This window comes from Jatropha curcas, chromosome 10 (assembly GCF_041381405.1).
Source record: "Jatropha curcas cultivar XTBG-Jc1 chromosome 10, XTBG_Jcur_1.0, whole genome shotgun sequence".
Lineage (NCBI taxonomy): Eukaryota > Viridiplantae > Streptophyta > Magnoliopsida > Malpighiales > Euphorbiaceae > Jatropha > Jatropha curcas.
Genome location: NC_143160.1, coordinates 25,361,635 through 25,433,723, shown reverse-complemented (window position 1 = coordinate 25,433,723; position 72,089 = coordinate 25,361,635). Strand labels below are relative to the sequence as shown.

The window sequence follows — 72,089 nt, the reverse complement described above, 5'->3', positions numbered from 1 at the left end:
CCTGAGGGACTAAATAATTAATTACCCTAAAATAAATAATATAAGTATTATTACTGTTGGATAGAAGGAAAGAATAAATATGTGTATGAACAATAGAAATTTTCATAAACTACTTAATATATTTTGAGTATTGTATAATAAACAGTTAGAATTAAGTATTTAGAGTTCCTTATGATAACCCAAATCTCCAAAAAAAAAAAAAAAACGATTTGGAATCAGTGAGTAAGTTATTGTTTAAAGAATCTAGACCTTACCCTGTGAATATAAATATAAAATTCTAAGGCAGTTCTTTTTAGCTCGTCAAGTTCTTATAGTTGGATGTGCCCCAAACCTTAGTCTAATGGACATAATACTTTTAAATTATAAATTATTTGACTATTTAACATTTTTATGATCTTGAATGATACTTGGTTTGATCTTTAAGTTAAACTTATATGCATTTACAAATTTTAATGATCAATATTATTGCTATAGAGTTTGGGTTAAATTTTTTTAGGATTGACTCTTGTGGTATATCTAATGCTTTAAAGTATAAACTAGGGAAACTTTTCACTTTGTAAATCGACTTTTAATTTTCGTGATATAGTATTATATACCAATTTCATTTCATTCTTTTAAAACCCTATCTACTTGATTTAAAAATATGCAAGACCAATTTTATAAAATTTTTAGAAAAGGATTTTGATGTTTGAAACAATTGTTATTTCTTGACTTTTGGAATGATTGGTAATTGATAAGGGGATTTTTGAAATGGAAAAAATAGCTTTGAGTGATTTAAGACTGCTGTGTTTACCTATTTAAAAATCTTTATAATTCTTTGGATTAAAAGCTTTACAAAATCTAGTTTCTCTTAATAAAAATATCATGCTTTTGAACTATCACAAAATAATTTGATTTGTATAAGCATTTAAAATCACGATTTTGTTTTTCAATTAAAAATTTGAAGTTTTGATTAACAATTGCTTTCTTGAGTACATATTAAATTGAAATAAATTTGGAATAGAGGAACAATTTTAATATATTTGAAAAATCCATACGTATATTATTATGACGATATCCTTACCTTATTTTAACTATTTTGTTTTAGTAATATTATAGCTTAATAAAATTATTTGTTATTTATCCTGAAGCAACATCAAATGTAGGAACTATTGAAGAGCTGGGGACAAATTGAAAGTCAAGGACTTGGTAAGGAAGATTTTTAAAAGTCAATGAAAATCAGTAGTCATGGAATAGTAAGTTGTTGAGAATTCAAATGACATATGAATAAGTGGTAAAATAAAAAGAAAATATCTATCCTTAAGAAACCTAGAAATACAGATAATATTGGGTAGAGCGATGATACGTTAAGTATACAATTAAGGGATAATTAGTGTAACCCAAGAATTTATAAGTAAAGAATTTGGGAAGTAAAAGTTTACTATGCACTAAGTGTATATACAAGAGAAAGTTAAGACCCCAGTACTTGTAGGTTATTTAACAGGTCAAGCTAAGTTCGTGGATCAAGTATAATAAAATCAATGTTGGAATAAGAATTCGTAGCAAAAGAATGTCAGATTGGTGTTCCCCCTAGAGCAGATTTACTAATCTGAAAAGAACTGGTAGTTTATCATGTCTAGTAAGAAAGATTTGATTAGAAAGGGATAGTAGGAATTATGAAAAATATAAATCCAATCCTCGGATAGGGTGTAGTCCGACCTAAAAGCATATGTAATAATGGCGGAATGGGGTTGCAAGGCTTGATAAGGGCTTTAGCATTTTGGGAAAGATAAGTTTTGGGTATACAACTATTTAGAACAATTCACAATGACAGGAAAATAATTTCTATAACGAGTAGCTTTAATAAATAAATAAATAAATAAGTGAATTTCTATGGAATCTGAGTAAAATAAATGAACATCATCAATTAAATTTAAAATTAAACAATCCTTTTTACTCCGATGTGGAAAGGAATAATGAAAACAAATATTTCCATATGGTATATTGAGCTTGAAAGAAGGGTTCTAATGGTTCAATTAACCACCCCTTAGCTAGGTTAGAGATTTTGAGTCTTGACCGCACTAAGGTAAATGAAATGGCATAGATTATTCTTTACTTTAGTAATTCATTCAAACTGGATATCAGTACTGCTCGCATTGGGAATCGTACCCCTAAACTAGAACACTCTGATGTATAGAATGTTGTATCTAGATCGATAAATGTAATTTGAGAATTGTACTAAGGCGTGAATGGCAAGAGCCAAAAATTCGAGGACCAAATTTAGAATTTGACATTATGACTTGTGCTATATACGGACTGCTACCTTATATGAATATCTGACTAAAGTACACTCTAGCACATAATTTTAAATCTTTTTTCAACCTTTGAAGCTTTTAGTCCATGGCAAATCTCTATTTTCTCATTGAAACTTTAGCCCCCCAGAAGAGATGATTTCCTCCAGGGTATACCTTTAATCATATTCTATAGCTTCAAAAATTATGATAGAGATTATATTTACCCCTTCCTAGTTCAAATCTTGTATCTAAGAGGAATGACATGGGAACCTGCCTTATTTAGAAATTAAACCTCCGTGTTCAAATGCTACTTAAAATCGTTAAATGGTTTGACGAAGTCAGAACTCAAGGTTCACTGAAGCAACATCATTATTTCTAATCTTTCTTTGTAAATCTTCATTTAGAAAGTTGAACTATCGCGACTCTCACATTTGGATTCTCTTATAATGGTTTCAACCACTCATTTAGTGGAAGATTATTAAATTATACAAGATCATCGAAAGGGAAGGCTTATGAATAGATCCTGAATACAGTCAAGTTGCTACCTCAGTATTCATTTTTCATAGAGCATGCTTTCAAAGGGGCAAAGCCATTGCCTGCATATTAAGACTGAGGTTAGTGAATAGGTAACAATGCCAAGGACTTTGTCTATAGACATGGTGAGACTATCCCCTCGGGATGGATTTTGCAGACTTAATGGGCTTGATAACATAGTTTTTATCGCCCCAAGTACCTCAGTTACCCCATCAAGGCCTCCACCTTTCCTTATTCCACCTCCTTATTCCAGTTAGAGATGAAGGAGTAGTTAACCCATCCAAGGTTGTTAAAATTGCTTGTTCAAGTAAAATCGATAGAGGGTCCATAAAATCGAGTCTCAAAATCAAAAGATTTTACATGAAGGAGTAGTTAACCCATCCAAGGTTGTTAAAACGCTTGTTCAAGTAAAATCAGTAGAGGGTCCATAAAATTGAATCGCAAAATCAAAAGATTTTACAAAATACCTACAATAAAAATTATCAATTTATTAATTCAAGTCAAAATCATTAAAAATAGTAATAAAATAAAAATTAATAGTTTATTAAATATTAATTTATATAAATTGTAGCACAAAACTTAATTTTATGCTCATGAGTTGAGATCTGAATTGAACTTATATAGTAGAAGTTTCAGTTACGTAAAAATTAAAAAGAAGTAAAAAGAAAAAGACTAGTCAAAATGAAAGTGGGTCCTATTAGATAGATATTTATTACTTATTAAATAATTCAACATCCTAATATATCAAAATCACTTTAACTCTCCTCTCACCTGCACTGACAGCGTCTCTATATTTTCCCTTCTCTTCTAAAAGAAAAAACCTATGGTTTCTATTAGCAAACCCAAAGCTGAAATTCAACAGCTTCTATATCTTCTCTTGCAAATCTGTATTTGTCTTCTCTCCCCTAATCTCTTCATTTTCATCTCCTAATCCCTTATTATGCTCGTGCCTTACCATGAAATCTAGATGAGAGAAGGAATAGAAGATAATAGAGTGTGGATGAGACAGAGAGAAAGAATAGCAAGAGGGGAAAAGATAGGATTTCACTCCCAATTTCAAACTCAGTCCAGTTTCATTTATTTTACCCGATTTTACCGATTTCACCTACTTAAACTCGATTTCAACACGATTCCAATACTTTTCGATTTTTGTAATGATTCAACACGAATTATAGAGATAGTATCATAAACTAGCATGGGTTTAAGATTCGAATCGCGACTTTGACAATCATGAACCCATCTCCAAACATTTCCTTGTCAAGACCAGGCTAGTGCAGTTGCACCAACACCATCTCAAAAACTTTGATGTTCTGGGTAAAGGCGGTTGCTGATGTTGATGTAATATGATAGAAAGTGAGCTAGTGGCATATGGGCATGGTAGGATATAAGAATTTAAGTATTCTAATCAGGAGTTTGAGCAAAATATTGCCTTCTCAATCTATGTAATGTATATATAGCCCTAATTTCAAAAACCTTAATTACCCACTTTCAAGCGCTTGGCTTAGACAAAATGCAAACAGTCAAAGTTATGAAAGATTAGATTTAGAATATGCTTAAGCATTAAGTTATTTATTATAGGGTAAATAAACAAATACTTCTAAGTATTAATTCATAACATCTCATTCCTCTTGATTTAAACCCTTTTTCCTGGTTCTAAGAGATTAGGAATTTTAGCCTCAGATGGCATCCTTGTTTCACTGTAAGAATTGGTGTTTTGGTGATAGGTGTACATTGGATATTTTGGAAAATAAGTTAAGGATGAAAATGTAAACAGCATCTTAGGAAGTTGTTCGTATGAAAGGTGTGAAATAAAGGAAAAGTCGTGAACTAAAACAGTTTTAGGAAATTGTTCTAGAAGGATTAAATTAAAGTATACTTGTACCCACGAGATAAATTGAAAAAGTTCCTGTGAAGGAAACATATGAATGAAGGTGGCTGAAGTACAATCGCGATGCTCCACCTCTTTTGCCTACAAGTTATTTGCTCTTGAGTTATCCCTTATATTTGAAGTATTTCTCATAATCATGTGATCACCTATATGTCTATTCTTATCCTCTTTACTTAATTTCAATTTGAGGACGAATTGTCTCAAGGAGGGAAGATTGAAACATTCCGTAATTTTATTTTTAAAACTTTTAAATTTTAATTAAATCAAAAATCTGAATTTTGGATCACATGGATTATAAACAATTTCGTTCTGAGCCTAAATCCGTAAAATCAGATTTAAGCTGAAAAATTTGTTATCAGAACTAAAAATCGTTACAATTACTAATACTTGACCATCAAAACTTATTAAAGAAGCTTGGTTTTACTAAGTGGAGATTCTAAAAGTAACTAAACGAATCGAAATAATTTCGATCAAACTTAAATCACATAAAATCCTAGGAAAATTGAGTATAAAACTATTTAAACTAGAGCAGAATCCTCTAAAAGCAGATTTGAACCCAACCCATTTGCTTTGGACTAAATCAGATTTTTATACTAATCAAATAAGGAGAGAGAAAGCCAAAACAAAAAAGAAAGAAGCTTCCTTCTCCTCTCCTTATCGTCAACTGTCCCCTCCTCATTTCCTTCTCGTTTTTCGGCCAAATGGCCATTCTTTCCGGTGAGTGAGGGCTTAAAAATCGAAAGGTCGATGAGACAAACATGCCTGTGGCCACTGTTCGCATAATAAAGGCCTGGATCGAGAGAAACCGTAAGTAAGGGGTTCGATACCGTAGCAGCACATTTTTCGGCAATTGCTACCGTTATCGGCTAAGACAGCCTTCATTGAGGCTTTCGATTGACTCTCCATCACCTCACGATTATTTTCCCTTTATAAATTCCAGCGTTTAGCTCTGTCTTGCGAATTTTCCACGAATCATGGCAAAGGAGACTATTGAGCTGATTTTTGGCTAAAGGGCTTCTCCTCTCTACAAATTCAAGCTGGATATGGACTTTAGGAGAAAATCCAAGGAATTCAGATTCCTTTTTCGTTGAAACTGATTTTTCAGCTGTTGTGCTGGTGGTCTAATGACCGGCGGGATAGACCCCGATAAGGCTTCTAGAGGCGAAATTTTCCCCTTTTTGCGGTAATCACGAATCTTCAATTCGATTTTTAATCGGTAAACGTTAAGTCCCAACACTATTTTCTTGTAAAAAAATTCAATTAGAGTTGGTTAATCCAATTTATAGGGAGAATGCTGTCGAACGCTAAAGAACTTGCTTAGTTCTAACATTAGTGGATAATAACTACTAAGATTGTTTGTATTGCTATTATTATTATTATTATTGTTATTATTATTATTATTATTGATAATTGATATTATTATAATACATTAAATTTACTCGAGAACACTTTAAACTAAAGTTATAAACCAGGACAAATAGATAAATAAGAGATTTGTAACTATATAGTTTGACAAATTAAGAAAAGCGGTTGTGGTGACGTACTTAGCAAATGAATGAAAACTAAATTTCTTGAATTAGAATTTTTACTTAGAATTTCTTTTCTAGATGCTTACAAAGTTTCAGAATGACAAGACAAAAGCAAAAAAAGAGCAATAATAAAAATAGTCGTGTTAGGGATAATTTGGAACTGTGAGTAATAATAAAAATAGTCGTGTTAAGGATAATTTGGAACTGTGAGTAGCGTTGGATAACTTATATTGCCCATTCCAGAATGATCAATTTCCACTTGATGTGGTTATGTGAATGTGATAGTATTTGTGATTGTTGTTGCTATGCCATTTGTGTGATTGACTGTATAGTTATATAACTAATGAGATGACTAGATTGAATTAAATATGCATTTATGTAATTGTGCAGGGTGAGAAAGTTATCTAATTCTACTCACTGAGTTAGGCGCTCACCCTTGCCTTAATATTTTTCAAGTTACAGGTCTTCCAATAACTCGTTTTCCTCTGTCACCAGAAGTCTAGAAAATACCTTAATAAATATTTTGAAATTTTAAGTTCTTAGATTGTTCCACAATTACGATGGTTATGTATAATAAATTTAGAAATTATTGATGTATTACTTATTAAAATTTCTATCATGTAATATATTGATACAGGACTAGAGAACTTTGAAAATTATTTATTATTGAATATGATGATATGGGCCAAGCGAGCCCAAGACTTATGATATTTTGGAAAATAAGTTAAGGATGAAAATGTAAACAGCATCTTAGGAAGTTGTTCGTATGAAAGGTGTGAAATAAAGGAAAAGTCGTGAACTAAAACAGTTTTAGGAAATTGTTCTAGAAGGATTAAATTAAAGTATACTTGTACCCACGAGATAAATTGAAAAAGTTCCTGTGAAGGAAACATATGAATGAAGGTGGCTGAAGTACAATCGCGATGCTCCACCTCTTTTGCCTACAAGTTATTTGCTCTTGAGTTATCCCTTATATTTGAAGTATTTCTCATAATCATGTGATCACCTATATGTCTATTCTTATCCTCTTTACTTAATTTCAATTTGAGGACGAATTGTCTCAAGGAGGGAAGATTGAAACATTCCGTAATTTTATTTTTAAAACTTTTAAATTTTAATTAAATCAAAAATCTGAATTTTGGATCACATGGATTATAAACAATTTCGTTCTGAGCCTAAATCCGTAAAATCAGATTTAAGCTGAAAAATTTGTTATCAGAACTAAAAATCGTTACAATTACTAATACTTGACCATCAAAACTTATTAAAGAAGCTTGGTTTTACTAAGTGGAGATTCTAAAAGTAACTAAACGAATCGAAATAATTTCGATCAAACTTAAATCACATAAAATCCTAGGAAAATTGAGTATAAAACTATTTAAACTAGAGCAGAATCCTCTAAAAGCAGATTTGAACCCAACCCATTTGCTTTGGACTAAATCAGATTTTTATACTAATCAAATAAGGAGAGAGAAAGCCAAAACAAAAAAGAAAGAAGCTTCCTTCTCCTCTCCTTATCGTCAACTGTCCCCTCCTCATTTCCTTCTCGTTTTTCGGCCAAATGGCCATTCTTTCCGGTGAGTGAGGGCTTAAAAATCGAAAGGTCGATGAGACAAACATGCCTGTGGCCACTGTTCGCATAATAAAGGCCTGGATCGAGAGAAACCGTAAGTAAGGGGTTCGATACCGTAGCAGCACATTTTTCGGCAATTGCTACCGTTATCGGCTAAGACAGCCTTCATTGAGGCTTTCGATTGACTCTCCATCACCTCACGATTATTTTCCCTTTATAAATTCCAGCGTTTAGCTCTGTCTTGCGAATTTTCCACGAATCATGGCAAAGGAGACTATTGAGCTGATTTTTGGCTAAAGGGCTTCTCCTCTCTACAAATTCAAGCTGGATATGGACTTTAGGAGAAAATCCAAGGAATTCAGATTCCTTTTTCGTTGAAACTGATTTTTCAGCTGTTGTGCTGGTGGTCTAATGACCGGCGGGATAGACCCCGATAAGGCTTCTAGAGGCGAAATTTTCCCCTTTTTGCGGTAATCACGAATCTTCAATTCGATTTTTAATCGGTAAACGTTAAGTCCCAACACTATTTTCTTGTAAAAAAATTCAATTAGAGTTGGTTAATCCAATTTATAGGGAGAATGCTGTCGAACGCTAAAGAACTTGCTTAGTTCTAACATTAGTGGATAATAACTACTAAGATTGTTTGTATTGCTATTATTATTATTATTATTGTTATTATTATTATTATTATTGATAATTGATATTATTATAATACATTAAATTTACTCGAGAACACTTTAAACTAAAGTTATAAACCAGGACAAATAGATAAATAAGAGATTTGTAACTATATAGTTTGACAAATTAAGAAAAGCGGTTGTGGTGACGTACTTAGCAAATGAATGAAAACTAAATTTCTTGAATTAGAATTTTTACTTAGAATTTCTTTTCTAGATGCTTACAAAGTTTCAGAATGACAAGACAAAAGCAAAAAAAGAGCAATAATAAAAATAGTCGTGTTAGGGATAATTTGGAACTGTGAGTAATAATAAAAATAGTCGTGTTAAGGATAATTTGGAACTGTGAGTAGCGTTGGATAACTTATATTGCCCATTCCAGAATGATCAATTTCCACTTGATGTGGTTATGTGAATGTGATAGTATTTGTGATTGTTGTTGCTATGCCATTTGTGTGATTGACTGTATAGTTATATAACTAATGAGATGACTAGATTGAATTAAATATGCATTTATGTAATTGTGCAGGGTGAGAAAGTTATCTAATTCTACTCACTGAGTTAGGCGCTCACCCTTGCCTTAATATTTTTCAAGTTACAGGTCTTCCAATAACTCGTTTTCCTCTGTCACCAGAAGTCTAGAAAATACCTTAATAAATATTTTGAAATTTTAAGTTCTTAGATTGTTCCACAATTACGATGGTTATGTATAATAAATTTAGAAATTATTGATGTATTACTTATTAAAATTTCTATCATGTAATATATTGATACAGGACTAGAGAACTTTGAAAATTATTTATTATTGAATATGATGATATGGGCCAAGCGAGCCCAAGACTTATGATATTTGAATGTTGATGATATTGGGCCTGAGGCTATTTCTATTGAACATAAAGTTTGATTGGTATATTTTGGTGGCTTTAAACAAGTCCTAGTATCGGTCCGGCCTAAGGTAATGGGTCATTACATCATCCTTCCTCTAGTCATTAGCTAACATCAGTTATCAAAGAAAAAAATTGTTCAAATTTTCAAGCTACCAAACAAAACCCTCTTTCTCTATTCAAAGGAGATCAAACTTCCTATTTCAATTATTTGAAAGAAAAAAAGATCAAACCTTAAAGTTTTATATTTGGAAAATAGAAGAACTCTAATATAACTTTGCAAATAAATGCGATAAAAAATGCTCTTCAAAAATAAAAAATAAAAAACAACTGAACTAGCTTGGTGTCACAATTATTTACGGTCTAAAGTACTTCCAAAAACAATAGTATTAAATACAGCACTGAGCTTAAAATTAATGACCTTCAAATTACATCTTCATCTAGAAGATTTTTTTGATGTCAAATCATGGTGATAAATAACGCAACTATGACAAAAAAAATCAAATGGCAGAGATTATTTGAAACTAAATTTCTTGTAATGTCTTCTCTAACCAACAATTTAGTAATTTTGGAAAACAACTCACTACCTCCGAGGACGATGTATTTTTCAAATGGCTAAAAAGCCAAAAATGGGCTTGATTCATTTTAATTTATTAAATCGATATTATTAGACTCGTTTATTGAACCTCGAAAAGGAGATCCTTTTTTAAATAGGGGTTTTGTAAAACAACTCTTACTTTGATAAGAAATTTCATTTGGACTCGCCATCCTTTTTAGGGAAAACATCTTGAATTAATGATTTCTTTGGAAATGGCTAACTCGGTTTTAATCAGAGACTGGGTAAGGGAGTTAGGTACGATCTCAGAAAGGCATTAAGCACCCGGACTGTCCGGTTAAAAACCGGCCTCCTTCGTTGTTTATTCATTCACAATTATTGTAATATTATTAACTTTAATTAAGATGTAAAAATATTTTTGTGCAAAATTTAAAACTATTACAATCAAGCATATCAATGAACACATAAAGCATAAGAATAACATCATCCAAAGAAAAAGAGAGGAGAATAGAGTATAACCCATTACCTAATTATACAATCTACCATTAATCCTATGTAATTTCTCCAAAACCAATAATCATTTCAGATAAGCAATTTAGTAGAACCCATTAAGGTCCTTTACATCGCTAAATAATAAAGACTATAAGAACTAAAAGAAGCAAACACAATTAAAGTACATGATCATCCATAGAATATTAAACTCAACAACATTCAATCATAACAAATAATATGATGAAAATATGAATGTTAGAGTGATCTAATCTAAGGTTAGGTAGGTTAGCATAATAATAATTAAAGAACATTAATGTAAAGTGCATAAAATATAAAAGACAAAAATTTAAGGTGAATAAAAGTAAAGACACTAAATTAAAGAGCATTAATTAAAGATTAAATCAAGATCTAGGTTCAAGACTTTGATCTTCATCATGGGTTACGAACAAATATATCTATCGCTACCTATTTCTTGTTGTTTATTCCTTATTTGGGCCATGATGAATGGTTTACACGATATAGAGCAAGATTGCTCAGTGCTAAACTTAAAGGACCATCGAATCGGGACTATTTAATTCATTTTCACATTCCGAGTTTTTAAAATAAAGGTCTGTGTGCCATTTCTAGTGGCGTGCGAAACTTATCTTGGTCAAAAATCTTAGAACAGAGCTTCCTGACTTGAGCTAAAGTGGCGTGGTGCCACTACTCAGTGGCGTGGTGCTACTACTCAGTGGCGTGCGCCACTTCTAATGCAGTTAGAAGCTTTCGGTTGATAGCAAATTATTTTCACAACCAATGTAAAGGTAGTGTTTTTAATACACCAAAGTACGAAAAAAAATAAAGAAAAGACTACGACTTTTAGGAGTTAAAGATTCCAAAGATTTTGGGAAAATGAATCAAGAAACCCAAAAGCTTTGATCTTGAAGCAACAAATCTGAGTTTAAGCTTGATGAATGTGTTTGTCGGTCTTTGATCATAAGATCAATGGCGTTTTTCTAAAAAAAGAATGAACAAAACCTAAGATCTAAATTAGAAATACAAGTTTTAACTTAGATTAAAGGTTGAGTAGAAAAAATGTTATAGTTTCCCATTAGCAATCAAAAAAACCCGCCTCTCTCTGAAAAACTTACCCTATTTATAGACAAATGAGGAGATGAGTTGGCCCCATTTTAGGGCTTAGGTGGCAAACAACTCAAATTTTTTAGACATGAACCATCGGTTCAAAAATCAGAGCGATCGGAATTCCTGATCCCATTTTATGCAAAAAAGGTTATCATCACAGGATCTTTTTGGGGCAAAAATTGAGTGTCTATAGTTTCAAATAAGTACCATAGAAAAACAGATCTTAAATTTATTTACCATAACTTCATAACTTTGTCATTTTTCTAACTTTTATGACCTTTAATCTTAATACACTCATTTTGTGTGACCTTGAGCTTGAGATTGAAGGTTCCACCATGGGCTTTGTCATTTAAGCAAGGCAGGAGAAAACAAAGAAGGTAGATTTGAGTTATGTCATTGGGGAAGTAATTTTATTGAATAGGGCATCTTGAGGAGAAAGAAGAATAAGATAGTTGAGAGAGAAGTTGGGAGCTGATTTGACATTAAAAAAAAAGTTAAAATAGAATTGAAGACCTCCATGTCAACTAACTAGTTACTATTAGCCGGTTAGAAGGCAATTTTTATTTTTTTGGTTATCTAAACTGAATTTGATGCATATTTATGTGACAAATTGAATTTGAGGCACGATAATATGATTACTCTTGTAATTCAGTTACGATGGCTGAAATGAACCCATGAAAAATTTGAACACTTATGGGCTATTAGAATTCAATATATTTATTTATTTGACCATGTGTTTGCACAAAATCTTATTTTGCAAGGATTTGTATTGCATAGAAAGCATTAATGTTATATTGATAATGTCATAGTAATAATTGACCAATAAAACCGCAAAAATTTATGATTATTTGATAGCCAAAGGGTACAAAAGAAAGAAATAAATAAATAAAGAGAGACAAATGATTCAATAAAACCATCATCAAGTGAACATCAAAAACTACAAAAAGCTATATATATTTAAAAGAAGTACGAAGATGCTTAGCCTTAAAAATAATCCAAATAACCACCCTCCCATTTCTAAAATCAGTGAGATTTTACTATTTATGATGTAACTATAGAAAGGACTCCTTTTAGCAATGAACACTCGATATACAGCTAAATGGAGAAAATAATTGTATATAGTTTCATATATTGAGAGAATATGAATGAAGAAATCCCAGTAATAGAGGTAACATATGGTCACTAACTACAATTATATTAAAAAATAAATAAATTATATATAGCAGATTAATGCATTTTTTCTTTGCTTTATTTGCTTTTTTTTTTTTTTTTTTTTAAAAGGAGATTTTTAATAACCATTGAAAATTTTCATTTAAAATAATTTATTTTTATATACAACCACATATGCTTCAATGATGGAAGAGAAAACTAGAGCAAAAGGTGGCAACAACTTTTACGGGTTATAAAGAAAGTGTATTAGAAGATGAATATGTACTTCTCTTGCTACTATTCAACAAAAAGTGTTTTCATGATTCTTCTACTCTTTGGGTAAAGGGGTAGCAAGTCAATGATGGTGACTAGTAGATATTCATTGGTGTTTTATATTATCTTATTAGATTGGGTATAGATTTGCCTAAGTTAAACTTATTATTTCTCCTTCCTTATTTATGCATATGTTCAAAGTGTTTCCGAGTATTGAGGAGGGAAAATACTTTTGATATATGTAATAATTAAATGAATATCTTTTCTAAGCTCTGTTTTGTTTTTGTATGAATGTGGATTAGCTTGGGTCTTAGAAAATTAGCTCATCCTTATTATAGTAACTTCATTGGTATGCCATTACATGTCTTCTACGAAGTGCAAGTTGATTCTTCTTTGAATTTGATTTGTACTTATTTAATTATAAGTAACAATGCTCATTACTTGTCTTTAAGCAGTCCACAACGAGCTTAAGCAGCTCAATAATTTAAAACGGAATTAAGCAGTCCAGCTATTCAAGTTTAAGCTGTAAGAATTAATCTCAAATAATTCAATAATAACCTAGATCGTGCAAACCACTAGATTCAACAAAATAGATTGAATAAGAAAAGGTTGCGTACCTGACATCGTTGTTCGTCGATCTTGATGTATAGAATTAGGTTTGCAGCCTTCCAGAGAATTGAAGAATCGATTTTGCGGAAGCAGTACGAAAGGAACGTAAAACTGAATCGTGTTCAACTCCTCTGGGGACCACGACCTTTATATACCTGTAGGGTTAGTACAATTCCTATTTCGGTCCTTTAACGAAATAGGAATTATATAATGGTCTCTACACTTAATATCTATAATTAGTTGATACCTCAATAGTCAATTATTCACAATCAAGACCACATTTGAAATTGACTTTACAATTGGACTGCTGTACATATTAAGCCCACAATAGAAAATTAAATCCAACAATCTCCCACTTGGGCGAACATATGTTAAATAAAATACATACACCAAAATGAGCTCAACAAACGCAGTCATACAAGGTATCCAAAAACAATCTCGTCCATTAGTTATATTGATAAAGAGCTGAAGAAACATTCGCCATAGATCTCATGACTAAGTTCATCATCAACTACATTACCAATACCCCTAAATGACATAGATTCATTATAGAAGTGTAGCATGAAAACTACATGTAATGTGATCATCATGTCTGTTTCCAACTGGTCACCAACAAAAGTGAGATCAAGCAAAACAATAATAATAATACAGAGTGTAACCATCAACCAAAATGAGTACTCAACAAAATTTCATAATAAAACATATCCAAAATAAAATAGAGCATTCAAAAACATAATGTATGCATAAAGAGCAAACTCCCACTAAAACTAGACAGTCTCAAACAAAACGATACCCATATGAGCGGTGTGCTCATGGAAAACTTTCGGTATCACTGCCTTTGTAAGCGGATCCGCAATCATAGAGTTTGTTCCAATATGCTCTAAGGATATCTGTCCACTCTGTACCCTCTCCTTCATAGCCAAGAACTTAATCTCAATGTGTTTTGATCGAGAAGAGCTCCTGTTGTTGTTGGAGAATAAAACGGCTGACTTGCTGTCACAATACAACTTCAGTGGTCTTTCTATTCCACCTACTACACGCAGCCCAGTGACAAGGTTTCTCAGCCAAATAGCTTGATTGGATGCCTCATAAGATGCTACAAATTCAGCTTCCATGGTGGAGGTTGCCACTAGAGTTTGTTTCACACTCTTCCAAGAAATAGCACCGCCAGCCAATAGAAAAACGTAGCCAGATGTGGATTTTCTACTATCTTGGCATCCAGCGAAATCAGAATCAGTATACCCAATGATCTCAAGCTGATCTGATCTCCTATATGTGAGCATATGTCCCTTAGTCCTCTGAAGATATCTCATGACTCTTTTGGCTGCTTTCCAATGATCCATTCCTGAATTGCTGAGATATCTACCTAACATGCCAACTATAAAAGAAATGTCTGGACGAGTACAAACTTGAACATACATAAGACTTCCTACAGCTGACGCATAAGGAACCTTTTGCATTTCCTGAATTTCAAGTTCACTCTTTGGACATTGTTGATTACTAAATTTATCACCTTTTGCAATAGGGGTATCCAATGGTCTAGAATTCTGCATACTAAATCTCTTGAGCACTTTATCAATATAGCTCTTTTGTGATAATCCAAGAATACCTCGAGAACGGTCTCGATGTATCTGAATCCCTAAAACAAAAGAAGCTTCACCTAAATCTTTCATCTCAAAATGCTTTGAAAGAAAAACTTTGGTTTCATGTAGCAAGACTTTACAATTAGTAGCAAGAAGTATGTCATCCACATATAAGACCAAAAAGATAAACCTACTCCCACTGAACTTATGGTACACACAATTTTCAACAGTATTTGCCTCAAACCCAAACGAGACAATTACTTGGTTGAATTTAAAGTACCATTGACGAGAAGCTTGCTTGAGTCCATAAATGGATTTCTTTAATTTGCATACCAGATGTTTTGGATCTCCAATTATAAAACTTTCTGGTTGCACCATATATATTGTTTCATCAATGTCGCCATTGAGAAACGCAGTCTTAACATCCATTTGATGAAGCTCAAGATCAAGATTTGCAACTAAGGCCATGATTGTCCTAAAAGAATCCTTCGAAGAAACTGGAGAGAAGGTTTCTTTATAGTCAATCCCTTCCTTTTGAGTAAAGCCTTTTGCTACAAGACGTGCTTTATATCTCTCCACATTACCTTGAGAATCCCTTTTGGTTTTAAATATCCATTTGCAACCAATGGGTTTCTTTCCTTCAGGTAATTGAACAAGATCCCAAACTTGATTGTCTTGCATAGACTTATACTCTTCGTTCATTGCCTCAATCCACTTATGAGAGTCAGAACTCTGCATGGCATGATAGAAACTAACTGGATCATCATCTATCATGTCTACAGTATCCTCATGTTCCTGAAGAAACACTATATAATCATCTGGAATAGCACTTCTTCTCTCCCTAGTAGATCTCCTCAAAGGCATTTGAACAGACTCTAATTCTTGAGGTTGTTGAATTTGTTCTTGAGGAAGAATAGCATTGTCTTGAATTGGATCTTGAATAGTGACAGGAGCAACTGGAGTCTGTACGCTATCAGAAACAACAAAAGGAATGAGAACCGAATCATCCTTACTTGGTTCCTCTTCAAAGACAATGTTTCTTTCTTTATTTCTCCCTCCAAAATCAACATCCTCAAAAAATGTTGCAATTCTCGTTTCAAAAAAAGTTCTGGAAGTAGGATTATAAAACTTGTAACCCCTAGACCGCTCAGAATATCCAACAAAGTAGCTGCTGATAGTTTTGGAGTCCAGTTTTGTTTCATTCGGCTTGTAAGGCCTTGCTTCAGCTGGACATCCCCAAACATGAAGATGCTTTAGACTAGGCTTACGTCCAGTCCAAAGTTCATAAGGTGTTTTAGCAACTGCTTTAGATGGAATCCTATTGAAAAGATAAGCTGCTGTCTTTAACGCTTCACCCCACAGAGACTCTGGTAAAGTAGAATGACTAATCATACTCCTTACCATATCCATAAGAGTCCTATTACGTCTCTCAGATACACCATTCATGCTGGGAGTACCAGGCATTGTATATTGAGGGACAATTCCACATTCCTGTAGGAAAAGCGCAAAAGGTCCTGGACGTTGTTCGCCTGAACCGTCATATTTACCATAATATTCACCACCACGGTCAGATCGAACAGATTTAATCTTCTTCCTAGTTGATTTTCAACTTCGGCTTTATAAGATTTAAACACGTCCAAAGACTCAGATTTTTCATGAATGAGATATAAGTAACCATAACGAGAATAGTCATCAATGAATGATATAAAATATCTTTGGCCATTTCTAGTTGCAATATGGAATGGACCGCAAATATCTGTATGAATCAGTTCTAAAACATTGGATGACCGAATGGCACCTAGTCTCTTTTGTTTAGTCTGTTTTCCTTTAATACACTCAATACAAGAATCCAAACCTGTGTAATCAAGTGTATCTAAGATACCATCAGAAACAAGACGCTCAATTCTCGATTTGGATAAATGACCCAAACGTCTATGCCAAAGTACAGCTGAGTTATCAATATTCAACTTTCTTTTGGTACCTCTTGTAGTAACATGCAGGGATTCATGATAACTAGTATCAATGTCTAACATATATAGATTATCACATTCATTCAAGCAACCAGTACCCAAAACTTTTGAATTCATAGATAAAGTGAATATACTGTCTCCAAAAGAACAATGAAAACCAGATTTGTCCAAAAAGGAAACAGAAATCAAATTCCTTCTAAAAGAGGGAATAACAAAAGTATCTATAAGATCCAAAAAATAGTCAGTACTTAAACATAATCTAAAATGTCCAATTGCCTCTACTTCAACCAGATCGCCATTTCCTACATAGACGTATCTTTCACCGTCAGTTGGCTTTCTGTAGTTGAGGCAGCCCTGCAATGAAACACTTATATGAGCGGTAGTACCAGAATCCATCCAATAAGTGTTTTTAGGAGCTGAAGTTAAATTAACTTCACAACAGACTAAAACAAGGTACTTACCCCTCTTTGCAAGCCAAATAGCAAATTTAGGACAGTCCTTTCTCAAGTGATACGTCTTTCCACAAAAGAAGCATTTTGGCACATAAGGCTTCTTTTGTACTGGATCTACAGCAGTAGCAGCAGCAGGTTTCTCAATAGCCTTTTCAACAGTCTTTGCAAAAGGCCTCTTTCTTTTCTTGTTCTTGCCCTTCCCAGCTGAAGAAACAAAATGAGCACTCTCTCTTTTGTTAGAATTCATCTTTTCCTCCTCATCAACACAATGAGAAATGAGCTCGTTAAGAGTCCATTTATTCGGCTGACAATTATAGGAAGTCCTAATTTGTCCATACTGAGAAGGAAGAGAATTCATAACCATATGGACTAAAAGGTCATCTGGTAAAGCCATACCCAGCGCCTTCAGTCTCTTTGCAATCTGAGACATGCTAAGAATATGCTCCCGAACACCACCATTGCCAGCAAACTTCATGGAGGTTAATTTTCCTAAAAGTGTTCCCACTTCGGCTTTGTCATTCTTGACATAAGCCCTCTCCAGCTCGGCAAGATAGTTTTGAGCATTGTTCTTTTCAGCTGAGACAGAGTCTCGAACATGTTCTGGGACTCCTTTCTGCATGATCATCAGACCTAAGCGATTAGAACGCTCCCACTTCTCATACTGAACCCTTTGAACATCAGTGCTCGTATCAGTAAGAGGAGCAGGTTCGTCCATCCTGAATGCAAGATCCAAATCCATACAGCCCAGAAAGATCATAATGTCTGATTTCCAAGACTCAAAATTTGATCCCTCAAGTTTAGGGACACAATCAGGATTAAATGACATGTTAGCTGACATCAGAGAAAATAAACAAATAGATAAGTATAAGCTCACAATCCACAAATGAAACAATTCACATAAGTAGAGATTAAAAAATGGAAATAAGATACAGACACAACATTAATATTCTCATCTTTGGATGTAAAACATTAACTTGTAATTAGTATCTCAATGCAGCAATCAAATATTGATAACATAGTCCTGACAAATAATAAATCTTCCTTTGGGCCGATATATCATTGTCATGGAAAATAATCAAACAATTATCACATATTTATTGCCAAACATGTATTCAAAACTCAGCCAGATAGCAACCTTCCTTTGGGCCGATTAACTATCCGCAACGAATTCTAATACACCTGTCTAATATTCTAAAATAAATCAATTCAAGCAATAGAGGTCACTTTGGTGACTTATTGATCAAATCAATTTATTTTAACAAATATCAAACACAATAGGGACTTAATCACTCCAAAATTTAATCTCAAGTCGACAAATTAAATCATTTAATTGTAATTAAAACAAAACAATTGCAATTAAATGAATTGATTGTCTAAATATTTAATAATCTAAAATTATTTAGTCCAAAAAAAATTATAATCTAGTCTTTAAGTCACTAAATTTGAGACTAAATTATAAAATAGGACTAAATATATTTGAATAAATAAAGTTCAGGGTCTAATCGAAAGAAAACAGAAAATTAAAGCCTAATCTGGAGTTACAGAAAATTTAGGGCCTAATCTGAAATTACAGAAAATTTAGGGCCTAATCTGAAATTACAGAAAATTTAGGGACCTAATCTGAAGTTACAGAAAATTTAGGGACCTAATCTGAAGTTATAGAAAATTAAAGGACCTAATCTGAAGTTACAGAAAATTAAGGGACCAATATGAAATTACAGAAAATTAAGGGACTAATACGAAAAAAACATAAAATTAGGGATCTAATATGAAATTTTCCAGGGACCTAACTGTTATTTTCCATCCCTAACCTAAAAAACAAAACGATAAGGGACGGAAAATAACAGGTTCCAGCCCCTTTCCGCCGCCAACAATGGAGGTTTTTTTTTTTTTTTTTTTTTTTTTTTTTTTTTTTTTTAACAAGATCCAGCCAGCAAAGAAAAAAAAAAAATACCAAACGAACAATTAATCGTTAATGGCGTTAGTTCAAAACCTCTTACCTGTTCTTGGGAATCCGAAGAACAGTGAGAACAAAAATATATATATACATTTTTTTTTTTTTTATTAAACAAAACCCTCAATCTATAAACAGTAGGGTAAACAAATAAATAAAAAAAAAATACGAAAAACCAATCTAAAATCTAGCAATTATGCACAAGGCTCTGATACCACTTGTAAGAATTAATCTCAAATAATTCAATAATAACCTAGATTGTGCAAACCACTAGATTCAACAAAATAGATTGAATAAGAAAAGGTTGCGTACCTGACATCGTTGTTCGTCGATCTTGATGTATAGAATTAGGTTTGCAGCCTTCCAGAGAATTGAAGAATCGATTTTGCGGAAGCAGTACGAAAGGAACGTAAAACTGAATCGTGTTCAACTCCTCTGGGGACCACGACCTTTATATACCTGTGGGGTTAGTACAATTCCTATTTCGGTCCTTTAACGAAATAGGAATTATATAATGGTCTCTACACTTAATATCTATAATTAGTTGATACCTCAATAGTCAATTATTCACAATCAAGACCACATTTGAAATTGACTTTACAATTGGACTGCTGTACATATTTAATTTTACATATTAAGCCCACAATAGAAAATTAAATCCAACATAAGCAGCTCACTCATTTAGACTTAAGTAGTTCATTTATTACAGTTTAAGTTGATCACATATTTAGACTTAAGCAATCCATCCATTCAAGTTTAAGTAACAATTAAAATATATTTAACAAATTAATATCTTATAGATAATAAACAATTAATATAATATATTTTTAATTAAAACTAATATAGAAAACAAATTTCTATATCAAATTAAGCTAATGAGAGAACATGGAGCGTCTTTAGAAGAGTATTTATAATATACCATAATTGTAATCTAAATGTTTCATATTACTAAAAATTTCTAATTTAAATAAAAACATAAATATTTTAAATTAATAAATTTTGGAGGTGTATAAAAGCATTGCCTAATGATTTATATTAATGTAAAGATACTTGCGTACTTTGTCTAATTAGTATTTATAAGAATTTTTTTTTTATATTATTAAGTATATATCATAAGTTATACTATTTTACATATGCAAAAGCTAAATCTAATATTAAAGTAAAATTCTAGGTGGATATTAAATTTATTTATTTGGTGTTATTAATCTTTTTAAAACTTGCGCAATGCACGAGCAAGTAACTAGTTTTAATAATATTAAGACAGCGACTACAATTGCTAATATAGTCCATAACTACAGTTATGAGAAATCAGAAAAGAATCTAATTGAATTTTTAGGCACATCAAATATAAATGTCATCACAAACACTTCAATTCTTTTTTTTTTTTTTTTTTAGTTTTTAATTAAATACATGTTGTACGTTGAATTAGAAAAGTTAATTAAATTTAAATTAGTTTCCTTACATCAAGATATTTAATTTAATGAGCACTTAAAATTTCTAATATAATGGCACATCTTAGAAAAAATATCAGTTTTTACTAATTATATTTTCAATTTTATTAGTTAACTATTATAATAAGATAAATAATATACCTATTTTTATTAATAGTCTATTTAAGGAATATACTCCTTAAGTTTTTTTTATGTATAGAAAACTGATTTTACATAGGGATTAAGATGACAGTGTAACTGAATAATTTTTTTCATTTTGTCTAATTTATCTCTCAACAGCACTAATTGGTCTGTTAATTGGGAGAGAGCCAACTCATACAATGAAACTCCCAATGAAGCATTAATTATGGGATTTGCAGCAAAAAATGGAGGGAAGGTGTGAGATAAATTTATTGAACTCTTAAAATTCAAACTTTGTATAACTTCCCATTTGAAGTTCTTAATTCCCTCATTTACATAAACTTAGGGTATTTTCAAATATATGCGCACAAATATAATGAAAATATGGAGCCAGAATTTTTGTTACTCTCGCTTTCTTCTCGACTTCTACAATATGTCCACATATAAATTTGAAACAGAACATGTACATGTAATTGTATTCACAGACTTTTGAAGAAAGGGAAATAGAAAGAGCGCAACAATAATTGTTGCATCATAAATCCATCATTTTTATTCAATCTCAATAACATTTCAACCAATTTGCCCGCACATTCTCAAGATATGGCCACGACTTTCCAACTCCCAAATTTGAACTATTTACTGATGAAGAATAAGGCATTGTGGTAATACTTAAAATGAGTCAATCCGAAAATATTGTTGCAGACAATACAAAAATATGAATACCTAATAATGTAACAAATTCTGTAAGCACTATGTTTTTTTCTAAGTTGCCACGAGGTATCCTAAATGTGCGTAGTTATGAAAAAGATGCAGCCACATTTAGCATATCTATGAAGTCTATTTTAATCTTGTATTGCCACGTTTCATTTAAAGAACATGAGCACGAAATTTTCATTAGTGCTTAGTTAAATTACAAAATCATATTAGTTAGTCAGAATTAGCTAAATTGGTATATATATTTACAAAATGTAATATCAACATACAATAGTGTTTTAAAACTATGGTGCAATCTTCTAACTGTGTGTCTATATTATAGATAGTTACTCAAACTATTACTTATATTCATACTCACATCCATAAAGTTGAGCTTACTTGTTAAAAATAATAAGAAAATAGTTGTTCAGTCATACTTTGGAAATACAAGTATATTAAATGCTATTGTCTACCACTTTTCTCATTCAGTCATCAATTTTCATGCGGATAACAGAGCTCATATAAAGGTGTTTTGGATTTTTTTATTTGACATCCTTCCCAAATTTTTCATTTAAAGTAAAATTCTTCGTATAAAGAGAATAAAGGGAGTATCTCAACCAATAAATTAAATCTTTTTTACAACCAATAAAATGAAAATCCTTAGAGATAATTTTGCCCATTCACGGATTAATTAAGGGTAATTTGGTGATCTCAATGTTCTCTCTTCCCATTCTCACAATTGAACACAATAATAAGTAAAATACAAATAACACTCATAAAATAATTGATAATTGGATAAAATATTTATTATAATTTGATTTTCTTCCATATTCTTGTTCTTTTCTATAAAATTTGAATAAATATACTCATAAAATCAAAAATAAAAAAATTTAATTTACAAAATTTAATTTTATTATAGAACAAAAAAAGTATTCACACAAAAGAAAAGTATAATAATCATGATCTTTTGTAGAAAATAATATTTTTCTATTAAAAAATTGTAATACCCCGAATTTTTATTTTCAAATTTAATTTAAATTAAAAATAAGAAATTTTGACAGTGTGGGCTGTAAATGTAACACAGTCTCAAATCGAGCCCAAATTTTTGAGTTGGGCCCAAGCCCAAAAACAGATTATTCGGGAATTTCGATTAGAGAACACTTAAAAAGTTTCGATGAAATAAAATGGGACTCTAGTTACTAATTGATTACAAATGTATGTATATGTATGTAACTGCAATATAAATTAATTGTCTTAAAATCAAATATCATTACTATTAATATTGTATTATAATTGAGTAAATAGAGAAAATATTGCGAAACCGAACTAAATAAACAAAATAAGTCGAACCGGACCCAAAAATCAAATTGATTTTTCGAAAACCAAATGAATAGCCTGAGAATCATGTGAAAAACCTGCAAATCGAGTAAAAATAGAGATGAGTCGTTGAATCAGACCGATCCGGTTCGGATCGAACCGGAATCATCTAGAAGTTGGACATACTTTATTTCTTTTCTTTTCTTCTTCTTCTTCCTTTCCTCTCCTGCGTCGACCTCATCTCCTCCTCCTCTTCTCCTCTTCTTCTCTTCCTCTTTCTTCTTCTTCTTCTTCTTTCTTTCTTTCCTTTTTCTTTCTTTCTTTCCCTTTCTTCTTCCCTGCAACTGGGTCTGCGTCATTGCCAGCTCCTCCTCTAGCTCATCGCGCCACCACAGCCCCTTCTGCCTTCGATCGAGCAAGCGCCGCGCCTCACCCAGCTCGTCACGCCATCGCCACCGCCTAGCCGCCGCTCCAGCACGCCTCCGATCACCAAGCTAGCAGAAATTCAACAAAAAAAAAAATTTATATCGGGGTATAAATTAATTTAAATACATTTTAGTTAATTAATTTAATTTTATTAATGATAGTTAATTAAATTTAGTTAGTTTAATTTTAATAATTTTAGTTGATTTAGTTAATGTTAATAATATTAGTTAATTAAATTAAGTTTATTATTTGCAGTTAATTAATTTAGTAGTATTAGTTAATGAAATTAATTTTATTATTTGTAGTCAATTAGTTTAGTTAAGTTAATGTTAGTAATGTTAGTCAATTAAATTAATTTTATTTGTAGTTAATTAATTTGGTTAATTTAATTTGGTCATTGTGAGTAGTTAATAGCTTTATAATATTAGTGTTGATATAATTAAGGTAGTTTAAAAATAATGTTATTGTAATGTATAAATTGGATTGTGTGGTGATGTTGAGATTGAAGGAGGATGGGAAAATGTCATTTGATTAATTGCCCGATGGATGGGCCGTGTGGTTTGAAATTATTAGATAAACTGTTGATATTTTAACAGGTGGATAATCCAAATTTTAGGAGAGATGCTGCCGAAAAGTCGGTAGAAAATAAATTGTATTTTAGAAACTAAATTACTTATAGCGATTAAATTATTCATAGAAATTAAAAATATAGAATAAGATTATGAGAGGGATAAATAAACAAATAAATAAATAAACAAGAGGAATGAATTTATATATAGTTCAGTGAATTAAATACCGACTAAAGTTATTAACGTTATGAATATTATATGATCAATCGTATTATCATTATTAATATTATTATTATTAATCATATTAAATATTTTGATTAGTAGTATCATAAAATATTAATTACCAAATAATTAGACGTTTTACTTAACGAATAAACTAGAAGAAATAAATCAAATAAAGATGCACTATAGATATACAGTTTAGTTTGATAAGTTAGTGAACCGACGAGTAACGAAAACAAATAAATGAAAACAAATAAATGAATGTAAACTGCATTTTCCAAATTAGAATTCTTATGTAGAATTTTCTTATTATATAGATACTTATAAAGTTTCGGACTGTGAAGACAAAGGCTGGGAGCGCACAATAAGAAAGGCAGTCCTTTGAAGGACAACAAAAAAACTGTGAGTAGTGTTAGATAATTCGCCTCATCCGCCTGCATTCATGCATTCACGACTAAATGTTATCATGCATTACTGCTATATTGTGATGCACTATTTGTTGATATTAAATAATGCTTGATTACCTGTGATGTGATATTGCTGTGCCTTGTTTGTGTGGAATTGGGATGATGTGGACCACCATGGATTTGTGAGGACGGTCTATGTGATATGGATCCTGAATATGATATGATATGGAGTTTGACCGTCAGCCGGGTAAATGGGAGATCGGCGCCCCCGTGTGCACCTGATGATATGGATTATATGGAAAACCACAGGATGGCTTCTTGTTGTTGCGCACCTGTTGATCTAGATTTGATTGTAGCCCGCAGGGTGGCCTCCTGTTGTGAGCACTTGATGATCTAGATTGGATGGAGACCACCGGGTTGCCTCCTGTTGGCATTTTTTTTTTTTTTAAAAAAAAAAGAGAGAATGGAAAAACAATGAGAGGACTGGTCAGTGAGGATTAGACCAGTTGGCCGTATGGGGGTCGGCTCCCTGGTGCACATGTATGAGAGGGCGAGCCATGTGTGAGGACGGCTCGTTGGGGTTTTAAGTGGTGCCACTGACTAATTTCTACGTAATGTGATTATATGAAGGTGATACTAATTGTGGTTGCTGTTGTATTGCCATTTGTGTGACACTGCATGATCATAAATTTAATCGATAAACAAATAAAAATATTTTAGCATCTGTATGATTGTGTGGGGTGAGAGGGTTATCTAACCCTACTCATTGAGTTTGGTGCTCACTCCTGCCTACCTATTTTTTTTCCAGGTAATAGAAGAAAGAAAAATCCTATGGAGTTGAGACATAAGTATAGAAGACTGTAAATGATAAATAAATGATGATGTAAATGTACAGGTAGAGTTCCGCAATTGTATTCTGGTGGGTTGTAGATGAACTGTACTAGTGGTACATAATTGAAATAAATTATTGGGCCTGTATCCACAATTATGAATAGTAAATGAGATTTGCATAATATAGGCTTACTACGGGCTTCGGGGGCCTTAAGCCCACCCAGGTCCTAGTGCCGGTCCGGTCCATGGAAATGGGTCGTGACAAAGTTGGTATCAGAGCATAAGTTGGGCCTTAGGAATCAATTGCAGAACTTAGGAAATTGAAACATAGGACTCCTATGTTGGGATCGGCCGTAACCAACAAAGGAGATGTAGTCTGGATTGAATTCCATTTTAGTGTCGGTGGATGAATCGCGCACGAGGATGGGAGGAAATCTATATGAAACTTAGGATGAGAATTAAAGGTAGATAAATAATAGTAAATTATAAACAGGTCTGGGTAACTGACGTTGATAAAATAAATTTTGAGTTTTGCTAAATCCTCCATAAATTTTGAAGCAGAAAATCAGTTGGAAATTGGTGTAATGGCCTGATCACCCAGTACACCTTGATTCAACAAGAGACACTGCTTCGTGAATTACTTGAAACTGTTTAGAAAAGAATTCAGAGTTTTAAAGACAATAAGAAAGTGAGTTTATTTGAATAATTATATATATATAAAAAAATGTTTTAGTATTTATTGGGAATTGTTTTTGTTGTGAAGTTGCAATTAATTGTTTAGTTTTATTATTCTGTCGATTCTCTACAACGATTGCAATTTTGATTTATTGTCTATCCCGAGGACTAAATTAGGGCTACAGAAAATAATAGTAATAAATTAATAATAAATGGTATAGAATATGAATTTGAATGAAAATTTCAATTAAGATATAGATTAAATTCTAGGAATGTTGCGGTTAGGGATTACATAGTGGAAATTGTAATCTAAATTAGAAAGGGAGGATTTAGGATAAATAATCATACTAGACAAGAAATCCTCAATTAACCAAGGCAAAATTTAAGGATGTAAAAAGAGGAAATTTGTAAATTTCTCAAGTAGAATATTAAGGAGAATAGAAATTTATTGGAATAATTAAATAAAGTCAAACGTAGAAATGATAAATTGTGTTTAAGTACAACAAAAGGTAGTTGATTGGGTAATTCTCGACATATAGAATTTAAATAGAGTTATTAAAGCAATATAAAAGACAAAGGTAATTTAACCATAAGAGTAAATGTGAAGACACATAATTTCTGATAGGTCATATTGAGGTGAGGCAAAATAACTAAACAGAATAAAGAAGCAGGTAAAACTTCCTTGAACAATTAGCATGAAAGGTAAGATTTTGGGTGTTTTAATATAGAATTAAAAGTAGTAAATAATTGGGCAAAGGTTTGAATTTAAAATTTGATTAATATGGAAAAGATTGACTAATAGATAATAGAAGTAATTACAAGCCATGGAATTATTATAAATCTATATGAGAAATTTACGAAAAGAAAATGATAAGTTGAGCAATTCAATTGAATCGTTAACAGACTTATGGAACTAGTGTGTATGTAAGGGATAGTTGTAATAATTTTTTTTTTTTAAAAAAAAATTTATAAGGTGAAAAGTGTAGTAAGTGTATTAGATATGATATAATTAAGATTCTAGTACATGTAGGATACTTAGTGGGCTAGACTAAGTTGATGAATTAATTATAATAAAATGAATGTAGAAGATGATGAATAACTTTAAATCACAAATGGGGGAATGAATGGGGAAAGGAACGTGGATGCTATAGGAAAACTTAATAATTAAGGGAATTTGATATATCTAGATAGAGAGTTATGTAAAAAGAACTAGTAGTAATTGTGAATCTAAGTTAATTATAAGAAACGTATATAAAGTCTGCTTTCAAGCATTAAGTACAAAATTAGATTGAGGTGCTAAGTAAAATAAAAGCAAAATGTAACAAAATTTGGAAGAGGATAAAGGTCAAAGATAACTCATAATAATGAAGTAGAGATTGAAAAAAAAAAAAGAAAAAAAAATTTAAATTAGAATAAAGAAAGCTAAGAAGCAATGACCTTAGGAACGCCATAGATTCATGTACCCATCCTTAAAACTCTTTTACGGATAGGACTTAAATGAGGTTGGGTACACTAAAGAGATATGAAGGATAAAAGAAATATTAAAAAAATAATAAAAATAAATTGGGAAAGAAATAAAGCTCAAATGTAAGAAATATGTATACAAAATAATAATAATAGTAAAAATAAAGATAAAGATAAATAATAAATAAAAATATTAATAATAATAATAATAATAATAAAATAAAAATAACCTTTGAAAAAAAAAAATTTATTTTGAAAATTTTTTTTAGATATAGTCAGTTACCCAAGGATGGTCAACCTAGGCTGTAGTTGATAACTCATTAGTTGAATTTTTGAATATACGATTAATCTCATGATTTATATCAGCGAAATAATGTATATTATAACTATTAGTAAATCAAGACTTTTAATTTGCTCAAAAATCTTTAGTGGACAGTTGATGAAATGTCTGATATGAGATAATTAGTGTTGCAAACTATTATTATAAATGAAACCATTGAATAGAAACTTTCTTAAGAAAAAGAGATTTGACATCAGTAACAGAAATGAACTGTAGAATTAACTTGGGAATAAGAGATATAAAGCAGTGAAACTTAGAAATAGATATATTAAAAAAAAAAATAGAAATTTTGAGTACTATGCCTTTTTAACTGTAGTAAATTGTGACAACAGAATTAAAGAGACTTGATGTGGAAACTTACATTGCTAGGTAATTTACGAAATCATAAGAAAACTATTCTACTTTAGAAAACGTTTTGGAGTAAAAGATATGTTAATACAATACAATGTAAATATGTGACAAAGTTGATAAATATTAAAATTAATAAATTTAAATCCTGACAAGATGGCTGGCAGCAAAGAAAAAGAATATTCGAAGTTGATCCTTCTGTGAGACAATGCTTAAATTGATTAGGGGGCTATCTGAAAATGATAACAGTAGTAGATGTAAACAACCCATAAATTTATTAAACAATTAAACTTCAAGAGGAAAGTTCGAGAATAGTGATTAAATTAGTGAAATGTATAGATATTAGTTGATATTAGTTGAGGTTGAGATAAGAACACCAGGTGGCATTGTGCTAACCTGAGAAACTAGAGTTGATAAGGTTAAATGAACAAATTTAAGGAAGTGATAAATACCTTGCTAAACTTAAATAAGAAAAGGGTGAGATAGATAAATTGATACTATATTTTAAAACTTGGATGGAAAATTAAACAATTAGCTTAAGTATTATAAATGTGGAGTAGGACCTTGCGATTATTTCATAATTAAGGTATAAACTGAACTTTTATATGGAACGAATAAATTATTTAGTTGACGCAGAGTTGGGTGAAAGAAATTGAGTTAGTGATGTCTACTTAAATGGTGTAATGTCGGAATTGTAAGACAGTGTTATGTCGGGACTTATGAACTGTTATTGAGATAATAAATATTAGGGTGAAACGATAGTGATCGGATAAATCGTGAAAAATCATGATTCGTAGTATAAAGAAACTAAGTGGAAGGAATGCTGAATAAGTATGCTTTACTATCATTAAGATGAATTAATAAACAACCTAAGTGAAATGAGCGGTTATTATGAAAGTCAACTTTTAATGATATATGTTAAGATAATTTAAGGAATAAGTGTTAGATGTAAGGACGGCGATTAAATAGAAAGTGTGGAGATCCCTATGGAGTAAGATAACTAATAGTGCAGAGATGTCCTTTGTAAAGGAGCTATTTAAATAATTACGCTAGTATACAACAAATATATTATAAGAAAGATAGGACTTGTGTAAATAAGACTCGAATCGTCCTGCGATATTATAAAAAGCAGGGGTTACAAGATAATTTTCCTTAAACTTGCGTCTCTTAGACGAAGCTTCTTGTAAGCCTTGGGCAAGTAGTGCGAACATGGAACAAAACGTTGCTTTAAATAAGATAATTGGTAATAGAAGAACAACCAGAATACCTCTACTCATCTTTCCTCGATCAATATATGTGTTCTGAAGCTGTCATTTGAAAACTGAAGTAATTCCTATGACTTTGAAATTCTATCTCTCTGTCCATTCTCATTCTTTTTCCACTAGACTCAATTCGAGGACGAATTGTCTTAAGGGGGGAGATTGTAATACCCCGAATTTTTATTTTCGAAATTTTCAAATTTAATTTAAATCAAAAATAAGAAATTTTGACAGTGTGGGCTGTAAATGTAACACAGTCTCAAATCGAGCCCAAATTTTTGAGTTGGGCCCAAGCCCAAAAACAGATTATTCGGGAATTTCGATTAGAGAACACTTAAAAAGTTTCGATGAAATAAAATGGGACTCTAGTTACTAATTGATTACAAATGTATGTATATGTATGTAACTGCAATATAAATTAATTGTCTTAAAATCAAATATCATTACTATTAATATTGTATTATAATTGAGTAAATAGAGAAAATATTGCGAAACCGAACTAAATAAACAAAATAAGTCGAACAGGACCCAAAAATCAAATTGATTTTCGAAAACCAAATGAATAGCCTGAGAATCATGTGAAAAACCTGCAAATCGAGTAAAAATCGAGATGAGTCGTTGAATCAGACCGATCCGGTTCGGATCGAACCGGAATCATCTAGAAGTTGGACATACTTTATTTCTTTTCTTTTCTTCTTCTTCTTCCTTTCCTCTCCTGCGTCGACCTCATCTCCTCCTCCTCTTCTCCTCTTCTTCTCTTCCTCTTTCTTCTTCTTCTTCTTCTTTCTTTCTTTCCTTTTTCTTTCTTTCTTTCCCTTTCTTCTTCCCTGCAACTGGGTCTGCGTCATTGCCAGCTCCTCCTCTAGCTCATCGCGCCACCACAGCCCCTTCTGCCTTCGATCGAGCAAGCGCCGCGCCTCACCCAGCTCGTCACGCCATCGCCACCGCCTAGCTGCCGCTCCAGCACGCCTCCGATCACCAAGCTAGCAGAAATTCAACAAAAAAAAAAAAATTATATCGGGGTATAAATTAATTTAAATACATTTTAGTTAATTAATTTAATTTTATTAATGATAGTTAATTAAATTTAGTTAGTTTAATTTTAATAATTTTAGTTGATTTAGTTAATGTTAATAATATTAGTTAATTAAATTAAGTTTATTATTTGTAGTTAATTAATTTAGTAGTATTAGTTAATGAAATTAATTTTATTATTTGTAGTCAATTAGTTTAGTTAAGTTAATGTTAGTAATGTTAGTTAATTAAATTAATTTTATTTGTAGTTAATTAATTTGGTTAATTTAATTTGGTCATTGTGAGTAGTTAATAGCTTTATAATATTAGTGTTGATATAATTAAGGTAGTTTAAAAATAATGTTATTGTAATGTATAAATTGGATTGTGTGGTGATGTTGAGATTGAAGGAGGATGGGAAAATGTCATTTGATTAATTGCCCGATGGATGGGCTGTGTGGTTTGAAATTATTAGATAAACTGTTGATATTTTAACAGGTGGATAATCCAAATTTTAGGAGAGATGCTGCCGAAAAGTCGGTAGAAAATAAATTGTATTTTAGAAACTAAATTACTTATAGCGATTAAATTATTCATAGAAATTAAAAATATAGAATAAGATTATGAGAGGGATAAATAAACAAATAAATAAATAAACAAGAGGAATGAATTTATATATAGTTCAGTGAATTAAATACCGACTAAAGTTATTAACGTTATGAATATTATATGATCAATCGTATTATCATTATTAATAATATTATTATTAATCATATTAAATATTTTGATTAGTAGTATCATAAAATATTAATTACCAAATAATTAGACGTTTTACTTAACGAATAAACTAGAAGAAATAAATCAAATAAAGATGCACTATAGATATACAGTTTAGTTTGATAAGTTAGTGAACCGACGAGTAACGAAAACAAATAAATGAAAACAAACAAATGAATGTAAACTACATTTTCCAAATTAGAATTCTTATGTAGAATTTTCTTATTATATAGATACTTATAAAGTTTCGGACTGTGAAGACAAAGTCTGGGAGCGCACAATAAGAAAGGCAGTCCTTTGAAGGACAACAAAAAAACTGTGAGTAGTGTTAGATAATTCGCCTCATCCGCCTGCATTCATGCATTCACGACTAAATGTTATCATGCATTACTGCTATATTGTGATGCACTATTTGTTGATATTAAATAATGCTTGATTACCTGTGATGTGATATTGCTGTGCCTTGTTTGTGTGGAATTGGGATGATGTGGACCACCATGGATTTGTGAGGACGGTCTATGTGATATGGATCCTGAATATGATATGATATGGAGTTTGACCGTCAGCCGGGTAAATGGGAGATCGGCGCCCCCGTGTGCACCTGATGATATGGATTATATGGAAAACCACAGGATGGCTTCTTGTTGTTGTGCACCTGATGATTTAGATTTGATTGTAGCCTGCAGGGTGGCCTCCTGTTGTGAGCACTTGATGATCTAGATTGGATGGAGACCACCGGGTTGCCTCCTGTTGGCATTTTTTTTTTTTTTAAAAAAAAGAGAGAATGGAAAAACAATGAGAGGACTGGTCAGTGAGGATTAGACCAGTTGGCCGTATGGGGATCGGCTCCCTGGTGCACATGTATGAGAGGGTGAGCCATGTGTGAGGACGGCTAGTTGGGGTTTTAGGTGGTGCCACTGACTAATTTCCACGTGATGTGATTATATGAAGGTGATACTAATTGTGGTTGCTGTTGTATTGCCATTTGTGTGACACTGCATGATCATAAATTTAAACGATAAACAAATAAAAATATTTTAGCATCTGTATGCTTGTGTGGGGTGAGAGGGTTATATAACCCTACTCATTGAGTTTGGCGCTCACCCCTGCCTACCTATTTTTTTTCCAGGTAATAGAAGAAAGAAAAATCCTATGGAGTTGAGACATAAGTATAGAAGACTGTAAACGATAAATAAATGATGATGTAAATGTACAGGTAGAGTTCCGCAATTGTATTCTAATGGGTTGTAGATGAACTGTACTAGTGGTACATAATTGAAATAAATTATTGGGCCTGTATCCACAATTATGAATAGTAAATGAGATTTGCATAATATAGGCTTACTACGGGCTTCGGGGGCCTTAAGCCCACCCAGGTCCTAGTGTCGGTCCGGTCCATGGAAATGGGTCGTGACAAAAATAAATAATAATAATTATAATAAAGAATAACTTAACTTATGTGAGTAGACACAAATTTAAAATTGGACACTTGGAATGATGATTAGACTTATTTTATTCATAAGCGCAAAGTAAAATTTAGGGAAAAGAATCTCGAGGAAAAAAAACTCTTTCAAAACTCTCTCTTTTTTTTCTAGTTGTCTAACTTCAATTTTTGTTTGGAGCTGTTGTTGTTGATCATCAGTAGCCCCTAGTTTCTATTCTTTCCTTCGATGCAACTTCTACTCTTTCTTTCTTCTAATCTCTTATTCACTTTTAATAAACTAAAATCTGTTTTTTCTATAATAGATTTATTTTGGATTTTGTTATTATTTTTTTCTCTCTATATTTGGAGTTTTTTTTATTCCTTCTATGTGAGGGTTCGGTCCCACATATTTGGAGTTTTTTTATCTCCTCTGTGAAGGTTTGGTCCATTCTTTGTGAGGTTATATTACTAAATAAAAGCATAATATTTGATTTTATTTTGTTGAAAACCTTAGATCTTGATTTGCATATATAGATCTTTGACTAATGGAGGCTGATAGTTATACTTTATTGTCATGAGTCAATTTTATTAAAATCCTTTAAGATCCTTAAATTATAGTTAAATTAACACTTAGTTCTTCTATTATTAACAAATAACATTAGCGTCTTTAAATTACTATTCTGCTAAATCAATGGGTCTTTCCATCCATTTTGACCCAATTTCAATGTTAAAGAGATGCGCAAAGACAAAAATAACCTTATTGTTCTATTCTCTGTGTTTTATGTCAAGCGATGTAATCAACCTCCTTCCATATTTCAGAGGATCTATAACTCAGTTTTCCAAAGTTTGATGGTGTAAAGCTATGCCTATATTCTGCAGCCAATGTTAAATTCTTATGGTTTAATAAGCATTATAAGCCAACAGTAACATAATTGCAAGGCTATATACTGAAAATTCGAACAATGGATTCATCTCGTAAGCTTTCATAAGGGCTCTGTAATTCTATGAGAAACGCAATAAAATCAAAAGAGAGAAGAATCAAACTCTAATGAATATTGCTCCCCTCTAAATTCAATACATATATCCGATTTTATCGATTAAACAAAAGACAAAACTTTAGGATGTGGAAACGATTTCTAATCAAATACGCCAATTCAATACTAAATCTATATGCACTTTAATTTCCTGAAGCACCAGATTGAATAATCATTACCAATTAACCAAAATACAATGCATAATACAAGAAGATATAAAGTTAGGACTTTTTGGAATCTCCAAAATTGCAATTAAAAACTAAAGAAGGTGTAATTACAGTCTTTCCGTTCGTTTTGGAAAATAAGAAAAGGAAAAAAAAAATGAGACGATGATGGTCTAGGGTGTAGATGGAGAGTGTGTTGTAGGTTGAGGAGAAAATGGCTTGGCAGCTTACGGTTTTGATTATATTTTCTCTTCTTATTTACACTTTAATTTGAAATTTAACATTAAAAATCAGTCAAAATGGATGGAAAGACCCACTTATCTAGTGAAATAGTAATTTAGTAAGGCCCCAAAGCTATTTGCTAATAATAAAAGAATGTAAATATTAATTTGACTATAATTTAGTTATCTTAAATTATTTTACTCTTAATTTCGTATCTTCTCTAAAAGGAATTTTAGTAAAATATTAACTTATTAATGATTTCACACGATTTCCTTAATTCTAGTGAAATCCGTTAAATGGGTGATGCTCTTTGGATCAACTTGATGCGGATCAAATTTACTTTTCATACAAAAAGTGTCCTTTTTACCCTTGTGTAATCTTTTTCCTATATTTGAAGTTTCAAGTGAGAGAATAGGATTTTGAATTTGAAATATTTCCTTCTCTCCTCTTTTTAAGATTTGACCACCAACTAAATATAATAAATGTTTTTTCCTTCCAATATATTTAACTTTTAAGTGCAAAGTTGAATTCCATTAATATTTCTACTAGTATTTTGAGACTCGGATCGATCAGTGAACTAGTAGAGGTAGGGGTTAATTGAACGGGAGGTTCGACCGAATTTTTATATATAATATTTTAAAATATATTTATTATATAAAATTGAAAACATAGGTTAAAAAAATTTTTGAACTCAAATAAAAAACATTTTCAAACTTGGCTTTTACAAAAAGAATAAAAATTAGTAAATAATTAAAAAAATAAAATATGAATAAATTTAAAACTAAAAAAATAATAATTAATTACCATAAATTATTTTTGATTTAATTAGCATATTAGGACTTTGGCTTTAGAAGTAAAAACGCCCAAAAATTAAAAAATCAATGGGTCTAATTTTTAGAAGGCCAAATTTTAAAAAAAGCCCACATTTTCTGAAAAACCCAAAAATTGAATCGAACTGATTTTTAATCAGTTTGGTTCACCGGTTTTTAGTCGGGTTTTATAGATTTAGACCAATTTTTTGAATAATCGATTTTTCTATACAACTCGAACCCAACCACAGTCCGATTCCCGGTCAAACCGGCCGGTTTGGTCCATTTTCAGAACAATGCTTTCTACTATATCAACTATCATGAATCAATAATTAGCACCAAGTTTGGATGGAGAAACCAAGATGTATTCCTATAAGAACAAAAGAAAGGAAAAATTTTATGTTATATCCCGTGGTATAGAACCTGGTATTTACAACTTTTGGTAAGAATGCGCACCTCTTATGATTGGTGCGAGTAAAAACATGTATAAATAATATAGGACAAATAAAGAGGCTTCGAATGCTTATACTACGTTTAAGAAGTCAATATGTGATCGATGTTGATTCTACTATAATCTCTTCAACAACATTTTATGCAATTGAAGATGAAGATTCTCTTCCAACTATTATTGGAGAAGTTGAAAAAGATAAAAAAAAAAAAAAAAAAAAAAAAGAAGCCACAAAACATGGAGAAGTAGTAATTGAAGAATATTTTGCAACATGCAATAAAAGCTCAAAAGAAGCCGATGATGATTCAATAAAAGATCCCCTGTTAAGAAGTATGATAAAACCATCTAGATTAATTTTTTGTAGGTTATTTGGATGCTTTTGGTGGCCAAACTTTTGATTGCTTTTATGATAGTCGAAAGTTTCTTCAATCATATATGATCTAAAAGAACTTTGTTTGATTTTGTATTTGTAGGATGCACATTTTTTTTTTTTCATAAATTACAAGCATTTGATTATATAGTCAAAGGTCACATACAACATGCATCTTCGAGCTAAAACATATTGTTGAATGAGAAATTATAATATGACAACATCCTTAAAAATTTGTTTAATTTTAATAATTGTCATTATTTTTTTAATGACTGTGCATTTAATCAATTCGATAAATTACAGTACTGTATCGTTTAGCTCAAAATACTTGCAATATATAAAAAGGCACTTTGACAAATCCAAAATTTACATCGCGTAACAATTTCTGGAATCAATCAAATGGAGTGCTTTTAATATAACTAGAACTTGTTCAAGAACTAAACATTAGTGGAGTATGATTTAATTTTACTAAATTTCAAATATTAGAATAAATTCACAAAAATAATTTTATTATCATTCACATAGCTAAGTATGACGTCAATTCGTTGAATAACTATTCAACATGCAACAATGGAAAAAATATATATCTTTTTTATTGTCGCATAAATTGGGTAACAAAAATGGAAGAATAAATATTTTAGAACAACGCAAACTTGTATTAGATCCAAATACTAGAAAATTGATAGAGCAACAACTTGACAGTAAAATAACGAAGAGAAAAAAAGAGAGAATGCAGTAAACTGAAATAAGATAAACATGCAAATCAAACTGAAAATACTAGATAGTAAAAGAAGCAACAAAGCATCTAAAAACCCTAAATTTCAACAGGTCCAATGTTATCCTCATCTAAAATGATAACCACTTTATGTTCATTTTAATTAAATTCTTCAACATCGAGGAAAATATCAAAGGACTTGAGCAAGGGAAAGTAGTGCAACATTAACGATTTTCTATTTTCTTTCCTTATACATCGTACCATTCCTTTAAAAAGATTTTTTATCTCTCTCTTCAACTTTGACAAATGCTCCCTAGTGTTAATGAACAACATCTCAAGAGTCAAAGGAGAAGTTGGCAATAAATGCATTTTACTATGCCTTATTGGTGGTGTTCTATCCATGACTTGTTATAGGATAGGAAATTTAATAGCAATGAAAATGAGTTAATAAATATATGAATTATAAAACTTGCGAGTGACTATTTATAAGTAATTGGCAAGTGAAAATACCAATCCCTTAAAGCTTATCAAGTTTTGGTGGGAAATACTCTAGAAAATACAAATGAAGCAAATAGTGGATATCAATACCGGGTTATGTTTGTCAATTTATTATTGACATTATCAAGACCACTTGGAACCTTGACATATTTAAAAAACTCTCAATTAACATGTAAAAGAATTAATTGATGCTGGGAGGTGACAATTAAATGCTACTCTCTCCATTCTTTTTATATAGGAAAAAATTCCATTTTGGTGTTCTTTTTATACGAAAAATTTTATCTAATTTGGTTATTTTGGGAATCATGCCAATATGAAAAATTTATTTTACCCTTTTCTTAGTCCTTTGTGAAGCTTTTAGTGTGGGAGATTCTCAAGGTAATGGCAGACAAAGGTATAGATGAGCATTTAATGTGAAGAAATTTTGGAGAATGAGTTTTTTTTTTCATCAACTTTCGTTGAAAACAAAATGTGCTCATATAGGTGATATGAGCGCCGATTAAAATGGAGTTTGAATGGAAAAAGTCCATAAAAGCTTCATGTTGACACATTGAAAGGAATCTTTACAAACTTTCATTTGAAAAATTGTGTGATATTCAAAGTACATTTTCAACAACTAAAAGTAGTTAGAAGGTTAAATGAGCAAAAATTTTCATATTTTCACATAACTTTTCCAAATAAAGACCAAAACATGAATTTCCCTCCATTGTTCAGAGCATAAACTTTAGTTTTTGCAATCATTTGTATTCCCTTCATTCCAACAAGCATTTAAAGCCCCATTGAAGATCGAAACCTAATTTAAGGCATACATTAATATTAGAGGAGGAATAAATGAGATATTAGGGATAAATTAGAAAAATGGCAAAAATAAAGTTGGTTAAACTATTTTTTTAATCTTGGTGAAAAATTAGTTGTTCCTATATAAAAAGAATGGAGGGAGTATAGCATAAAAGAAACTTTATTTAATTCAACCTCAACGTTTTGATTTGTATATATATGCATGATTCATAAACCATAAAGAAATCTTGGGTAATAAAATTTTCATTCTCTCATTACCTAAAACCATCAATTATCCCTCTGGTTTCCTTTTAGCTATATCAAAGATGGAGAACACATTCAAGCTCTCCATCACTAGACACTGTCTCAAATATAGATCACTTGTAAGTTCTTCTCAATAATTTCCAGTCATATGAGTTCATTTCTTGTTTTATGACATAAAATATTCATTTCTATAGCAACTTTCCAGTTAATACCCTCGTAGATTTTTGAACGTTTTAGAAATCAATATAGAAAAATCTAGGCCTAGCAAGAGAAAATCTAGAAGATAATAATAATAATAATAATAATAATAATAATAATAATAATAATAATAGTAATAATTAAAAAAAATTATATATTGTATACCGACTACTGTAAGTCGGTGAAGAAGCCTATAAAAAGGCTCGTGTGTGTTAGTGAGTGTGAAACTACAAAAATACAAAACAAGTCAACAAATTCTTTGTAAACTACTCTCTAGTCCTTAATAAAAATTACGTGTTCAATTTAGCCCACATACTATTTCACCTTCTTCAGTTACATCTAATTATCACCTACACCTCAAATTATCCATCCCATCTCCCTAAAAAATTCAACTTGGTATTAGAGCCTAATTCAATTAAACACTAGGCATAACCAAACTCATACTCTCCAAATAATACTTTACCTAAATAACCTTCATACCATAATCTCATCACTGTGGCCTCTTCCTAAACTAATAAATTGATACCAATATTTTTTGGAGAAAATTATGATTATTGGCCATTAGAATGAAAACATATTTTATTTCCCAAGAATTATGGGAAATTATGGAAGGAGTAATGAGCCAAGCAATTCAACTCCAAATGCAGAAGAGCAAAAAAGGCTAAAAGAAGAGAAGAAGAAAGATGCGGATGCTCTGTATTACATCCAAATGGCATTGGCAGAATCAATTTTTCCAAGAATTGTTGGAGCCAAGTCTGCTAAAGAGGCATGGAAACATTGGAGGAGTTTCAAGGCAGTATTAAGGTACGCTTTGCTAAACTCCAAATTCTACGAAGAGATGTTGAAAATCTAAAGACGAAGGATTCTGAGACCATCAAAGAGTAAAAGAAATAGTAAATCAATTGACAACATATGGAGAAGATATTTCCAATAAAAAGGTGGTTGAGAAAATATTGGCCACTGTTACTGAAAAATTTGATCCACTAGTAACGACCATTGAGCAGTTGAAGGATTTAACCACTTTATCCTTAACTGAGCTGGTTGGATCCTTCTAAGCTTATGAGCAAAGATTAAGAAGGCGTGATCAAGATTCTATTGAAAGCGCCTTTCAATCTAAACTATATATAAGGTGTCAAAAATCTAAATTTGAAGGTAAAAGATTTAAAGAGTTTTCTAGAAGTGAAGAAAATAAAAGGAGTAATCAAAATCAAAGCAAAGGGATATATCCGCCATGCCCAATATGTAAAAGAACCAATCATCTTGAGAAAGATTGCTTATTTAGAGAAAAGAATTAATGTTGACATTGTAAAAAATATGGCCACATGGAGAAAGACCGCCGACTCAAGCAAAGATATCAAGCCAACTATTCTGAAGAAAAAGACCAAGAAGATCATATTTTCTACGCTTGCCATTTAGCCACAAAACTAAAAGAAGAAAAGAAAAGTGAAGCTTGGTATTTAGATATCGGGTGCAGCAATCATAACTCCTAATGAGGAAGCCTTTGAAAAGCTAGACAAGACCTTTAAATTAAAAGTGCAACTAGGCAATGGACATCTTATCGACGCTAAAGGCATTTGCACTCTTGCAATTAATACAAGAAAAGGTATGCAATTTATAAGAGAAGTTCTTTATGTACCAGATTTAAAAAAAAAAATCTACTCAATATAGGTCAGATGATGGAGAGAGGCTATGAACTCAACTTCAAACAAGACATATGCACCATATATGATAATAAAAATAAAAATTTGGTGATTGGGAAAGTAAAAGTGCAACGATAAAGAAGCTTTCCCATTCATTGGCCAAATATTGAGATAGTTATGATGGCACAAGAAGATCAATCATGGTTATGGCATCGAAGATTTGGTCACTTCAACTTTCAAGGACTGAAGATTCTTCATCAATTAAAGATGGTTAAAGACCTGCTAGCAATTCAAGTAACTAATCAAGTATGCGAGGGATATCTTTTGGGCAAGCAACATAGGAAACCATTTCCAAAGGAGGTTCATGGAGAGCAGACGAAGTCTTGGAGTTGATTCACACTGATATTTCTAGACCAATGAAGACACCATCCATCTGTCAACACAGGTATTTCATCCTTTTCATTGATGACTATACAAGAATGACTTGGGTGTACTTCATGCGAGAAAGGTTAGAAGTTTCCAAGATCTTCAAGAGATTCAGGAATTTCATCAAAATCAAAGTAGCAAGAACATTAAAGTAATAAGAAGTGGTTGTGGCAAAGAGTATATTTCAAAGGAGTTCGACCAGTTCTATGAAGATGAAAGCATCGATCAACAACTTACTATTGGATATGCTTCAAAACAGAATGGGGTATCTGAAAGAAAAAACAGAACAGTTATGGATATAGCACGATCAATGCTTGAAGAAAAATGTATGCCAAAGACATTTTAGGCAGAAGCAGTCTATCTACTTTATCGATGTCCAACAAGGGTGATACGAAACAAGACTCCAACAAAAGCATGGAGTGGAAGGAAGCCATCAGCTTAACACTTAAGAGTTTATGGATGCATTTGCTATGTTCACATACCAAAAGAAAAAAAGGCACAAGCTCGAAGAAAAGACAAAAAAAGGAATCTTTCTAAACTACAGTACACAATCAAAAGGCTGTCGAGTTTACAACCTAAGAACAAAGAAATTAATTATGAGTCAAGACGTTGAATTTGATGAAGATGGAACTTGGAATTGGGAAGAAAATAAAGTCGAGAAGCAAATCTTGGTTCTAAGGATTTCAAGATCGGAGGAACGCCAAGAAGAAGAACGAGGGACTTCATCACAATAATTACTAAGTTACGAGTCATCCCCAACAAGCATAGAAGAAGCTTTATCTCCTGAACTACCACTAACAAGTGTAAGACAAGATGGGGAACAAGATAAACAAGAAACAGAGAAATAGTTAAGAAGGTCCAAAAGGATGCGAAAACCAAATCCAAAGCATGCAAATACTGCTAAATAGGTAAAAGAAACTTACTAATGCAATTTCATAGCTGTAGAGCCAATAAGCTTTAATGAAGCAATAAAAAAAAAGAATTGGTTGATGCAATGGAAGAAGAAATCAAGATGATAAAGAAGAATGAAACATAGGAGCTAGAACACAAGCCAAATGACAAAGAAGTTATTGGACTCAAATGGGTCTATAGGATCAAATATAATGAAGATAGTCAATTAACAAATACAAGGCAAGACTCAAAAGGATATTCTCAACAATTAGAAATAGATTATTCCGAGACGTTCTCACTTGTGGTACACATGGAGACAATCAGAGCCATACTTGCTTTAGCCGCTCAACTCAAGCTTCAAGTCTATCAAGTCGATGTCAAGTTTGTATTTCTTAATGAGGAACTTGAAGAAAAAGTCTACGTGGAACAACCTCAACGCTATATCGTTCAAGGACAAGAAGATATGGTCTACAAGATTAAGAAGGCATTATATGGTCTAAAGCAAGCACCTCGAGCATGGAACCACAAGATTAACAAGTACTTGGTTAATAACGGCTTCGTCAAACGTCCCAATGAACCATCATTATACATCAAGGTACGAGATCAAAAAAATATTTTAATTTTATGTCTTTATGTGGATGATTTTACATACACAAGCACAAGTACCAAGATGATGGAGGAGTTTAAAAAGTCTATGATGGAAGAGTATGAAATGACCACCTTAGCCTCATGAAGTACTTCCTTGGAATCCAAGTAAAGCAAGAGCAAGGTAAGATATTTATGTGTTAAGAAAAATATGCAGACGATCTAAACAATCTACTTAAGAAATATAACATGGAAGGTTGCAAGCCATTAGCAACTCCGATGGCCTAATATTACAAACTAACAAAGAATGATAATGAAGAAAGAGTAAGTGAGACAATCGTTTGAAGTCTAGTGGGGTCGCTAATATATCTAACCAATACAAGACCTGATATAGTACATGCAGTCAGCATTGTCTCAAGATACATAAGCCAACCAAGCAAGGCGCATTTTATTGCTGTAAAAAGAATACTTCGCTACGTGAAAGGAACAAAGAGTTTTGGAATTCTCTACTAGTCTAAAGAAAATAAGTCTCATTGGCTATACTGATAGTGATTGGGCTGAAATAATCGATGACAGAAAAAGCAAGAGTGGATATGCTTTCTTTCTTGGAACAAAAATTATCTCATGGTCATCAAGAAAGCAAAAGACCATGGCATTATCTTTAGCTGAAGCCGAATACATTTCTGCTACAAGTGCTGCATGTGAAGTAATTTAGTTAAAAAGAATTCTACGAGATTTAAAAGAAGACATTAAGGCCCCAATGACGATCTATTGTGACAACATGTCAACTATTGCTATGACGAAGAATCCTGTCTTTCACAATAAAACAAAGCACATTGAATTACGACGTCACTTCATTGAAGACCTTGTTGATAAATGAGAAATTTCAATGCAATTCTGCAATATCGACGAGCTAATTGCAGATATTTTTATTGAAGCAGTCGCAACTGAGAAGTTCATTTACTTCGAGAGTACTTGGAATTAATGATTTTTCTAGCTTGAGGAGGAGTGTTAGAAATCAATCTAGAAAAATCTAGGCCTACTCAAAACATCTAGATTATCTTGTATTAAATGTTTATGGATAAGGATCTAAAATTATCTAGATGATACTGACTAAAGAAAAATCTAAAAGATATTAGTAATAATAATATTAATAATTACAAAAAATATATATTATAAGCCGACTAATGGAAGTCGGTGAAGAAGCCTATAAAAAGGCTTGTGTGTGTTGATTAGTGAGTGTGAAGCTACAAAAATGCAAAACAAGTCAACAAACTCTTTGTAAACTACTCTCTAGTCCTTAATAAAAATCACTTGTTCAATTTAGTCCACATACAATTTCACCTTCTTCAATTACATCCAATTATCACCTACACCTCAAAATATCCATCCCATCTCCTTAAAAAAATTCAATTGAAAGATGTAATGAAATCTCCATAGGAGATATTTCGGCTTATTATTCCAAACAATGAAATTTGGAAGGTAGACATTATTGACTGGTTGGGCAATTCAATCATGAGAAATGGACTTGAAGAATTCTTTTCTTTATAAAATATCAAGCCCCAATTTCATTGTCATGTTTACATACATTCATCTCACTTCTTTTAATTTAAGGGTTGTGAGTAGAGTTAATACGAAGATATATTACCCTTACATGAACCTAAATCAGCCAACCAAAGAAGATGATATCAAAGTAATCTATTTCTTTAATTTATAATGATTGGATGACATCATTTTTCTATCATGATTTGAATTCACTCAACTACTTATCCCATAAATGAAAAGGACAGAGCCAGATTCGAGGAGTGGTCCTTCACAATTTTATGCACTAAGTCCGATTAGGAATACAAAATCGTGTGTAATAATTCATTATCTGTAACACCCGCCGCCCGATCCCGAAAGACCCGACGGTGGATGCCACATTCGGTGCCGGAGGCACCGTCCTAACCTACATATAAATCAAACAATCATATTATGAATTAGAAGTGACTTAGTATTCACAAGTTTAGCAAGTAATAGTATTCTATTTTGAAAATGATTTGGGAGAATCCTACAGAAAAACTGCAAGAGTTTCCCCCAAAAATAGAAGTTGCCAAACATATGAATACAAAGCACTCCCAAATTCAAACTCCAAACCCCATCAAACTCCAATAACAACACAATAGCACTTCTATAATTTCATAACTCCATAGTTCCTCAATAACATTATAATATTCATCACTTCAATACATTCATTTAAATATATCAACTTCTAATGTTCCAACCATTAAATAAGTCCAAGTTTATCTCCCAATATATATACACCAAAATAATTTACAATAACATGCTAAGTTATAAATGAAATAATACAGTCTCCAAAAATGTAATCGTTATACATGCCAAAATTTTTAGTTACATAAAATACTAATCAACTACCAAAAGATCTCTTCAACTCTGATGCTACTCTTCAGGTCTTTAAGCAGCAAGCACAATCTCCAACCTGCGCGTGATAAAATCAACGCGCTGAGTATAAAACTCAGTGGTGCTCATAAAACACAACAAACCAATGTTGTGATGACAACATACTTAAAAACAATCATTTATATACATAAAATCATTAAATTTGAACATGCAGTACATATGCACACCAACACATCATGCTTTAGAAATTCATTTGATATCATAAGTAAGTTGTGGTAAATTAAGAGTTATTAACATAATGTGATCTCATTTATTTCACTTCCTTAAAAATATTGTATAAGGGCTCACATACACTTAGGAGAAAAAGAAGCAGATAAGTTTTCATAGCTTATTCATAATGGCCTTAGGTCGCCAACCTTTTCATAACATATAGAGCGCGTCCGCCCTAACGTAAGACACCCAAGTGCCTAGCATATGATCATAGCTTCTTATCATAATGGCATCAAATGCCGAGCATGCTCATCATACATAATAAAATCAAATCATGCATCAAATTCACACCAAGTATATTAGAGCCCAAAAACATTTCTCATAAAATTCATTTTCTTTAGTCTTCTCATAATAAAAACTTAATTTAAACTTAAGTAATTCATAAAAATTCTCATACTTAAACAAAATGACTTAACATAGAAAATTTCCAGCATAAAAATAACATGGACCTTCGCTGTGTTTTTAAAACATAACTGGAGGTATGGGTCTCCAAATTAAATGAAATTAGAGTCGTTAGAAAGCTAAGAAAAAATCCTACAAATGTTATGAAGGGATCACAGCCCAGATCAATATGGAAGATAACAAAACAAAGCTAGGAACACAGACTGACAGACCAGACCTGATTCAGCAGAACCAAGTCCATTGTTTCTTGAATTCCTACTAAACCCCACACTCAAATTAAACCAATCCAGAACGAGAGAATTCTCAAGACACAGGGAAAAAACTTTTATGAAGAACTCAGAACCTAATCTTGTCATTATAGTGGTCAAAATGGGCACTAATGTCAGTGATGCATGTGGCCCGACACAAACAGAGTCAGTTTGGGTGTTTTAGCCATAAGTTGAGTTATATATCTCCAAATTGAACACAAGAGGATGGGTTGGAAAGCTAAGAGATAGACCTACAACTTTTATGAAGGACTCAGACACAAATGGAAATTAGAAAGGACCGAAAAATGGTCCTAAATCTCACCCAAAATCTCGTTTTTCCCAAATTCAGTTTACTTGAGCCATGAAAGGAACATGAACCACAAAGATACAAGGTAGAAATGTCTACCACAACATAAATACTCATCAAACATCATCCAAGAGCATGTAATGACAACCAAAATTCAACAAACCAATCATTTCATACAAAATCTCAAAATATACACATAATAGCATAAAGGCACAAAATCAAAATTTGAGTAAGGTAAGTGTGTTTATGAACACTAACCTTCAAAACAAGCTTTAACAAGCTTTAATCAAAGCTTCTCAAGCTTTGGTCTTGCCTTTATCCTTATTAGAAGGCTCTCCACCCTCTACATGGAAGAAACTCAAAATCAAACAAAGAAAACAAAGAAAAAAAATAATTGGAGCATGGTTAAGCATGTATATGCTAAAAGACAACTCTAAATCCAAAAATAATTCACTTATCATAAAATCACTTACTTGACCCAAGTAGGAAAATCACCAAATTTCTTGAAATTAGTCACCAAAGATTACTTCTCTAGCTTCACTCTCTAAGATTTATGCCTTAAATCAAGTTGGATGGGTGTTTACTAAGTAGGAATTGAAGAAAATGAAGAAGAAGAAGAAGAAGAAGAAGAAGAAGAAGAAGGAGAAGAAGGAAACGTGTATGGAGAAGAAGAAGGCAAAAGTTGGTGCTCAATAATTGATAGTTGCTTTATTAAAGCAACTAAGGGGGTATTTTGGTCTTTTCTCCAAATTAGAGGGTATTTTGGTCTTCTCTCCAAATATTCTCCAATTAAATTCCTTCAAAATATTATTTATCTCCACAAAAGTCTCTAATTTATTCCATAAAAATAATTCATCAATTTTCCTCCATAAAAAAAATAATTGCTCAAATTTCCTCACTTAATGTAACACCATAATTCACTATTTACTAAGTATCTAAATTTTCCAAAAATATTCCTTACTTTCTACCCATAAAAACCATGCATACATGCGCCAAAAATGTTAAATAAAATATAAAACATAAATAGTAATTTTTCGGACCAAAAATAATACCAACTTCCGGACCGGTGGTACTATTCACAGACCGGTAAACTACTATTAAAACACAGGAAAAAAAATGGGGCGTTACAGTTCTCCCCCCCTTAAAGAATTTCGTCCTCGAAATTCACCTGAATTAAACAACTGAGGATGTTGTTGTCTCATAATCTCTTCACTTTCCCAGGTAGCTTCTTCGGTCTTATGGTTTCTCCAAAAAACCTTTACCAATGGAATTCTCTTATTCCTTAGTTCTTTAATTTCCCTAGCAATTATCCTCACTGGCTCTTCCTCATAAGTTAAATCTGGCTCTATAGTCACAGATTCCACTGATATTACATGTGATGGGTCGGACCGATACCTCCTCAACATAGATACGTGGAAAACATTATGTATCCTATCCAGGTCTGGTGGTAAAGCTAGTCTATAGGCTAATGGACCCACACGCTCAATGATCTCATATGGACCAATGAACCTAGGACTAAACTTACCCTTTCTTCCAAATCGCAATATCTTTTTCCACGGAGATACCTTAAGGAAAACCTTATCTCCCACTGCATACTCTATATCCTTCCTCTTCAAATCCGCATAAGATTTCTGACGATCTGAAGCTGCTTTCAATCTATCTCTGATAATTCTGACCTTTTCCTCTGTATCCCGAATCAAATCTGGACCTACCATCTTGCCCTCACTCAATTCTGACCAACACAGTGGAGTCCTACATCTCCTACCATATAGTGCTTCAAAAGGGGCCATCTGAATACTCGACTGATAACTGTTATTGTAGGCAAATTCTACAAGTCGAATGTACTTCTCCCAACTGCCCTCAAACTCAATAGCACAAGCTCTTAACATATCCTCCAAAATCTGAATAACCCGCTCTGACTGACCATCTGTCTGAGGATGAAAAGCTGTGCTGAAATTCAGCTTAGTACCCAAGGCCTCATGTAGCTTCTTCCAAAATCTAGAAGTAAATCTCGGATCTCTATCTGAAATGATGGAAGAAGGAACCCCATGTAATCTCACTATCTCATCTATTTACAGCTATGCATATTGCTCCATGGTGAAGTCGGTCCTAACAGGAAGAAAGTGTGCTGACTTAGTTAATCTGTCAACTATTACCCATACAGCATCTTTCTTTTTAGGAGTTAAAGGCAATCCAGTCACAAAATCCATAGTAACCTTATCCCATTTCCACTCTGGAATAGAAGTAGGGTGTAACAAACTAGAAGGAAATTGACGCTCTGCTTTCACTTGCTGGCACGTCAAACACCTCGACGCATAATCTGTGATATCCCTCTTCATCGCCGGCCACCAATACTGTGATTTCAAATCCTGATACATCTTATTACTGCCAGGATGCATAGCATAAGGACTACTATGAGCTTCCTTTAAGATACTCTTCCTCAGCTCTGAAATTTTAGGCACACAAATCCGATCCCCAAAGTACAAGCAGCCGTCATCTTTAATCATAAATCTCTTTTTCCTTCCATCTCTGACTAGGTCTTTCCATAAGGCAATTGTCTCATCATCCTTCTGTGCATCTCGAATCTGCTGAAGTAGACTAGGTCTAATCATAAGCTCTGCCACGAGTGCACCATTACTAGCTATAGATAATCGCGTATTCATAGCACGTAAAGCAACCAAGGACTTCCTACTAAGTGCATCTGCTACCACATTAGCTTTACCCGAATGGTAATCAATGGTGAAGTCATAGTCCTTAAGTAGCTCTAACCATCTGCGCTGTCTCAGATTAAGCTCCTTTTGAGTAAGCAGATACTTGAGACTCTTATGATCCGTATACAGATGACATTTCTCACCATACAAGTAATGCCTCCAAATCTTCAAAGCGAAGACTATAGCTGCTAACTCCAAATCATGCGTAGCGTAGTTCTTCTCGTGTGGTTTAAGCTGTCTAGAAGCATAAGCAACTACCTTGCCCTCCTGCATAAGCACACAACCCAATCCATTATATGAAGCATCACTATACACATCATACGGTTTACCCGAAACTGGCTGTGTCAACACTGGAGCCTCAGTAAGCATCATCTTAAGCTTCGCAAAACTATTCTGACATTTATCATTCCACTCGAATCTGACATCTTTTTTAAGAAGCCTAGTCAAAGGAGCCGCAATGAGAGAAAATCCCTTGACAAATCTTCTATAATAACCAGCCAATCCTAAGAAACTCCGAATCTCTGTCACATTCTTAGGTGGCTTCCATTCAAGCACTGCCTCTATCTTCTTCGGATCAACTCTAATACCCTCAACAGAAATAATGTGACCCAAGAAAGCAATCTCAGACAACCAGAATTCACACTTACTCAGCTTAGCATACAACTGTCTCTCTCTCAATATCTGAAGTACAATTCTCAAATGGTGATCATGATCCTCTCTAGTCCGAGAATATACCAAGATGTCATCGATGAACACAACCACAAACTGATCTAAATAAGGATGAAAGATCCGGTTCATCAAATCCATGAACACTGCAGGAGCGTTAGTCAAACCAAACGGCATTACCAAGAACTCATAGTGACCGTAGCGTGTCCTGAAAGCAGTCTTAGGTACATCTGATGCCTTCACCCTTAGCTGATGATAACCTGATCTCAGATCTATCTTCGAGAATACACTAGCTCCTCTCAACTGATCAAACAAATCATCTATCCGAGGCAATGGATACCGATTCTTCACAGTAACTTTGTTAAGTTGTCTGTAATCAATACACAATCTAAGGGATCCATCCTTCTTCTTTACAAACAATACTGGAGCACCCCACGGAGATACACTAGGACGCAATTCCTGAATCTGTATCTTCAACTCTTTCAACTCAGCAGGCGCCATCCGATATGGAGCAATGGATATCGGTGCAGTACCAGGCATAACCTCAATACCAAATTCAACCTCTCTCTCAGGAGGTAAACCAGGCAACTCCTCTGGAAACACATCCGGAAAATCACATACTGTGGGTATATCATGGACACTAGGAGATTCTGACTCTGGAGCAAGTACACAGGCTAAGTAGGCCTCACAACCATGCTGGATCAATCTTCTAGCAGTAGAAGCAGAAATAACATTAGAGAGGTAATCCGACCTCTCACCCACAACTACAATCTCCTCACCAGATGAAGTCTGGAGTGTAATCCTCTTAAGTCTACAATCAATCATAACTCCATGTCTAGATAACCAATCCATACCCAAGATCACATCAAACTCCCGGAAAGGCAACTCTATTAGATCTCCCAGAAACACATGGCCATAGATTACCAATGGACAATCTCTATACACCCGATTAACTACGACACTATGACCTAAGGGATTAGTAACCTCAATACTATGCTCTAACATATCAGCATGCATATTACCCAATCTACCCACATGTATGCCTAAATATGAATGAGTAGAGTCAGGATCAATCAAAGCATATACAGAAATATCAAAGAGAGAGAATGTACCAATGATAACGTCTGGGGCATCCTGCTCCTCCCTAGTCCGGATAGCATACGCTCTAGCAGGTGCTCTGGACTCAAGTTTTTCCACTGTCTCTGAAACTGGCCTCTGACTCCCAGTGCCTCTTGTATCACCATGGCCTCTGCCTCTGCCTCTCAAAACATAAGGAGCCGACTTCCCTACCTGAGGAGCTGCACTAGCCAAAGTCATAGGGCAGTCTCGAAGCAAATGCTCTGTAGACCCACATCGAAAGCATGCCCCAGAAAATCTCCTATAAACCCCGGGATGCTTCTTTCCACACTGAGGACATGGCGGAATATCAATCCATGTAGCACCTCCACCACTAGCAACAGATGTGGTCTGTGGAGCTACTCTGCCATGAGTACCCTGTCCATGTCTCTGAATCGGTCTAGACCAGGTCTGTGATGGACCCCTGTGCCTCTTACTACTAGACTGAGCCCCAGAAGTCTGTCCAGATACCATACCCTGAACCCTCTTTTATTGACCCTGCTGACTCCGTTGCCTCCTAACTTACTGCTCATTCCTCACTTCCTGAAGCTCTAAAGCTGCCTTCACTAGGGAAGACAATGATGTATGAGGATGAGCAACTAGATGCATGCGATATTCATCATGCAAGCCTTTCCTGAAGCGCTTGCATCTATCAGACTCAGTAGGAATCATCTCAGTAGCATACCTGCTCAACCGGATGAACTCTCTCTCATATTCAGCCACAGACATTCTGCCCTGTTTTAATGCTAAAAACTCTGCTTTACGTTGGTCAATGTAAAGCTCCCTAATATATTTCTGTCTGAACTCAGAAAGAAAGAAGTCCCAAGTCCTCTGCTCAGCACTAACTGTCCGTGATACAGTATCCCACCACTGGTAAGCTTCCTCTCTCAATAAGGAAGTGGCACAAACCAAACTGTCTACAGGTGAGTGCTGCATCTGCTCCAATATCCTCTCCACAGACTGGAGCCAATACTCTGCTGCAGAAGCCACATCATCCTTTCTACCCATAAACTCAACAGCTCCATATTTCCTCAGTTTCTCAATAGGGGGACGAACTGGAACAGGGGCTGGAGCAACCGGAGCCTGGGGAACAGCTCCTGCTGCCTGCCTCAAAGCAGCAACTAACTGCTGAACAAATGTATCCTGATTAGGCCCAGCAGGACCTACAGCAGCTTGCCCCACCCTCGAGGCGTGCTCTGCATCAGAACCCACAGCACCACTAGTGGCATCACCAATAGGAATACCACCAATAGGAGGGACATAACTATCCACCTCCTCATCTGATAGATGTTGAGACATCACTCAACTCCTACAAAGACCAAAAGGTTCGCATCAGAGAGAAGTTCCAAACCAAATCAATATGGCATGTATTTAACTTAAATTACTGATACTCTCACTTCAAAATAGATAAATGCCTATATATGCATATAGTCCGAGAATCGCCTAAACCTATGCTCTGATACCACTAAATGTAACACCCGCCGCCCGATCCCAAAAGACCCGACGGTGGATGCCACATTCGGTGCCGGAGGCACCGTCCTAACCTACATATAAATCAAATAATCATATTATGAATTAAAAGTGACTTAGTATTCACAAGTTTACAAGTAATAGTATTCTGTTTTGAAAATGATTTGGGAGAATCCTACAGAAAAACTTCAAGAGTTTCCTCTAAAAATAGAAGTTGCCAAACATATGAATACAAAGCACTCCCAAATTCAAACTCCAAACCCCATCAAACTCCAATAACAACACAATAGCACTTCTATAATTTCATAACTCCATAGTTCATCAATAACATTATAATATTCATCACTTCAATACATTCATTTAAATATATCAACTTCTAATGTTCTAACCATTAAATAAGTCCAAGTTTATCTCCCAATATATATACACCAAAATAATTTACAATAACATGCTTAAGTTATAAATGAAATAATACAGTCTCCAAAAATGTAATCGTTATACATGCCAAAATTTTTAGTTACATAAAATACTAATCAACTACCAAAAGATCTCTTCAACTCTGATGCTACTCTTCAGGTCTTTAAACAGCAAGCACAATCTCCAACCTGCGCATGATAAAATCAACGCGCTGAGTATAAAACTCAGTGGTGCTCATAAAACACAACAAACTAATGTTGTGATGACAACATACTTAAAAACAATCATTTATATACATAAAATCATTAAATTTGAACATGCAGTACATATGCACACCAACACATCATGCTTCAGAAATTCATTTGATATCATAAATAAGTTGTGGTAAATTAAGAGTTATTAACATAATGTGATCTCATTTATTTCACTTCCTTAAAAATATTGTATAAGGGCTCACATACACTTAGGAGAAAAAGAAGCAGATAAGTTTTCATAGCTTATTCATAATGGCCTTAGGTCGCCAACCTTTTCATAACATATAGAGCGCGTCCGCCCTAACATAAGACACCCACGTGCCTAGCATATGATCATAGCTTCTTATCATAATGGCATCAAATGCCGAGCATGCTCATCATACATAATAAAATCAAATCATGCATCAAATTCACACCAAGTATATTAGAGCCCAAAAACATTTCTCATAAAATTCATTTTCTTTAGTCTTCTCATAATAAAAACTTAATTTAAACTTAAGTAATTCATAAAAATTCTCATACTTAAACAAAATGACTTAACATAGAAAATTTCCAGCATAAAAATAACATGGACCTTTGCTGTGTTTTTAAAACATAACCGGAGCTATGGGTCTCCAAATTAAATGAAATTAGAGTCGTTAGAAAGCTAAGACAAAATCCTACAAATGTTATGAAGGGATCACAGCCCAGATCAATATGGAAGATAACAAAACAAAGCTAGGAACACAGACTGACAGACCAGACCTGATTCAGCAAAACCAAGTCCATTTTTTCTTGAATTCCTACTAAACCCCACACTCAAATTAAACCAATCCAGAACGAGAGAATTCTCAAGACACAGGGCAACAACTTTTATGAAGAACTCAGAACCTAATCTTGTCATTATAGTGGTCAAAATGGGCACTAATGTCAGTGATGCATGTGGCCCGACACAAACAGAGTCAGTTTGGGTGTTTTAGCCATAAGTTGAGTTATATATCTCCAAATTGGACACAAGAGGATGGGTTGGAAAGCTAAGAGATAGACCTACAACTTTTATGAAGGACTCAGACACAAATGGAAACTAGAAAGGACCGAAAAATGGTCCTAAATCTCACTCAAAATCTCGTTTTTCCCAAATTCAGTTTACTTGAGCCATGAAAGGAACATGAACCACAAAGATACAAGGTAGAAATGTCTACCACAACATAAATACTCATCAAACATCATCCAAGAGCATGTAATGGCAACCAAAATTCAACAAACCAATCATTTCATACAAAATCTCAAAATATACACATAATAGCATAAAGGCACAAAATCAAAATTTGAGTAAGGTAAGTGTGTTTATGAACATTAACCTTCAAAACAAGCTTTAACAAGCTTTAATCAAAGCTTCTCAAGCTTTGGTCTTGCCTTTATCCTTATTAGAAGGCTCTCCACCCTCTACATGGAAGAAACTCAAAATCAAACAAAGAAAACAAAGAAAAGAAGTAATTGGAGCATGGTTAAGCATGTATATGCTAAAAGACAACTCTAAATCCAAAAATAATTCACTTATCATAAAATCACTTACTTGACCCAAGTAGGAAAATTACCAAATTCCTTGAAATTAGTCACCAAAGATTACTTCTCTAGCTTCACTCTCTAAGATTTATGCCTTAAATCAAGTTGGATGGGTGTTTACTAAGTAGGAATTGAAGAAGAAGAAGAAGAAGAAGAAGAAGAAGAAGAAGGAGAAGAAGGAAACGTGTATGGAGAAGAAGAAGGCAAAAGTTGGTGCTCAATAATTGATAGTTGTTTTATTAAAGCAACTAAGGGGGTATTTTGGTCTTTTCTCCAAATTGGAGGGTATTTTGGTCTTCTCTCCAAATATTCTCCAATTAAATTCCTTCAAAATATTATTTATCTCCACAAAAGTCTCTAATTTATTCCATGAAAATAATTCCTCAATTTTCCTTCATAAAAAAAATAATTGCTCAAATTTCCTTACTTAATATAACACCATAATTCACTATTCACTAAGTATCTAAATTCTCCAAAAATATTCCTTACTTACTTTCTACCCATAAAAACCATGCATACATGCTCCAAAAATGTTAAATAAAATATAAAACATAAATAGTAATTTTTCGGACCAAAAAGAATACCAACTTCCAGACCGGTGGTACTATTCACAGACCGGTAAACTACTATTAAAACACAGGAAAAAAATGGGGCGTTACATTATCCCAAGGTTTTTCTTTCAATATAGTTATGGATGAAAATTGTTTAATTACTTAAAAAAAAATTTTATTATAGTACCTCCTAATCGATACAGTTATTTAAAAAATTGGGATGAAAAGGATATGGTTATTGTGTCAGCCACAACATTCAAGGTTCGATATGGTTATTGTGTCAGCCATGTCATGCGAGGTGGTATTGCTCATTATTTAGCCAAGTTGGAGAGTCGACAGGTTGATTTTGTTTGCTTTTATGAAGTGAATGAATCAAATGAGTGCACATTTACACAGGTGGACATGAAAATATTTTTAGCATCAATCAAGTGCGAGACTATGGAAATTCTCTAGAAGGCATATTGGAAATATTTTGCTTATGGTATTATAGGAGTGATTCAATAATAATATATTTTGTTTTGATGATATTTAAATAGCCCCATTTTTTTTGTTTCGTAATAAGACGTTTCCTCATATATTTGTAGGGCTATATTTAAATAGAATAATTTATTTATTTATTTTTATTATAAATACAATTTGAAACTATTCTAAAAGTATACAAGTAATTTATAATATTTAACAAGTCATACAAGTACCAATTGATGTTAAAATTATTTAATATTTAAATCAAATTGTCACGTGAGTTATGATGTAACATAGTTGAGAATGACCATTTCCATCTTTTAAAATATCTTACTGTAAAAAGATGTCAAGGATTCTTAATGCAATATCATTGCAAAACAGTTGTAAACATTAGTCGTCTCGTAATTGACAAGATAAAAATGAAGGATGTTATATAGTTGTTTAAGATGTGTAGGATATTAAGTTCTCTCTTTCTTTTACTATTAATTCGTGAGTACCTTTTTGACCTTCAATTAACCCTATGTTCAAAACCAAGCTAAGTAGTCCACATATAAGGTTCAGATAGCATTTTTAAAACCATCGTAATGAAGAAATAACACGAAGCCTCTAAGTAATCATGATGTACTCTTATTAGCTATGCCAAGTGAGTTCAAACCTTCGAGTAATCTATCAATATTTTTGAAAGCACATGCTTTATTGGTAAAATATTAATGAGATTATCTAAGGAACTTGGATATCTTTCAAATATCAAATACACCAACAATTCATAAATCCAAGCAACATAAGATTCATTACAATTAAAATTCAAAAGATTACATATCAAATGAGCTAATCCAATGATATGTACTCTTCATTCAAGTCAAAATTAATCCCACTGGTACGTTGACTGAAATTGTTGTTTTCATCTAATTGACATTTAATAATTTCATTTTCAGCTTCATTTTGAATTGCATTATGAATATGTTGTTCTCCATCCTACATTCAAAGAAAAAAATTTACGACAATGAGCAATAATACATATCAAAAGAATTAATATTCTCAAATTGAAAAATATTTAAAATAGCAAAGTATAATTTTATTTTATGTGCACCTAAACATCATTTCTCTCAATCATTCCTTCATGCCTTCCTCTTCTACGATTTCTACTTCCTCTCCCGTTGATACACTTCTCTATAGGACCTATATTTATTCATTGACAAATGCCAATTCTGCAACTGCTACAAATGACTACTCCATGTTCTTGAACTTCTTACACTCGTCCTTTATTTGTGGATAGGCATTATCAAGAAATATCTTATTATAGCTACATAATATACATCTTTTCTCCACCTTCTAACTAAACAATTCTTGTTCACATATTGAATGTCTGTGACAACCATAACTTTAAATATATGGCAACACAATATTTGTTTTGACTTAAACTTCCTGCAATTACAATTTAAATATTTTCATTCCTCCTATATTGAACATCATAGACAAATTCTTTCAAATATCAATTATGCAATAATGACCTCTCATGACCTTAAAAGTATCCACACCTGGTTCATCTTGATTTGTTTCCTCCTCAGAACAAGATGAACGATATGACAATATATAACATGATATATCTCAGCTTGGACTTTCTTGAATATTCAATTAATGAATGCTTTTGGAATTGTTCCTCAAATTTAAATTTAGATTAACATCTTATGATTGTGTACCTTGATTTATCTTCAACGTGAAATTCCTTCTCACTTTTGTCTCACATGGCTAGCTCATATTGTTCAACAAACTGTTTTAAAGTGCTCCTGGAATCCACATAACCATCAAAGAAAGCATGCATGCTTTTTACTTCTTTATGTTAATAGCATTCTATTGTGGGGTCCCTCCCACGTATGGGACCCACGTACATTTGAAAAAGAAAAAAACAACAAACACGTTTTTTTTTGTTGGTCAAAGAAAAAAGGACCCACACATGTTTGAATGAAGAAAAAATTAGGGAGGATGGACGCCTTAATTAACGCGTCAGTATGTGGACGCGTTAATTACTCGTCCCCTTCTCCTAGTTTCCTCAACCAAAATGTACAAAAACATAAAGTGTATAGAATTTTAGGAAAGGGTTCCTAAAATTGGAAAAGAGAGAAAATAGTGAGGATTATAATTTTTAAGGTGTTTTTGAGAAACACTTAGAGTACCACTATTTTTGTAATCTCTTTTATACCTACTATTTTTAGTGGAAGAATTATTCAAAGTTTTTTGTCCCGTGGATGTAGCCATAACAGTTGAAGGGTGAACCACGTAAATCTCGGTGTCCTTATTTTTCATCTGGCATTTACGGTAATTATTTAATTTTTACCATGATTATTGTTTCTGGTGGATTCGATTATCAATATCCAATAAGTAATTATTGGAGCATTTTTCCGTGGACTCCACTCAGAATAAGTTATAATCCCAACACATTCTAGTCTATAACCATCGATTAAGATAAATTGGTGCCCAAATATGCCTCTCGAGTATAATTTTGCAAGATAATCATTACTCTATAGATTATGCTTACAAATAAAATTCTTCCAATTAGTCTCAAACATATCAATGCTCAAGCAAATAAAAGTGGGGAAAAAGTAGTGTTTGTTTATTGTAGTTCATTTTATTACCTGAAGCAAGTTTATAAAAGAGACAAATCTCATGTTTTATGTGAAGCTTGGCAGCCATTCCACTTTACCACAATATAATGTTCTTTTATGTAGGATAACATATCACATGATCCTTGTAACTAAATTTATTTTGAGAAAATTATATTTTCCTGTTGAGGTGGTTGGCCCACTATCTAAAAAAGAAAAGCATGACCTAAAATTGGCTAATTTTCCTGTTGCTTCCACGTATACGATTTAACCTTAGTTACACCAAACTCCATGAAACACGAGGTTACAGCATCACATCAACACGCTAAAAAACACCATATTCCCATGTCGCCATAAAGCGAGAATAAAACACTCACAGTACAATGAAAACGACTTCTTAACGCATATAAAACGACAATTTCTCACTCGATGATTAAATGGTCAACTAACTTTCATTATATTGGACCCCACTCTCTCAAAAAATCATTTTAATCCAACGGTCCATAAACCTTCCAATCTCCCGCCTTAAAAATAAACGGTGTTCATTTGTCGCAAAACTGTCTTTAGAGCCTTTCCCCTTGAGGACCGGCGCTACAGCTATTTATCTCTCTTTGTTTTTTCCTTCTTTTGGCCTGTATGTTTTCTTTTCTTTTCTTTTCTTTTCTTTTTTTTTTTTTTTTACTTTAAAATAATAATGTAAGAATAATAATAATAATAATGGCAATTTCTAATATATAGACAAAGTTGTCCTAATATGTTATGTTATTTTCCTTCAAAAGTATATTATTTTTTATAATCGAAATAATAAATGAAACCTTAGCCATTAGTGGCAATTAAAATCTTGTCATATATATGAATTAAACGTATTGCATTACTAAATTTTTTAATTGTTAGAAATGAAATCATTCTCTTTTTTTTCAAATAAAAAAATTTAAAGCAAAAAAATAGAAAATCATAATGCTTAATTTTTCTACTTTTTTAAATTTATATATATATATTTTTAGAAAAAAAGGAAGACGAAGTTATAGAAGGACAAGTGAATTGTGATCTCACTTGTTTACTGCTACCTTGGTTAATCTAACCGTAAAAGACCTTCGGAGAAAATAAGAAAAAGTGGTTTGAGATTTAAAAAACGCTTATAATGTCGGTGACACTTCACCTTTCTCACATGTTTCCATTTTAATTGACAAAAAAGTACTATGGGCTTCAACTTTATAGTATGTTAAATGCACATATAATTTATAGTATAAACCTAATTATTATATACTACACATGTTTCTATATTCATGCTAGGATTAATAATGCCCCATTATTATTTCTCATTTTACATATAAAGTTGGCTGAAAATGTAGTTTACATATATTAACATGATGAAAATACACCATGTAATGTTTCGGATGTGGTCTGATTGATTTATTTACATTTTGTCGAAGATTTAGAGAGTGAGAAGTCTCGAGTTTGAATCTTCACTGCCATAAAAATTATCATCAATTGGTAAATGTTATTCAAAGAAGAGAGCTACTTGTTACTAAATAGGCTACATGTTTTTTTCGATTTATTAGACTTTTCATGTATAAAAAAATGGAGCTACATACATACATTCATTTATGAATTTTGTTACTTATATTTTGTGACACCCTTAACTTTAAGGGAGATCTATTGTGCTCTAAAATTATGAATTTTGGTAACAGTGTACACCTATTCTACAATAGCAATAAAAATTTCTTAAAATTTTTTGCTTTTACACATAAAATATTGATTTGATGTATAATTTTCACAGCTCTTAAAATAATAATTTTTATATTTTTCAACAATCTAATAGTTGTCTAATTGATCTAATTTTATAAGTTGAAGTGTTTAATAATCTAATTTTTGGCAGTTACAAATAAAATATTGATTTGATGTGTAATTATCACAATTTTAGAATAACAGTTTTTACATTTTTCAACCATGTAATAGGTGTCTAATTGATCTAATTTAACAAATTGAAGTGTTTAATAAAATAATTTTACAAGTTGAAAATTTATATATAATTTTATAAACTGAAGTATTTAATGTGTTCAAAATAAAAACCGAGGATGTTATAAGATTAAAATATCAAATTAAGGGGTGAATTTATATATTTGGCCTACTACTATCAAAATAATGAATTAATGCAAACAAAACCACTGTGAAAGTAGCGATAATAATCTAAAAAAATTAACCGAAACTTAAAATTTGTAAAAGAAAAATAGATCTGACAACATATACTCAAAATCTATTACTCCTTCCGTTCCAAAAAGATAGTACACTTTCTATTTCACAGAGATTAAGAAAGCAGCAATTATTATAGTTAAATGACAATTTTATTCATATAACTTTCTTATTACGTCTTTCTTAAATAACACATGAACAATTGTTATATTAGAATAATGAGTGAGTATTAATGAGAGTTATTGAAAATACGATAAAATTTAATAAGGGTATAATAAACAATTTAAAAAAATTATAATGCAAAAAAGGAAAATGGACTGTATTTTGAGACAAATCAAAAAGAAAAGATAAACTATCTTTTTAGAATAGAGACCGTAAAACATACAGATCTAAGATATTTAATCAAAATATATATCAAAGGGACACATATTTGAGAATTATTTTAGAAATTAAAAAGTAAAAATAAAACTAAAGAGATAAAATGAAGAGGGATGACCGAGTAGTGGCAGCTCAAAAAAAGATGAAAGAGAGATAAAAAAAAGGTTTAACGCATAAATTCATCCATGTACTTTACGTGAAAAATTTTGTGACGCTTTTAACTTTAAATTTAGTCTATTAAATACTTCAATTTAAAAAATTGTTTCAATTAAATACTTCAACTTATAAAAATTATTCTATAGAATATTTTAAATTTTTAAAATTAAATCAATTAAACATTTATTAGATAGTTGAAACATATAAAAATCATCATTTTAACTAATCACAGATTAAGTGAATAACTTATACATAAATGCTAAAAATACAAAAAAAAAAATATTATTACTAATATAAAAAAAGATAATACTAGCAAAATTCGTAATTATTTCTAAGACATAATCGCGCAATTATTTCTACCATACACCAAACTTTTAAAATCGAGCACTGCATTATTGTGGTCAACAACGTTGTTCAACTTTTTTAGGTAATTTGTATAAAACATGCCAAAGGAAAAACATTTACACAGTTTTACAATAAACTCCTAATTTATAAATCTAATTAAATTGGTTATGGCAATAATAACATGGAGATAAATAGACTAATATGAGATTTTGAATTCATAAGTACTTATTCATATTGATCGTCATAATGGCAATGGAATGAATGTCTCCCATTGCTTCAAGCCATGTTTTAAATAGCCAATTGAAAATTTCTCCATCTACGTGAGCTATTTCTATAAGCAGTCACGAACCTAGACATGGAAAGGTCTAATTCATGATTTTGAATTTCTACGAATTGTATAACATACCAAAGCTCATTTTCTTTTAGACTAGCATTCACCCTTGCTGGACGATTGATTCTTTTACTAGACTTCTCCTCTTTTGCCTTTCTTGCCCTATCACAACTGATTACTTGATATTTATAAACACATCCAAGTTTTAATTTTTCGACTTTAGCCCCTTTAACTTTATTTTTCAAGCCATGCAAAATCTTTTTTTTCAATGAAATATTATCATTTGTATCACACTTTTCAACAAGAACCATATATATATGCAACTTTCATTCCATTAATGCTTTATAATTATAGTTGGTTAGTTGTCTTTAATTTTAAATGCAACTATGACTTTCACCCAATTTAACCAATATTTCCCTCACATTAACCAAGGCTATTGTCGACTTTTTTAAGCTATATTAAATGCAGTAAGTTCATTTGGTTCGGATCATTAGTATTTTTGATAAATAAATACTCTCTCGAGATATCAATTTTGATATTTTAAAGAGTAATAAATAATTTTTTTAATATTACCCTTATTTACATTAGATACAATAATTATCTTTATAAATTACCCTTAGTTTTGAGATAAAAGGTAATTTGGTCAAACTACTCTTGATTTTATTATAATTAGGAGAATTAATTACTTCATTAATTCTCGTGCAAAAACCTTGAAGGACTTATATTTTGAGACAGAGTGAGTAATATATACAGTGGCGGAAACCTGACTTTAGAATTTTTTCTAAGCAACCATTAATATATTTCCCAAAGTGAACCCCTTAAATTGTTATATTTATAATTTGTGACTCCCTTTAAATTAGTTTCAGTGTATTTTTAAATATATAAAAAATTTGAGTTGATATTTCTAAGAGTTATTTCGTATTGCTTCTGTTCTCTTTTGGTTTTGCTTCTTGTCTTTATAAAAAAAAAATTGATGTTGACTGTTTAATTAAATGATAATGAAAAATTAGTAATTCTGGTTTTGTCTAGTTTTGATCCATAAATATTAATTTGGGCTCTTTAATTAATAATAAAATGCTAATATTTTTTGCCCATATTTAAACTCTTACTAAAACATAATAAAAGATATAAAAAAATATAATAACCTATTAGTATATATATAATCCTGAAGTAAAAAAAATCTTCAAAAAGTTGACATGACACTCTCCTCTTTCAGAATTTCGTTTTATCTTTTTTTACAATTTTCTCATTTTTAATAGCTTTTTAATTAATTATTTAGATAATTATTTAGAGATAATTATTATTTTAAAAAAAGATTGAGTTTAATCTCTAACTAATCAATAATTTAAAACTTAACTAATTTAAAATAAAATTTATTTATCTCCTTTTCTATCTCTTTATTTAACATTAGACTTTTTCTTTCCCTAAAACAAGAATTAAGTTTCAGACTTTTGTTTTTATAAATTTTGTAAATTTCTTTCTTTATTTGTTTATATGTGTTTCAGATTTTGAATAGGAATTAAGTTTCAGACTTTTATTTCTATAAATTTTAAAAATTTCTTTCTTTATTTATTTATATGTTTTTCAGATTTTGAATAGGAGAAGTAACAAAAAAAACTTCAGTTTAAATATATCGCCGTCTCTTCTACTTCAATTGAGGTAATGTTATATCTTTTCACAATTTTTATAAGTACATATGTCAGGATTGAGAGCGTTTTAATTTTTTCTGTTACATGATTTACGACTTTATTACTTTTTATTATTTAATGATACGTAATGGTGAGTGCTTTTAAATATTTCACATATATATATATATGAGTTCTTTGTTGGTACAAAAAGCAGTATCACAAAATGGATGAGGAATCAGATGAAAAGCCAGAATATTTTACTGCAGAAAATTTCCCTTTAGACCAATTGATCATGTAATTTAGCTGATATTGTTTGATCCTTTAATGGTGAAAACACAGAGAAAAACATTTATGGTTGTAAATGTGAGGATTATGTTTCAACCAACAATTAGCATATTTATAGTTCTCAACCAGTAATTATGTTTCATGGCTATGCATTTTACTTCTATATTAGGGCTTAACGGTTCTCTTGCAGCCCTACTTACATATTTATTAGTACATGCATATATGCACTTATGGATATTAATTGGCGCCAAGTTCCTGTGAATGTTGTGTAGTCAGCAGCTTTAGCCCACACAATAAGATTAGTACAGGTACCCTCCAATCATAAAAAAATTAATTAAAAAATAAATATTTGTGTGAAAAATTTCTAAGAGACTAATTTAAATAAAAAAAATAAAATTTAATGCATTAAAGAATTCAAATACCTAATCACTTATATTTAAATGTTGATCTTATAATTTAAAATTTAATTTTATTATCCATATATTAAAAAAATTATATCTAATAGTTTTCTTTTAAAATTAACTGTACTATTTGAAAAATTATTGATACATATATTATCCATAGCTATATCTTAATTTTTGATTTTTTATTCCATTTTATTATACGATAGGTATTTTATTTATAGTTCAAAATTAAGATTTGTTTACAATAGTTTGATGTATCTATTTTTCACTTTTCATTCTTGTTTTTTTAAAAAACAATCAGGGTGCATAATTCTTTTAGATTATATATTATTCTATGTTGTTTTTTTAAGTCAGAAGAAATAAGTTGAGGTAGGAATAAAAAAAATTAATCGCTCAACTTTTATAATTTTTAGTAAATAAATTGCATTGATATTTTTATTTCTTATTTTTATTTTGAAACAAACCCTTATCTAATTTTTTTTAAGTTTACAAATTAAAATATATGTCTATAAATACTCGCGCATAGAAGTGCGGGATCACGACTAGTCTTGAAATATAACATTAAAAGAAAACTAATAGCATTGACAATGAGCTAGCTATTCAGCAGGTTCAAAAATATGAAATCGCTTAGAGGACAATTATTAATTTTTTTAAAAAAAGAATGATATGATTGTCCTTTTTGTATTATGAATGGAAGTAGTAGATTTTTATTACATAATTTAGTTTATTTTAAATTTCTTATACTAAAAAAAAATTATATATGAGTCTCTTCTCTAACCTTGGGATCCTAGCCCCGCCTCTAATATATGTAATGTAGCTCTAAAATTCCTATAATATAACATTAAGATTCTTTACGGATAGTCTAAAATTATATATGGAAATCTTTGTTTATCATTTTTTTCGCCAAATGCATATTTTGCTCCTTGTACTTTGCTAAAAAGATCTTGTGGCCTCTTGTAGTTCGTGGATAACTTAACGTATCCTTGAATTTTTTTAAAAATATATTTATATATTTAATAAATCATTTGCCACTCTGGACATTAAATCTGAGAAGTTTGTGAATTGCACTCGCGCCTGCATGGAAAAACAAAGACAAATGGCAAAATTTTTTGCCATGCATAGGTCTATAGTTGTTTCCCTCTAATATGAAATTATTATTGGTTTTGTTATTTTTTGAAATATCATGGAAACGGATCTTCCATATTGTTCAGTTATCGTTTGAAAGAGATTAAACTGTAACCTCGGAAAAAAGAAGGTGTAATCGCATAAAGGCTGAAGTTTTTTTTCATATTGCCAAAGACATATATTTCTTCCTCTGTATTTTTCGTTTCATTGAGCGTGGAGATTTTTGGGGTTAAATAGTTAGAATGGGAATTAGGGATTTGTTAACTAACGGAAAGCAGTAGTGGAAAGTTTGGTTCTTTTGAAAAAAATAGGAATGGGTTAAGGTTTTTTTGAGAAATTAGTCAATAGCTCAGGAATTTATTCTCTTTTGCTGACATTGTTTCTATTGATTTGTCAAAATATGCTATTGATTTTTTGGTAGACTCTATGTTTTGATATCCTCTTTTTTTATTTATTGATTTAGGATGGTTGAGAAGCAGATAAACATAAGATGGGTTCATAGAGGCACAATGGTCTATGAACCACATGTAAGGTATATTGGTGGCATTGAATTCCTAGAGGAGGAAGTGGACATAGACAGGTGCTCATACTTTGAGTTAGTTGGTAAAGCAGAAGATTTTGGGTACCAAAATATAGCCAAGGTGTACCATAGATGGTTCATTACTGGTGAGACTGAGGTGTTTTCAAGTTTATACAATGATGAGGATGTGATGTTTGCCCTCAACTTCATACCTGATGGTGGAACCATAGAGGTTTATGTGGAGCATGGTATTGAATTAGCTGAAGTTGTTGAAGTAGGTGTTGATTTAATTGAGGGTGTAAATTAGAGGAATAATGACAAGGAAGGGGAATCTATTGGAGGGGCTAATGTGTAACAAGGAAGTAGGACAAGGGCTAATGTGTAATGGACAAGTGGGATAGGGGCAAATGTGCAAGAATCAGTTGTTGAGAGGGCTGATGTATAAGATGCAAAAGTGGCAGGGACATCTAGGCAAGAGTTTGGAGCTGGTTCACATAATACCAATAAGGGTGTTAGTGACAGTAGTAGTGAAGGAGAGAGTGAGGCTGAATATATCCCTACTAAAGTTGAAGAAAGCTCATCGTCTTCAGATGAGGATTATGAGGGAGATGGAGATGGAGAAAGAGTGGGGTCTGATGAGGGTAGTGATGTTAATGAGAAGTTGATTTCTACAAGAGAGGGTTAGAAGCTTTAAGAGGAGAATAAGTGCACCTGGTACTAAGGAAGTTGAAGATGTTCCGTTAGGTGAGGCTGGGACTAATTTTGGTTTCATAGGTGAGGATAATGCTGCAGGTAGTAATTCTGGGAATGATACTAATGATTGGTGTTGTTAGGGCTTGGTAATGCTAATGGTGGTGTGAGATTTGGTAGTGGTAATGCAGTTGGGTGTGTTGGCAGGGGAGGTCATACTGCAGCTACGGTTGTTGTCAGGGGAGGTCATATTGTAACAGGGTTTGTTAGCAGGGGAATTGGTAATAATAGTGCTGGTGTAGGAAGGAGAGGTAGTAATAATAATGCTGGTGTAGGCAACGGAGGTGGTAATGCTAGTGTTGGTCTTGGCAGGGGAAGAGGTAATGCAAGTGGTAGTGCCAGAGGAAGGGGTAGAACATCATCAAATGTTCAACCACCTACACTTGGGAGAAAGAGATATGTTGACAAGGGAGACCTTCTGGAATGGGGGGTTTTCATCAATGAAAGCATTGGACTTACAAAATTTTAGTTAACTTTTATGTTTGGCTAATCTATGTTGCATTTTTTACAAAACCATTTCGTGCTTGGTATTCATGTTTGTTGGAAATTTGTTTTATTTCATTCACCACTAAATGTGCCTACAAGAGCGATAACACAACCAACAAACTTGAAGAGTTTAGATGTGGTCATAGGGGACCTTGGTTTCAAAGCGGGCTTGAAATGGAAGGGAAAGAATGCAACAACAATAAGGCAGTTAGACTAGCAAAGAGCAACAAGATAATTCCACATGCAACAAACAAGAGAAGCTCAAGTATTTTATGAAAATTAAAGCAATCAATAATCACAAGGCAGTAACAACCCTACACAACAAAGTGGAAATGCCTAAATTGTTGTTTTAGAAGCTTGAAATTATTTAGTTTTTATCATTTTGATCATTCTGATAATACGTAATTTGGGAAGTTAAGACCTTGGTAACATTTTGCTTTTTGGTATGTTGGTCATGAACAATGAGATGATATACACTGTCAGACCTCTTTGTTCTTTTGCAAGTCTGTATCAGAATGCACAATTAGAATGCAAATATAAATGTCTTTTGTCAATTTCAGTCTTATTGTGTATTGCTGTGTATTGCTTCATTTTCTATTGCTTTTGGATACAACAATACAGAAAAACATATATCCAGTCAATTTAAACAATTTTAGGCATTTTCATTGAATTTTAGAAAGACAGTTACAAGATTTGCAACTACTTAATACATAATGTGGAATGCCTAACATTACACTTCCACAATAGGCTTTAACACCTTCTGCAAAATACAACTGTTGACCTCTACCTCGGCTACAACCACCCAAAGCAAATCTAAGAACAACACAAAAACACAAAACAAATACACCAAATACAACAAGCTTTATTATTTTGCACTTGTACTTCTTCTTTTCCTAGTCAAACTCCTTAATTCTCCTCAGCAATCCTAAAAATGACATGCTGCACATGGTCAGGCATTAGATGATCAAGCGACTAGAAAAAATTGCAAGCTCCGCTTTTCTAAACCCAAATCAAAAAATTTACAAATAGCAGGTCAGCATAATATTTCATTGTCATCAGAAGAAAACAAGTAAAAAAAAAAAAAAAAAAACCCTAATTTTATTAAAACCTAAAATTAACAAACCCTGTAATGTCTACAACTAAAGAATCTCCTTCCAGGATTCGCTTATATAAAGAACACCTTAAGCACAATCGTCAACCCACAATAGCAATTAGGGATTATGTATTACAAAAGACCGTCCATTACGCCACCCAAACAAAAATCCCTAATCTGTGAACCCTAAACTAGCTTGAAAGTGGAAGAAGAGAAAAAAAAATGAAAATCACGCTAGAGAGAGAGAGAGAGAGAGAGAGAGAGGTGAAAAAAAGATAGGTCATATGCCATGTGGGATGCTTTATGAAGCCTGCACTCACTTCTTGATACGTGCATTCTCAAATCTAATTACTAATGTGATAAGGGATTTATTAGATACACTTTTAAAAAATTTTAAGAATACATTGGCCACAAGGTTTTTTTTTCTTTTATCCAAGTACGGGGCAAAGTATGCATTTGGCCTCATTTTTTTAGTTTCTAACTTTTTCGTAGATTTTTCAAAAATTATAAGAGTATTTAATTAATGGAGATATAAATCAAAGCTAGATAAAAATTCCTAATTAAGATATATTTTAATTAAGATATAATAGGAAACTAATATAATCAATCAAATTAATTTATTTATTTTTTAGCGAATAAAATTTAGATTCAAATAAGAAATTAACATGACCAATCAAATAAAATTACATTTATTTTTTCAATCAATAAAATTAAAATCTTTAAAAATATTTTTGTTAATCTGTACATTTATTGGCGTTATTTTTAACAATTTTAATGCTCCACCTCCTCATTCCCACTTATATATTGAATGTTCGAGACAATATTGCAAAAAATTTTTTTTGTCGTCTTATTTGAAAATAGACTAATTTTTACCCGAAAGATTAAAGTTTTTAATTTTCTATATTTATATTGCTATAGGAACAGTATAATGTACTCAATTTACATTCATTATTAATGAATTATCAATTTAAAAAAAAAAAAAAAAAAAAAAAAAAAAACTCAACACAAGTATATAAACTATATTTATGAGAATTAATAATTTAAGATATGTTAAATATAATATATCAGATACTGAGGTACTATGACTTAATTATTGTTGCTTGTAAAATCTAAGATTTTAGGGAACTCAATTTACTTTTTAGCATTGAAAATTGAAAGGTATCCATTCTCCCAAATGAGCCATCCAATCTGTGCAAAGTAACCTTTCCTGTATAGACGTTGAAATTGGATAAACCATTATCTTTTCAACAGTTTTTTTTACTTCCTTCACAATACCAAAAATATCTGAGCTTTTGAGTTCCATTTTTATTAATTAAATCACACACCAATGACCAAACTTCAACCTGAATCTACTTCATGTTCTTATCCCAAGCCAAAGTAAATATATTAGATATATATGCAGACACATCAAAAAGTCTAAGTCTTGAAGAGGTCCAAGCAGCATTCTTTTGTAAGTCCTCTGTTCCAAAATTTCTCATAATATTCTGCGTATGTAAAATGTTTATAGACCGCAGGATGATGAGCGTCAACCAACTCCTCAGCAGGTCCTATTAAAGCATCAGGTGAAGGACAATAGAAGGTTGGAATAGATATTCTCTCTTTTTCACAGTTGACAACTGCTCTGTGGAGTATGCTTTTGTATCTACCATTGCTAATTACCTGAAGTAAAACTAATTAATGAAAAAGCTTTGGGTTTAATTTTAAGTTGAAATTAATTAATTTAATTAAATAATTTACCTGCATTTGATCACCAATGTTGACGATGAATGTATTGGGAATGGGATTAACAGCAACCCACTTGCCATTTCTGAGAACCTGCAATCCAGGCACCTGGTCTTGAAGAAGAATGGTGATTAAGTTAGGGTCAGTATGTCCAGGCAATCCATAAGTGAGCTGTGGTTGTGGACAAGGAGGATAATAATTGATGGCCATGTGCTGTCCATGCTTGCTTAATGACTTGTCAATGTAGTCTCTTTCCAGGCCTAAGCTTTCCGATATGGCTTCAAGCAGTGTCAGCACCAACACTCTCACACGCGTGCAATATTCAGCCACGTTGTTCCTGCAAACCAAATTAAATTATCAAGAAATGTTACTATAGTGTAAAAAACTAAGAAAAAAAAAAACAGTAAATCACCTAAAGGATGGAGGATTGGAAGGCCATTCTTTGATATAATCTTGGAGAGGATAACAATGGAGTCTCAAGAAGTCTCTCCAATTGGAGACCTTTTCAGTTTTTACATTGAAACTGGTAGACAGCCTGGTGGTTTTGGTTGGATCGTCTGAATAATTTTTCAATCTCTCACTTTCCGGTAATCTGAAGAACTCTGTGGCTGTTTCCAACATTTTATGGACAGCATGCTCAGGCAATCCATGGTTCTTCACCTGAAAGAAACCATCACACTGACATGCTTCGCCAATTTGCTGTATAACAAGAGAGCGATTGGGGCCATTAATACCCTCAAGATCTATAAGAGGAATAGAACCGTCGGATATCTGAACGTCGGAGAGATTTGGACGGTCGGATAAGGGACGGATATAGTTGGAAGGAATATGTTTAGCACCGGGGGATACAAGGTCAACCAGCAGTTGCTTAATGGAAGTCATTTTTTAATCAACTGGATATGAGTAAATCAGCGTTCGGCTAGTCGCCTATTAATAGCAATTCAAAATTGATTGCATTATCATATTTTTAATTTGACACCTAATTATGGGTTGCCCACCGATTGGTCCTACAGCTATTAACATTTACCATTTTGATTAAGATAATAAAATAAAGATATAATTCTATTAATTACCTATATCCAATGTATGGCCCCACCTATTTACTAAATTAGTGAAATAAATTTTTTTTAAAAAATTGTCCTTTGTCATTTTTTTTCGATGTATAATCATAAATATTTCATTTTAACAGAAAAATTTTATTTTCACCGGTTGTTTCATTGATGACGATGAACCTGTGTGGACAAGTACTCTCCATTATTTATAATTTTAAAAGACAGTGTTTATTTTCATGTTGTGGATTATAATTTGTTTTTATTATTTTTAATAACACTAAAAAACAAGATAACAACCACTAAAACATTTGAATTCAAAGAAGTAGTTTTCTTATAAAATTATTAGAAAATTAAGAAAAATCAAAATGAAATTATTCTCATAAAAAAAAGAATTCTATTCCAAATTCTCAACTTGAGGTGTTGTTAATGACTCCTTGTTATTTGTTCTAATTTTTTATAGCTATATACTCCTCCTTTGCAGGTGTCAAGCTGTTTTTCCATTTCAGTACAACTCCTGCTGACATAAGAACTCATCGTCATTCTGATTTCGTCGGCCTCTGAAAATTTGATGTTATTTTATAATTTTTTTTTTCTTTATTAAGTCGTTGATTTAACATGATAATGACTTGAGTAGTTACTATTTTCCTTCGAGTAACGTCATAGCGTATACGTCAGTATTTAGGCCTCAGCGGCTAATATCTGACGCAATCAATCACGTAAGCTGTTTCATTGCCGACCTCCTACCATCCTACTTGCACTTTTGGCTGTTAGAGCAAAATGTGTAAATGAATATGACTTTAAACCTGTAGCGCTCAAATCTCGTTTTGATAAAATTTAATTTGGTTTGAAGTTCAATGAATTTGAAAATGTTATATTCAAGCTTAGCTCTCTCTCTCTCTCTCTCTCTATATATATATATATATAATCGATAAAATTTGATGAGCTTTTTGAGCCGAATATAATTAGATTCGATAAAATTTAGTTTGATTTAAAATTCGATGAGCCTAAAAATTTTAAGCTCGAGACTCGTTTAAAATAAATATTATATATATATATATATATATATATAAAAGTTCGATAAGACTTGATGAGCTTTCGAGTTGAACATTATTTGGTTTGAGCTGGACTTGTTTGCTAATGAGTTAGCTCAAACTTGATTTGAGCCAAAATTTTTAAAACTTTTTTCGAGTTAAACTCGAACAGCTTGCGAGCAGCTGACTAGTCGGCTTGACTCATTTACACCCTACTCATTGAAATCCCTACTGACCTTCCAGTTGATTTTTTTATATATATTTTATAAGACGAATAATGGAAAATTCAAACTAAAGAAAGAAATTTTCTTTATTTAAATGAATAATTATATTTATGTCTCAACTTTTAATTTTTTAATTTTAATATCATAACCGAAGAACTTTACTATTAAATGTCTCAATTAATAATGTTTGCACAATGAAAAGCATTATTAAACTAAACTATTTTATCTCATAGCTTTACTTATTTTTGTTCTAGATTATTATCTTTCCTTTTTAATTTCTTTTATTATATTATCTTGAAACTAAAATAAAATTAATAGAAATTTTTGAGACTTTTCTAAATTGAATAAAAATTTTAAAAAAATATAAATTGAATGTATATTTATATTTGATGTTATTTATTAAGTCAAATAATTTATTTTAATTTTTTAGAAAAATAATTAAATAAATAAATTTATTGCAACTTTTAATAATTCACACATTAAATTATAAAAATTTTTAATTTAAATACCAAAATAGAAAAATTACAAAAATTTGATACCATAAATGAATTAACTATTCAATTAAAGAAGCATAAAGTTGTCTTGAGTTAGTTTGTTTTATTTTGTAAATGGATGACTTTTTATTCTTACTTTTTGAAAAACAAAATTGATCATGTCAAGTAACAATCACAAGTGGACCACTAGGTACAGCTAGGACGGGAGGATTTTGTTTTATTAATTGTTATTGACAAATGATTAATTCGAGTCCACGACGATGCCTAACCATCAGCCTTATCTTTTTAAATTCCTGTGGGCCATTACGGGAATAGAGCAGGTAGGTACGAATACGGTTCAGATTCAAATTATAACCGAATTAAAATCCAATCAGTCAAAATTGATATTAAATTGTAGTCAATGAATCTGGTTTTAAAATCGTAATGAAAACCGTAAATTTAAGGTTAAAGTTCGATTCCGACTCTTTATTTTTTAAAACCGAAACCGATGATTTCAGTTTGAAACCGTAAAAACATGTTCTTAAAAAAATTTCAACTTGTTTTTTAGTTTATTATAGT

The 72,089-nt window shown here is 32.0% G+C and overlaps 4 protein-coding genes and 5 long non-coding RNA genes across 9 annotated transcripts; 2 read left to right on the top strand and 7 right to left on the bottom strand.

The window, feature by feature from the left end:
* Nucleotides 1–3,672: 3,672 nt before the first annotated feature.
* Nucleotides 3,673–19,935, bottom strand: LOC149493344 (uncharacterized). The gene is made up of 3 exons (XM_089715470.1): nucleotides 19,831–19,935; nucleotides 17,436–18,395; nucleotides 3,673–3,770 (listed from the first exon to the last, which is right to left on the bottom strand). Exons 1-3 carry the CDS (start codon nucleotides 19,835–19,837, stop codon nucleotides 3,673–3,675), a joined length of 1,065 nt encoding a protein of 354 aa, XP_089571596.1. The 5' UTR covers nucleotides 19,838–19,935.
* A 3,368-nt stretch (nucleotides 19,936–23,303) lies between these two features.
* On the top strand, nucleotides 23,304–25,736 carry LOC149493343 (uncharacterized). The gene is made up of 3 exons (XR_016318543.1): nucleotides 23,304–23,631; nucleotides 24,634–24,718; nucleotides 25,532–25,736. It is a non-coding gene; the product is annotated as an uncharacterized LOC149493343 (long non-coding RNA).
* A 4,507-nt stretch (nucleotides 25,737–30,243) lies between these two features.
* On the top strand, nucleotides 30,244–32,765 carry LOC149493342 (uncharacterized). Its single transcript, XR_016318544.1, has 3 exons — nucleotides 30,244–30,662; nucleotides 31,665–31,749; nucleotides 32,561–32,765. It is a non-coding gene; the product is annotated as an uncharacterized LOC149493342 (long non-coding RNA).
* Nucleotides 32,766–44,176: 11,411 nt separating this feature from the next.
* Nucleotides 44,177–46,269, bottom strand: LOC149493341 (uncharacterized). Its single transcript, XR_016318567.1, has 3 exons — nucleotides 45,996–46,269; nucleotides 45,781–45,865; nucleotides 44,177–44,374 (listed from the first exon to the last, which is right to left on the bottom strand). It is a non-coding gene; the product is annotated as an uncharacterized LOC149493341 (long non-coding RNA).
* A 1,317-nt stretch (nucleotides 46,270–47,586) lies between these two features.
* On the bottom strand, nucleotides 47,587–50,489 carry LOC149493340 (uncharacterized). Its single transcript, XM_089715469.1, has 6 exons — nucleotides 50,012–50,489; nucleotides 49,433–49,786; nucleotides 48,952–49,255; nucleotides 48,414–48,687; nucleotides 48,057–48,344; nucleotides 47,587–47,631 (listed from the first exon to the last, which is right to left on the bottom strand). Exons 1-6 carry the CDS (start codon nucleotides 50,487–50,489, stop codon nucleotides 47,587–47,589), a joined length of 1,743 nt encoding a protein of 580 aa, XP_089571595.1.
* A 48-nt stretch (nucleotides 50,490–50,537) lies between these two features.
* On the bottom strand, nucleotides 50,538–51,023 carry LOC149493339 (uncharacterized). Its single transcript, XM_089715468.1, has one exon. It carries the CDS (start codon nucleotides 51,021–51,023, stop codon nucleotides 50,538–50,540), a length of 486 nt encoding a protein of 161 aa, XP_089571594.1.
* An 858-nt stretch (nucleotides 51,024–51,881) lies between these two features.
* On the bottom strand, nucleotides 51,882–53,896 carry LOC149493338 (uncharacterized). Its single transcript, XR_016318530.1, has 3 exons — nucleotides 53,712–53,896; nucleotides 53,497–53,581; nucleotides 51,882–52,090 (listed from the first exon to the last, which is right to left on the bottom strand). It is a non-coding gene; the product is annotated as an uncharacterized LOC149493338 (long non-coding RNA).
* Nucleotides 53,897–55,459: 1,563 nt separating this feature from the next.
* LOC119371611 (uncharacterized) lies at nucleotides 55,460–56,609 on the bottom strand. Its single transcript, XR_005179250.2, has 2 exons — nucleotides 56,415–56,609; nucleotides 55,460–55,689 (listed from the first exon to the last, which is right to left on the bottom strand). It is a non-coding gene; the product is annotated as an uncharacterized LOC119371611 (long non-coding RNA).
* Nucleotides 56,610–68,289: 11,680 nt separating this feature from the next.
* Nucleotides 68,290–69,643, bottom strand: LOC105643745 (protein DMR6-LIKE OXYGENASE 2). The gene is made up of 3 exons (XM_012228943.4): nucleotides 69,143–69,643; nucleotides 68,746–69,067; nucleotides 68,290–68,667 (listed from the first exon to the last, which is right to left on the bottom strand). The coding sequence occupies exons 1-3, from the start codon at nucleotides 69,610–69,612 to the stop codon at nucleotides 68,425–68,427; spliced, it is 1,035 nt and encodes a 344-aa protein (XP_012084333.1). The 5' UTR covers nucleotides 69,613–69,643; the 3' UTR covers nucleotides 68,290–68,424.
* Between the last annotated feature and the right edge of the window lie 2,446 nt (nucleotides 69,644–72,089).

Excerpts from the sequence above, each read along its gene's own strand:
- LOC149493344 (XM_089715470.1), bottom strand. Across the intron at positions 3,771-17,435 it reads CTACAGAAAGCCAACTGACG|ATTTCATGGTAAGGCACGAG; the intron begins GTGAAAGATACG and ends TCTCTCATCTAG.
- LOC149493340 (XM_089715469.1), bottom strand. The coding sequence starts at position 50,489 with ATGGTATCTGGACAGACTTCTGGGGCTCAGTCTAGTAGTAAGAGGCAC. Across the intron at positions 49,787-50,011 it reads TGCCCCAGACGTTATCATTG|AGTTGCCTTTCCGGGAGTTT; the intron begins GTACATTCTCTC and ends GAGATCTAATAG. Across the intron at positions 49,256-49,432 it reads TGGTATTGAGGTTATGCCTG|TTACTGTGAAGAATCGGTAT; the intron begins GTACTGCACCGA and ends AACTTAACAAAG.
- LOC149493339 (XM_089715468.1), bottom strand. The coding sequence starts at position 51,023 with ATGGGTAGAAAGGATGATGTGGCTTCTGCAGCAGAGTATTGGCTCCAG.
- LOC105643745 (XM_012228943.4), bottom strand. The coding sequence starts at position 69,612 with ATGACTTCCATTAAGCAACTGCTGGTTGACCTTGTATCCCCCGGTGCT. Across the intron at positions 69,068-69,142 it reads TCCAATCCTCCATCCTTTAG|GAACAACGTGGCTGAATATT; the intron begins GTGATTTACTGT and ends TTTGGTTTGCAG. Across the intron at positions 68,668-68,745 it reads ACATTGGTGATCAAATGCAG|GTAATTAGCAATGGTAGATA; the intron begins GTAAATTATTTA and ends GTTTTACTTCAG.